Here is a 72,089-nt window from a genome sequence, read left to right as displayed (position 1 = left end):
AACTGAAAACTGTGACAATCCAAAATATTCGAAGGTCGGAACTGAGGAGGAGGACGACGACACCGACAATTAAACGCTCTAAGACAAACGGTATGGACAAAGGTGATTGTGTATCAGGTGATATATGACTGCTAGATGTCATAAATTGAATTTCATGATAATTAAACTGCTTAGTGATATTAAAAACTCAATCACGTGTTCATTGTCCCTCAAACTATTGCGTTATGGGCGTGTGGTCCTTTGCCTTGTGTCGGTGGTCATTTTGGACGCCATGTTTGAGTATGTGTACCATAATACTATAAAGTATGTCTGATGTTCTTTATGTGTCCTGGTCCCCCAAAACCTCAGTATAAATACCAAAATCACCAAATTTGAGTTGATAGTTACATAGATATAGTTGAAGTGATATTACGCGCATCTAACAGTATGTGCTATGTGTATAGGTGTCTATCGCAACCGTTGTTTATTTTTGGTGTTTTCACTTCATATACACTTATATTTGTTAATGCAGCATCAACATACTAAAACAATTCGTTTTGACAACTGACAACAGAAATGATTCGATGTACGAAGTTTGGCGGCCATCTTGGAGGCCATTTTGAAAAAAACTTTCAATACGTCCGAATTCAATAAACTTTTGATGTGTTATATTGTATTTTCTACCTACCAGGAACAGTTAAAAAAATACGTTTTGAAGCAATTTTCGGGGGTACACGTGTATATTGACCTTACGACTGTGTAATTAAAGGAATAAGCATATGCTACTTTCAACTGTAACTGAAAAATACATACAAATGACATGGCTTACGAGATTAATGTAAGGCGTAGGACCTTGTTATTCATATATTATATCGTGTAGAGATTTTAAATATAATATTTAATACTGATAAAATGTTTGCTGAGAATACATGTTAACACTTGAACAAATAGTTTTGGCTCGATGTCTTGAAAACCTTTATATAGTATTTTGAAAAGCTGCCAACAATAAATTGTGATGATTTTCTGGATATGCCTCTATCTTAAAATCATTTTAAAATGTAACAATATCCATGTTTATATGAACAGTATATATGGAAAAGGTATTCGTTTTTATTTCGAATACTCTTTGGATATACAAGTCGGCACAAACCCATATTACCTATCGTACCACGAAAATGATTTACATAAAAAATAAATGCTTTTAACATTTTTTAGAAATACCTTATTGACCTACATTACCAATTAACATTAATTAATCCAATAAATTTATGATTGCATTTATTATTTAAAAATAGTATGCCATAGATTAAACGGTATATCTTTTAATTCCAGAGGAAAACCAGAAACCCTTTAAAAGTATGCATTTGTAAATAGTTTGATACTATTTGCATTTGCAATATACTTACATACAATTAAAGAAGATGAGGTTGGTCCTTTGTTTAAATATGTACTGACGTCTCATACAAGGACATTACTAATAATAACACGTAATATAAGTAGTGTTAATCACACAAGTATTTTTTTTAATCATCATTATCGGTTTATTTTAAGAAATGCATTTATTATGTACATGTTACTTTTCTTATGTGCAACATTTAATTTTACATTATATACATACTTGTATTCGAATTTCATTTGATGTGTATGTAAACTATATTGTTTTTCAATTCTTGGAATATAAAACAACTAGAAATAAGCTAGTATTGTCAAAAAGAAGTTATACTTTAGGCGAATTTTTCTTATATGTATATAGTTATATCGTTACAGATTTTCAGCGACATTTGAAGGATCATTACAATGACACATCAAGCTTCGTTCCTCTTTCAACATTGGATACTAGTTTTGATAAGCCTATAAAGACATTTATGCAACGCCAAAACTACACCGTATCGAAATTAAGAAAAAAAGAGAACGCTTGAAAATGGAAAAAGTACTTAACTACACAGCACTTTTTTACACAGATGGTATATCAAATCTAGGTATATACTTACAAGGCGAACCAGGCACGGGAAAGTCGACGTTTGCAGCAAAGGTCGTTCAGGACTGGTGTCTGGAAAATCAACACTCCTCGATAACTCCCACTGAAAATACAGGATTTGATGACCTGTTAACAATTCAAAAATTCAAGTTCCTTTTTTCATCCCATTGAGATATTCAAGAGGTGAGAATAATGTCACACAGATGATAAAGAAACAACAATTGATACACTTTTTGACGAAGACGAACGTAGCGATGTGTACAAACTGTTTCGACAAATAATGGAGACGGAATTATGCCTTGTAGTTCGGGACGGTTTAGATGAATGGATGGCTCCGGATGGAAGTGACTTAGTTGAACCTTCCATGGTGGGATTTCCGAAAGACAAACGCACAGTACTTACAACGTCTAGGCCATGGAAACTGGCTGATGAACGTATCAAGAATTCGCAAATCGACATTCTATTAGAGATTGAGGGAATAAGCGATCCAGATACGTTTAGTAAAAATATTCTTCGGTGCATAATTGACGAGACTAATGATCTGCTAAAAGCTGTCAAAGAATTTGAGACATTCGTTAAGCATCGAAAGCTCGAATCGTTATTATCTTTACCGATGTTGCACACGCATGTCATCTGCACGTGGGTAGACAGGACGGATAAGAAAAGACATTTGGAAGAGACGTCTCTGTGTTTACTATACACAACTTTTATTGAAAGTCTTTGTAAAACGGCTAACTGCACAGACGGTTATTTCAAAGAGTCAAACCCTTCTCATGTAAAGTGTTTTTGGAACACGTGTTACATTCAGCCAAATCATGGACACATATATAAACTTGCGGAGGCAGCTTTTAAATTACTTTTTTCATATGCAATGGAAACGTCTATTGTTTTCAGTGACCAAACATTGTCAAACTTTTGTCATCGGGAAGAGTTCACAGTTTTCAAGAAGTTCGCTCTCATATCAGGAATAATAACAAGTAGGAAAAATAAAAAGTCAGTCAGGTTGCTGGAATTCGTTTATTTACAAGCATGTGCAGGATTTCCTCGCTGCGTATCATATCGCTTGTAACCTAAATATCATAAATGCCGTAAATCCGGGATACGTAAAACGCAACAAGTATTCCTATCTTGATCTTGCGCAAGTTTTCATTTTTCTGTGTGGAATGAATAGTCCGGCTGCGAATGTACTGTCAGGTTTAATGGATCAATGTGACGCTGTTTATGACCATTATGACTGTGTCCATGGTTGTGAGTTTCAACGAATCATTGAAAGAGGACTTAAGGAAGCTGCAGCTAGCAACCAGGATGGCATACAGCTACAACTTAGTCACATTTATCTTAGTGACTATAACATCTCATATTTATATAGCACCTATTCTAGAAACATTGCAAATGTTCGGATATTAACCATATCTAGTTGGCGTTTACTGGCTTTTCGGCCTTCGTTTCCAGTAAAATTCAACTTGTCGTCGTCCCGAAAACTACAATATTTGGGTCTAGAGAGCGAGGTCTTTAAGAGGACGGTTTTATTGTTGCCAGGTCCAATTAACGATAAAATAACAAAGTAATTTGATAATATTGTATATATATATATATATATATATATATATATATATATATATATATATATATATACTGCGTTCTGCTTAAAACCAGTACTTTGTGTCTGAAGGGGAGATCACAAGAACGCTACAAGTTATGTTTGATTTCCTTCTAATTTCACCTCTTGTTGCGTCCGTTGTTACTTGCCGCTTGAAGTTCGTGACCCATGTGATAAGAGTTTTAAAACAGCTGTGTTTGCTGTCTGCGTTTTACGTTACTTCACGTTTATGCTAAATGCACATATAAAAAAGAATACGTGCTGATTGCAAACTGATTGAAACGTGAATAACTGTATATACTACTGCATTGAAGCTTGAGGCAGTGTTTAAACCGAAACAATTAAACATGCAATCAAATATAAATTTACTAAATGCGACCGGATTATAATAAGTCTGGTATTACTGTAAGTTATTCTCGTGGATATATAAATAATAGTATTGAAATACACACGATATAAAACATGTGATAGCATTTCAATTGAGACATCAATTATTTATTTTTAATTTTTTTAATATATGTTTTATTAGTACAAAGTGCATATCTCTATCTTTACACTTGACTTACCCGACATTATGACAACTTTAACTAAATACCATCACTTTAACGTCCTACACGCACGTTTTTGGTGCAAGTGTACCCGCGTTTAATAATTCGTAATCATTCAATATTCATTTTTTACAGACTGTTCCAGTTTGGATAGAAAGAACTATCCAATTTTGGTAGACCTAACTAACCTGCCGTCCTCCATCCAAGAAATACAGTTGAGAAATGTTTGTTGTTCTACTACCTGGCTTCGCAATCTGTTAAGCAACATGTTATCACTCGATCATGAAGTTGTGTGTGTACTGACATTGTGCTCTGACGAAGAGAAAGCTCTTTTCTTGAGTTTCAACGTACGCATAACGACAAATGCAAATAATACACTCACCATGTCTCACATATGTGACAACAATCCAAATTTGTGGAAAGTTCTACATGGCCTGAATATCAAGCACCTCAGTTTGGGAGGATGGGATATTTGGAGGGATTTTTTAAAGTAAGTAATGAACAGCCATTGTCGCAGGCACTTTCATCGCTTGCACAGCTAGAAACGCTTATCATTAATGTGAATGCCATCATTCGTTATCTGTGGAAGGAGTTGCATTGTTTAAATATTAAGCGTGTAACTATGAGACTAAATGTAAGCTTGTGTGGTCTGGTATTAAACAATAAACTGAGGTTGCCGAATTACCTCGTATTGCCCTCACCGATGGAAATGATTTATATTGACGTGAATGTGGATCCCGATCTGTTAGCGAAAATAGAAGGACTTTATATCAAGAGTCTGAGTCTATGTGGCAGTGGTTTGCAAGTTAATCAGATAACGCCGTTGTTTACGTCAATTTCGACGCTCAACATCTTAGTATTATCAATAGAAATGACAGCCGCAATCTGTGGCTGGCAATACACGGCCTTAATATCAAGCGTCTATTTATTGAACGCATAAAATATTGTAAAGAAAGACATGAACCTTTTTGTGTACGTCGCTAAATTCGTTTGAACAGCTTGAGAAACTAAGTATTCTCGTGATAAACAGCCGTCCCGGTCTGTGGAATGCTCTCCCTGGACTGCGCATCAAAAGTATATGCCTACACTGGAAAGTGAGACGATTGGATGAGCAACACATATGTTTGATGAAACAGGCGCTGTTATCGCTAAAGCACATGACATGTCTTTATATGAAATTAGATCATGGCGGTGCATGTCCTTGGAACGTTCTCCATGGTCTGAATATCAAGAGTCTGATTCTCATTCTGGGTGACGTGGGATTCGATGATGATATTGAGTCTATGTTGACATGGACAGTAATTGGTTGTCTAATTCATTATCCTCTTTCACACGTCTATTACCGTCACTCGCAAACCTGGTATCGCTAAGTATTATAGGTGAAAGAGTAATAAAAAAATTTGGTATAGGTCTCAAGAGTCTTAGTCTTCACAGTCTGAGTATCAAGAGTCTTTGTGTCGCGGGTATTTGGATGGGTTTTAATGAAGAAGATGCCTTATTATTTTCGCAGTCATTATCATCGCTCTCAAAGCTAGAAACGCTTACGCTTTATACACAAAGATATGTAGACCTACGGTTACCTCAGTCATTGAAGTATTTGAGGTATTTGAACTTCTACTGTAATGTATTGGCTCCGGGTGAATTATACAACCTGGTGAAACAACATTCTGAATATACACTTGAGTGTAAATTAAATTTCGGTTGTTTTAGTGATGTTAATGATGATGAGTACACTTCCACAAAGAATGAGCTTAACGCAATGCAGAACTTTGAAGTAAAACATTTCGAAAACATCAACGAACTTGTGAAAATCATAACGGCGCTGCTTTCGACTGGTCTCCACGCGACATTGATGATGTTGATGGCAACATGCACGATAATGAGGCGTATAAAGCATTCATTCGATGTGTAGCTAATAAGTTAAATCGAATTTCAATGGTGATTCATATAAGCCCATCCTAAAATTGGCAATTAATGCGTGGGTCTGTAAGATAGGATTGGCACATTTAATATGAATACGTAAATTATGCATATTTGGTACTGTTGTTGATAAATAATATATAAACGGATGCATATATTTACTCGATATGATATGTAGCATTATGCAGCCGTTTATGTTATGAGCTGTATTAACTCCGTTCGTTTTCGTTTAATCGTTCAGTATTAGTAACCTACGGATATTGAGACTTATATACGAAATGTGGATGTTTTGGGGGACTGGTTTTATTATATATGCATGCCTTAATTATCAACATATAGTTTCTGGATAACATTTCCAAGAAGTGTTTTTCTTTGATTTCTGAATTGATGTTATGATAATAATGATAACTGTGATCACGTTCACGTTAAAGGGACATATTAAGGTATAATTTATTCATATATATATATATATATATATATATATATATATATATATATATATATATATATATATATATAGTTAACACAAAACACAAAATATATAACTCAAAATCCAAAAAATAAAGAACTGTTTGGCGTATTAAAAACGACATTGACATTTTTAAAACGGACCCGGTTATGAATAAAATAATTTCACATCAGAAGATAATAAAATGTAAGCGACAGCCAATTAATTTAAAACGTCTGTTAACAAAATCTTACTTTTCATCTCAAGAACCAAGAGTATCAAAATGTAATGATCCTAGATGCGCCCTTTGTGGTTATATTATTGAAGGGAATTCTTTTGATTTTAATGTCAAAGTGTTCAAAATAAAAACTAATATGTCATGCGATATACAAAATGTGATTTATGTCTTAGTATGCCATGGGTGCAAAAAATGTTGCCAGTAGTCCTGAGACCATAAAGCAGGCGATTCAAGCATCACGCCAATGTGTTCAACAGTAGTTGGAATCAAGATTTTCCATAGGTCACAGAAGCTTGACGGAGTTAAAAATATTTCTACTGACCTTTATATGTTTTTAAATTTGTAGTGAAAACAACTTAAAACGAAACCGCAAATGAATAATAAATGTGTATCATTCACTGAAACAGTATATCAGATAGATGTTTTTGCAATAAAGATTAGACACTTACAACATAAATGTAACTTTAAAAACATGAAAAAGACTTTTAATAAAAAACAGTTGTTCGATAACTAGTCCGCCCTTTCGTAGGTATGACGTTCTCTGTGTGCATTCGTCACATGTGCAGACCAGAGCGTTTATCAGTCGGTACTGCTCCGTGGGCAGAGGTGCCTTGCACAAGGGACTCACTAAGCCGCCATTAGAAGACAATGACCCAACCCAGGCCAAACAGCTGAGGGTAAACCGACTGAGAAATCCGGTTGGGCAGCTTAAAGATCTATACCCTCTACAGAAGAGTACCATGCTGGCAGCCTTCAAGTATTTGAGCTGGTCGATGAAGCAGGAAATTCCTCATACAACAAAATATATCCCCAATAATAATATAGGTAAGTTGTTCGCCTGCTCCTCCCTACATATACATCTTCAGCTGGAAGATGCTTGACTCGGCTGTCAAGAACACACGTACAAACAAAATACGCTGTTTAGCTTAAATAGCTCTTTCTATTTAATTCGAAACGATTTAAAAGATCTAACGTCAGAGTAATTAACACGTCGTGCGTATTTAAGACTGCGAGAGGGGCTTCAGCTCAATGAAAAGGGTATACAATTGTTCTCGCCTAAAGTCTGCAGTCCTCAGCGCTCTGATGGTGGTCAGCATAAAAGGACTAGATATTGAAGCAGTGGACTGTGGAAGAACGGTTAATGTCTGGCACCAGGAGAAGCTACGGACAACTTTTTTATATTTAACAATGTATTTCTGTGTACTTATGGAAAAATATGTATTGTTGTTGTTTCTTTCAATCATTTACGTTGAAATGCCTACTGCTCTTTTGCTTGTTGTTTAATATTATAATATTTGACATAAATGAAATAAATTAAGACATCATAAATAATAAAACAATATGTTGTGTTTTAATTGCTGTGTCGCCGCTGTGCCTGAGGGAAATGCCTGATATATATATATATATATTATATTTGATTTCTTAATTATTAATGATCAATGAATTGCTAATTGAATACGCATTTTTTAAATAAAACATATTTCAATAAAATAAATATCTTTTTGATAAACACATGTGTCGTAAAATGTTCAATGAAATATTCACAAGTTTGAAGTCATACCCCATAGTGATAGTAGTAGTAGTAGAAGTAGTAGTAGTAGTAGTAGTAGTAGTAGTAGTAGTAGTAGTAGTAGTAGTAGTAGTAGTAGTAGTAGTAGTAGTAGTATTGCGATTATGTTAATTTTTGTGATGATCATGACAAGTTTAATATGATGATGTTGCCGCTGTGCTTCTTATGCGTGCTATGTTGACTTTACAACAATAATAATTTACCATTTTAAAAGATGCCATCGACTGTTCCGGAAGTCTTCGTTTAAGAAGTCAACCGAATCTCAGCAGCCGAAAAAAAGAAACCTGACTAAGCTCACTTTAGAATGTAATTAAACGATTGTTAGGTGAACTATTTTATTTTTATTATTCAAGAATACAATGTAAAAAATGCAATAACATACACAAACGTTCATTTGTTGATGAAACTACAGACACTCACGATAAAATATAAACGAGTAAATGACATGGAAAGCATCTTCAACTCATATAAAAGAACACATTAAATAAATAATCCATCAGCAACGGTTATGAAAACAAGTAACAACAAGTGTTCCGCGGTCGGAAACATATGCCTCTTCAAACAGGGCTTAAACTAGTGACCCCAATTTCAATAGGGGTCATATACTGTCCAAGGCCTATGCGAATGTGAAGTATCGAGCCAATCGGTCAATTCGTTGATGAGTTATTGATCGGAAACAATTTTCACACTTATTGTGACAGTGACCTTGATCGTTGACCTAGTGACCACAATTTTGATAGGATTCATTTACTGCCCAAGGCCAATGAACATGGAAGTATCAAGCCAATCGGTCGATTCGTTTACGAGTTATTGATCAGTAACTCTTTTAACACTTATTGTGCCAGTGACCATGACCTTTGACCCAGTGACCCCAATTTTATAGGGGTCGTCTATTGTCCAAGACCAATGCACATGAGGAGCATCAAACCAATCGGTGAATCAGTTGACGAGTTATTGATGGGAAACGATTTCACACTAAGTGTGCAACAGTGACCTTGACCTTTGACCTAGTAATCCAATTTCAGTAGGAGTCATCTACTGTCTAAGGCAAATGCACATGGGCAGTATCAAGCCAATCAGTGAATCAGTTGACGAGTTATTGATCGGAAACGATTGTACTCTTAATGTGTATCAGTGACCTTGACATTTGACCTAGTGGCCCCGATTTCAATAATAGGGGTTATCTACTGTCCGAGGCTAATACACATGCAAAATATCAAGCCAATCGGGCAACTGGTAGATACGTTATTGATCGGAAACAATTTTCACACTTAGTGTAATAGTGACTTTGACATTTAACCAAGTGACTCCAATTTCAATAGGGGTAATCTACTGCCCAAGTCCAATGCACTTGTGAAGTATCAAGCCAATTAGTCAATTAGTTTACGAGTTACTGATCGGAAACAATTTTCACACTTAGTGTGAACGTGACCTTGACCTTTGACCTAATTATCCCAATTTCAAGAGGGGTCATCTAATGTCTAAAAGTAAATGCACATGTGAAGTATCAAGCGATCGGTCAATTCGTTGACGAATTATTGATCGGAAACTTTTGTCACACTATGTGTGATAGTGACCTTGACCTTTGACCTAGTGACCCATATTTCAATAGGGGCCATCTACTGTCCAAAGCCAATGCACATGTGAAGTTTCAAGCCAATCGGTCTTTTCGTTGACGAGTGTTTGATCGGAAACAAACTGGTCTACCGACATCTATCGACAAACGAACTGGTCTACCGACATCTATCGACAAACAGCCAGCAAAATAATATACCCTTTCTTCTTCGAAGAGGGGCATAATTAGGAGACTAGAGCCGATTAACTGTATTGGACATGTAGCTCATTCTCACATGCCCGTAAACAATATTTTTGAGTTGTAATGAAAAACATCTACAAAGTACTAATTTATAGATTGAGGATATTTGTTTAAATATTGAATGTTAGTATAAACATAATATTACATTAATTTTCATTGAAAATCGAAACGTTTTATATGTTAAATAAAGTTAAAATATTGAATATAACATTTATTTAAATAATGAAATACTTACTAACAACGTGCATAATATATGTATGACTGACTGTCCAAAACACACATTAGCGCAATTTCTGTCGATATGCCGTCTCATAAATCAGGTATGCAGGACATTTGCGCCTAACCGTAACTCGCAAGTGCGCCTACCCCTACTCCACTTGCTTTTTGCTCTCTCTGATTCCGCCCATTGTTTTCGAATCAGTGTGTGTGCAAACCATGAATCCATTCACCTGTTTTGATCCACCTGTGTACCAGTCGAGGTTCCTGCAGCTCTTTGGAACCCGCCTGTGTGCCTACTCCAACTCCGCCCTTATGTCTGGGAAACTCGTTTTCGCAAACCCGTATTCATTTAGGTGGGACTACCCTGCGTGATTAACTTTTGTTTCCTTCTGCTTTGAACCAGCCTGTGCGCCTAACCTGACATTTCTGGATAGAACAAGCCTGACTACAAACCCTGAATCCACCCTTCGGTAAGAAACCATAATATGTGCTAGGCTTGACTGACTCTTTTTGTCTGGAACCTGCCTGCACAAAACTTTGATTTCCTCCTCCCATCTTCTTGAATCCGACTTGTGTGACAATCATAACTCCTCCTTTTGGTTTTGAACCCGTCGATGCACCTTACCTGACCTTTCTTAGTATCTAGAACCCGCCAACTCGCTCATCCTAAGTCATCCATATAGACTGGTACCAGCCTGAGATATTCCTGACCCCTCCCTTCCGTTTGGAATAAACCTTTTCGCCTACCCTGACCTTCCCTCGTGTCTGGAACCGCGTTTTAAATGTAGCACGCGTTTTAATTTGTCCTGTATGAAAACATTGCGCGCCAACCTTGTATGGAATCAGCTGTGCGCCAACACTGACTCATTTATCCTGTCTTAGTCCCTGTCTATGTGCCAAGCATAACTTCGTCCTGTCCGGGAACCGCATGTGTGATACCTCTGACTCCCACCTCCTGCATGGTACCAGCCTTTACGCAAACTCTGCCTCCTGTCACCAATGTGGAACGAGTCTGTGCGCTAACTCTTACCAATTTGTTAAGCTGCAGTCAATTAATCACAATTTTCGTTTCAAATTTATAACAGCATCAGTTTAATGAAAGGATGTAGTTTTAAATTTTATATACAATGTATTATTGGTATTTAAGTGTGGTGCCAAATAAATGTTTGCGATATTATATACATCGGAAAACATATTTGTTACGTCGTGCTTTTATATTTAATAATTGCAGAATAATTTTATACAATGTGTAATCATACCAATTTTATATGTCCCATTGCGGGTGCAGATGCATTTATAATGCAGTAGCATGGTATATTGGAAGTTGCATTCCAGGCTCCGGGGTCAGGTTTAGTCATTGGATGACAACCAACCTTTGTAATGTTAATGACAATAACTGCATTACATAAAGCTGATGTTTTACTGAGAATCACTTCTGTTGTATAGTGCTAGTGTAAACGATTTGCTTAATACAGAGCTATTGGGATGTCATTCATGCGAGCAATTGTATAGACGGCCATTAGCACATGTGTACTTGTTTATCTCTTCGTGATATAGCGTCCGTCATTTGATAATGGTATATACTAATAATAGGTTAACTATGATTGCAGGGCTCCGCCTCTGGTTTTATACTGATAGGACTATAATGCGACTTCAATTTCTTCCTGTGGTTTTATTCTGATAGGACTATAATGCGACTTCAATTACTTCCTCTGGTTTTATTCTGATTGGACTATAATGCGACTTCAATTTACTTCATAGACTTTTGTGAGACTCTTCGTAGTCCGCCCCTTCGTAGTCTCACTCATTGTTGAGGACAATTTGTCGTTATCTATAGTGATTGTATGTCATAATTATGGCACGACAAGCGGATGCATAGACATTATCATAGCATACACTTTATAGTAGATTGTGTAATATCCTTATATATTTCAATATTTTTCCCTGTCATAATTAATGTTAAGAAAATCTATTTAAACGACAGTTCCCAAAACCCACAACTGTTTTGCTCAGATTATTTATCTTTTACATCGTCTACAATTAAATAGTTCATAATTTTGAATGGCAACGCTAGCTTCTATATTAACTGATAACTATCATTGATCACTGTGTAAGACTGTAGACCTTCGTTTGTCTAGAGGGTGAAGACAGGCCAGAATAGCAGTGGATGCGTATTTGAAACACTCAATGTGTTCTCGTGCCTGCCAACGAATGCATAACAGTGGACACTCCTTGTAGCCTGCATGCAGAGAATTCGTCATCTGGACGGTACAGATTCGACCGACATAGGTGTGGTGTTGAAAGATTATGGACCATGTGACATCGACAGTGCAATCTAGTGGTCACATGATTGATCCAGAAAATTGAGATGTTAACGATGGATATATTTGCGGATTGAAATGTGTTTTAGCCTTTGTATTAAAATAAAGTAACACTTGGCAAGCTCAGGCGAATACGGAAGTGAGGGAGCAGACCAACATCTTATATAGTTAAAAAAGTGTAGAAAACGCGCCTTGTGCGAAAATGCATTATTCACACATCCGATATCGGAAAAACATGTAGCGGGTCTTTCTTGTTAATGTTTCATGACTGTTCGAAGCACTTGAGACTCGTTAAACTTTGTATTTACTGATTTGCCTGTAGATTCACCAACCTGAATGGCAGAACTCTGATTATGAAGACTATTGCAAAAATAGTCGAACGTACATTTCGTTATGTGAATATATAGAACATAATTGAATAAAAGTGTATTGAAACGTTATGCCATGAATTCAACAACTCTTAATGTATGTAGCAAACAATTATGAAATGTTGAACGACATAACCACATCTAAGCTGGACAGATTTTAGTGGAAGTGGTAATTGAAATGAAAAACTTAAATATATTGCCCGGTTTCTGTTAAACCTTTAAACTTTTCTGTTAATTTTTTCGGCGTAGCTGTTTAACGTCACTTTTGACCTTAAGTGACCTTTGTGATTGTCCAATAAAATTCAAATAAAATTTCCCGCGGCTAGACACGAATGAATACACTTCATTTTTTCCATTGGCTAATTTGAGCATACCACCAGAACATAGGAAACATGACCGCGTCTTTGTAACACTGTTTTACTGCGTGTTCAGCATGAAACAATTTTATCCTTAATGAAAAGGCTTGATAGATAGAACAGTTTTACACTCAACTCTTGACATCAATACAGTTTGTGCGTGCACCTTTTATTTTCAGAGGGTTGCCAGTGCCAGAGCGTTTGTACTTAAAGGCTATGTTCTCATATTTAGTAATTACTTCCATATTCCTGTTTGTGTACTAGTATATTTAAGTTTATAAAAGTATCGTTTTTCCCTATCCTGATATTCGTTTTGGCCAAACCATTTTAAATTGTTTTCGAAATTGAACATTGAACATGTAAAAGTATAAAGTTTTAAACAAGCCGTCGTTCCAGCATTGGAAGCGTGGCCTCACTTTAATGATTTGCATTCCAACCCGCAAGGTATCAGGGTCAGTTCACGGCCAGTAAATTAATCGTTATATAATATAGACGCTATCGCATGAATTAGGTGAACTGGAATTTTCTTTAGACCAGAAATGTTAAATGAAGATATTCAGCGATATAATTATGGTATGTCAATTATCGATTCTAAATGTGTTTTCAACAATACCATGATAAATATTAATTTTGATTAATTTAACAAGAATTATTCCACCATATTGACTAATGTATTAAGCAAGAGCGCGAGGATTCTCGATACTGTTAATAATCGAATCAAATAGCAATGCCCGACAAGCCACTAAAAAAGGTTTGTTCGAAGAACGCGCGTATAAATATTTAAAATATGTAAAGATACTTCGCGTGTGGCCGCTTGACTCATATGTTTTAATTTCACTTCCATTCTTCTTTTGGTTTCTGTTTTGTAGCTTTAGGTTTATGACCAGCAATATGAAATAATGTAAAATAAGCCGCATAAACTCCGCGTAACATCCCGTACTGCGTGTGATGCAGCTAAGAACTGCACAGAAAAAACATTCGCTATCTTCGATCTCATTCATTGAACTCTCTACCTTCACCAACTCCAACCACAATCAACGCCGTATATCTTTTTTTAAAGAAATTTCTTGTTTAATAATATACATAAAGTATAATTTTGTTTCATACAACATTGTAAGTTCAGCATTAAGTGCGATGTCAGTTTTGACATACACTATAGGTAAAATGTCAATGCATATTTCGTTTTATTTTATGCTTCCCGGTGGATTTTATGAAATTATAAGTGATTGAGAACTGGTAAGTCGCTTTTTCTAACGGTGATAAATAACTTAACAGTTAACGCTATCATAGTGTGTGTGTTATTTGTTATTTAAAATGGGAATATTCTTTTAAATCGTTCAAACGTCTAAGTTTTCAGTTTCACAATTTGGATGTCGTTATAGAAATAAGTACAAGCTGGTTATCCCTCTTAACAACTCTTGCCGGCTGCACGTAAATGGAGTCCTAGTAAAGTCATATGTTTCGGTCGATAGAACATGCTCCTATTCGTTCTTTTTTGCCAGATACTCAGGGCATATGGCGAATTCGTATTGTGATAATGACTCACTTTTACATGTTCAGTCTGGTGTTTTAAAACTTGTAATAAATTATCACTAATTATTCACCAACCAAGTTTACCTTCGCTTGCATATTTAAGTAGTTCTGTGTATAAATATCTCTACAGTTATAACAGTGTTAACATCTTTCGTCCATCTCTATATTTTGATGTAGATATTTTCGACTTTTTTACTTGTATCGTCAGTATCTAAAAATATGGAGTTAGAGGACTAAAACAATACAAATATATTTGCCAACAATTTAACTTACGCGAATATTTGGTTCGTTTTTTTGTTGACATTACTTTTGTGATCGTCCCTAAAAATACATTTATAAACTTTTGTGTTTACAAACATTAGCATTTGCTTTTGTTGGATGTCAGTCAACTCAATGTGGTTATTTAACCTAACTTGCACTTTCCTTGGGTAAACTGGTTTTATAAAGTTTAATCGAACCCGCATCTCTTGCCAAGTACGAGCGAGTACTAGACTTTGTTCGCCTTATAAAAACTTACTGAATGCTAACCGTAACGTGGGTAAATTTCTCACGTTGTAATACTTGCCAGGTATTGCAAGATGACAGCAAATGTATAAAGTTGAAAGTTTCGTTGTTATGTTGAATTTATGATAATTAACCATGTAAACCTTATTCAGTTAATGAGTAAGTGCGTTATTTATTGTTTCATAGCCTAATATTTGCTGGAAATAATGGGTGGTAAAGTGTCAACATCACAAGTTTCGAAAGCAGCAAGGTCAGTCAAAAACGGAAAGCTTTCCTCAGAACATTCGGACAAGCTGACCAGCGCAAGACAAGGGAACGCTAGTGATAATCATTTAGAAAGAGGTATTAAATGGCGGAGTCAAATGATATGTTTATAACGAAAGTGTTCAGTGTGTTGGTAAAAATCAGCTTTGAAAGTAGAACATCTGGTAAAGCACCATGAGGCTGAGAAATTTGCCTCTGATTGTGTCTTGAGTATCTTCTGTCACCACCAGTTTCAATGATTTTTTATGTTTGCCAGTTTGTAGTTCCGTGTTCCTTCCTTCCGTCACACTTTTCCTACCGTTTCCAGCGATTTTCCTCCTTCTTTATAAAGTACCGGTAAACGGTACTTTCCCAATCGAACGAAAATTCCCAAATTCCCAAAACGGTACTTTCCCAATCGAGCGAAAATTCCCAAATTCCCAATCGGCATCTGGAAAAATCCCAATCAGCGTCCGAATTTTTTCTCAAAACGATAGAAAGTTTTGTAAAAAAACCAACTTTCGCCGAGCGAACAAAGAAAATCGTATAGTTGTGTGTAACCACGCGCTCGATTAATTTCGGGTTTTATTATTCAGCGCATTCAATCAATAGAGTTGTTAGTGTTTCCGGTTCTTTTGCCAGGCAGCCAGCGTACTGTTTTACGTCGGTTTGTAACCTTATTGTAGTTTGAAATGAGTCATTATAGCAAAAATTATGCCAAAAAACCAATCGGAACCATCTATCACAGGACACATTGACAGCAATAATTATGTTGTGCAGGGAGGGATGCAAGCAACTTAGTGATGATCAAACATCAAAGATTGTTGAAATTTTCACAAAAATGAAAGAGAGAGACATTGCTTTAAAAGAGATTAAAACAACTAGTAATTGATTTGGTGTGTTCTTTATAATATTTTGTTATTTATATAAACTTTATAACTTAATGGTCATTAAGGCATGCCTGCAAATGATTATTTAAATGGGTATGTTCAATTAAGTATGAACTGTATGATGTATTCAATAAGACCCAAACTTCACGACGCGATTTTCCCAATTTCAGGATTTCACGACTCGATTTTTCCCAATTTTGAGGTTTTCACGACTCAATTTTTCCCAATCGGACCGGTACGGGTACTTTTCCCAATTGGACAAGGAAAATCGCTGCGTTTCTCATAGCATCTTCAATACTTTACCAATCGCTTTCATATTTGGCACGTAGGTACCTTGCATGGACCTCTACCTTTTGATGAGGTTTGAGGTCACTGGGGTCAAGGTCACCAAGGCTAATAATAGACTTCCTTCTGTCACACTTTTGCTACCGTTTCTCATAGCGCCTTTAATACTTTACCAATCGCTTTCATATTTGGCACGTAGGTACCTTGCATGGACCTCTACCTGTTGATGAGGTTTGAGGTCACTGTGGTCAAGGTCACCGAGGCTAATAATAGACTTCCTTCCGTCACTCTTTTGCTACCGTTTCTCATAGCACCTTTAATACTTTACCAATCGCTTTTATATTTGGCACATAGGTACCTTGCATGGACCTCTACCTTTTGATGAGGTTTGAGGTCACTGGGGTCAAGGTCACCGAGGCTAATTATAGACATCCTTCCGTCACACTTTTGCTACCGTTTCTCATAGCGCCTTCAATACTTTACCAATCGCTTTCTAGGTTGGCGCTCAGGAAAAAAAAATAGTAGCCAAATTTCAGCACTACGATAACGACCCACATTATAACCTTATATTTGCTCAATGAACGACATAATCATTATCATGAATCTATAGGTATCAACAATGACTGTATTAATGATTAAATTATCAATGAAGTCACATTTAAATAAATTATTTGTTACCTGAAATCCAATAATTTCATGTTTTTTTATATTTTTTATTTATATTTATTTTCATGCACTGGCATAAACGGTATACAATGTTAGAACTTTCAGATATGCCCCGGTCTTTGATTGCATGGGTGGGTCTTGCGTAACTCCAGGTCCTTTTCGCCACCCCCCCCCTTCTCCCAATAATTTTTGCCGTAGTCTGTTGCTTCTTGATTCTTGAAAAATACATTAACTGCAATGAATTCTTGAATTGACATATTTTTCCATAGTTGCAATATATAATTTATTCAAACGTACCGGTAAATTTGTAAGTCTTAAATACTGCATGTACTGAGCGGTTAGGTTATTTTAATTACACATCGTCTGTTTTTAAAAAGCATGCTTTGCATGCATAGAACTTGGCATTGAAGACGACAGTAATAATTTCGCGTTCTTTCTTATAACACAGATTTTACATGGCATACCAGTATTAATGCATAGTGAATAGTTATTATCACGTGGCTGTAGAAAACCGGTGTAAGTCAGTTCTACAAAAAGACATGATAAAATATACATGCACTGGATTTATTTTGTTACTGCATCAAATTATTAACGGGTTTTGTTTTTCACAACTTATTCGCCGTAAGTAATTTTGCACTGCTCACCAATTGCAATTAACTTCTCATAATTATTGATTGTTTACAGTACGGTAAATAGGTGTGATGATGATGCCCGAAACTGCCTTTAATGTACTGCTTTATTTACCGGTTTTATATCACGTATTAATGCTACAACTGTGATTCATTGTTAACAAACCTGCGATAAACGCTTACTCTGTGACTGACGTCAATCAAAAATAATAATCGCTATATAACTTCCCCTCCAAAAACATTCTTGTAACCGATTGGACGTTAAATATCACAGTTTGGCGACTGGAAAGTTACCCGAAAATTTCCTGTGATGCATCTGTCAGCATACATGACTGTGTAATGTGGCTTAAACATAGGATACGGCATCCGGTTATCTCTTATCAGTGGACTATCTATTACCACCTGGAGCTTTTATGGCGATTACATGTGGAAATTGGTACCGAGTTCTCTTTAAAAGTAGGGAATATTATATACTTATGGAGAAATATCAGGGTTTTTTGCAATGGCCATTTTCATTAACCAGGTTTTCCGAAGGAAAAAACTGGTTATTAGATTGGCGAATGCGGGCCGGCTGGCTGGCTGGCTGGCTGGCTGGCGGGCTGGCGGAACAAGCTTGTCCGGGCCATAACTATGTCGTTCATTGTCAGATTTTAAAATCATTTGGCACATTTGTTCACCATCATTGGACAGTGTGTCGCGCGAAATAATTACGTCTATATCTCCAAGGTCAAGGTCACACTTTAAGTTCAAAGGTCAAAAATGGCCATAAATGAGCTTGTCCGAGCCATAACTATGTCGTTCATTGTCAGATTTTAAAATCATTTGGCACATTTGTTCACCATCATTGGACGGTGTGTCGCGCGAAATAATTACGTCGATATCTCCAAGGTCAAGGTCACACTTTGAGTTCAAAGGTAAAAAATAGCCATAAATGAGCTTGTCTGGGCTATAACTATGTCATTCATTATGATATTTTAAAATCATTTGGCACATTTGTTCACCATCATGGGACGGTGTGTTGCACAAAAGAATCACGTCAATATCTCCAATGTCAAGGTCGCCACGACTAAAAATAGATTTATTTTAAAACAAACTTACAAAGGGTATTAATTTTGTTTGTTCATTTAAAAAGTTCAGTTTGAGTTGTCTCCCTTTATCAGATTTTTTTTCACAATGAAAACCTGGTTTTGTGACAATTTTGTCCCTTGTTCACATTTAAAACTTGAATTGCCAGCTGAAAGATTAAATCGCCTTTGGCGATTTTGGCGATCGGAAACACTAACATAGGCTTACATATTTGGCATGTCGGTACCTTGCATGGACCTCTACCTTTTGATGAGTTTTTAGGTCACTGAGGTCAAGGTCACCGAGGCTAATAATAGACTTCCTTCTTTCACACCTTTTGCTACCGTGTCTCATAGCGCCTTCAATACTTTACCAATCGCTTTCATATTTGGCACGTAGGTACCTTGCATGCACCTCTACCTTTTGATGAGGTTTAATGCACTGGGGTCAAGGTTGCCGAGGCTAATAATAGACTTCCTTCCATCACACTTTTGCTACCGTTTCTCATAGCGCCTTCAATACTTTACCAATCGCTTTCATATTTGGCACGTAGGTACCTTGCATGGACCTCTACCTGTTGATGAGGTTTGAGGTCACTGGGGTCAAGGTCACATAGGCCAGGGGTTGAAGAATTTTTCCAGAGCCACTCGCCCTGCAGGGCGAGTTGGCCAGACAATCCACTCACCCTTCACTTTAATATACTCGCCCTGCATTAAAAAAATAGATATCTATATTTATAGTTATGATCAACCAGAAACTTTTAAACCTACTTTTCATAGTGACACTAAACTGGAAACAAATTAACTACATTATCTGATGGATTATATTTGCTTTCCTTACGTTTTCTGCATCTCTTTCCTTTTCTCAATTCTTACTGCTTCTCGTTTTGACGACCTTTCTAATTATTTCTGTTCCCTGTCGCCACCACCTTGCAGATATTTTAAAATAGAACCCTTTTCCATTTTAATATTTCAGACGAACTTTTACTGAAAGACACGCTTGATTGACAAACGGTTACAATTTGGTAAATTTTGCCTAAGGCTTCTGATCACAAAATTTGGAATTATTCTGTTTATTAATAATTATTTTTTTCTGTTTATTTTTAATTAAATATAAGAAGAATTATAATTAACGGTGATGTATTATTGTTTTATTGATATTTACATTAAAATTTATGGAATGACCAATATATTTAACAGTTTTTTCACTTTTAATTGATTAGCTAAGGCACTGACAACGACGAAAAGAGCGCAGCCGATTTCGAGAATTATTTTAACTGCATAGAGTGCCCGTGACGTCATTTTTCATTGTCAAAACGAAAGTGCAGTTTCTTTGTGTACTAAACCAGGGGTCTTGCTAGTGGGCGAAGTGGGCGATTTGCTCGCCAAGGGAATATTTATGTCGCTAATTAATTTCATGAAGGCGACATAACTTCTCCACCTTTTAATTATGTGTTTGTGCCACACATTGACCATTAAAATCAATTTGATGTGGAGAATTGGACACAGGAGAATTCTCAGTCAGAAGTTGCCCCATTTACAGGTCATGCAAAGTTGAACATTCAAATGCACAGTCGGGAGCTATTAGAGTTCTTAACATTGTTCATAGGTGAAGCCTTGATTAATTGCCTTGTGCTGGCTACCAATAACTATACTTCAGCAAAGTTAAATGGCCCATTAAAACAATACAAAGGAATGATCAAATGGGAAGAGTTAACCTAGCACACTGGCAATAAATATAGGGCTCATTTATGGGTAAGATTTGGAATCTGTGCTGTAAAATGAGACTTTAAATGAATTTTTATTTTAAAAAATTGTAGCACAATATTAATTCGATTTAATCTTGATTTTCTTAAAATTTACAAGGAAGTAAGAAGATTATGAATATTACTGGTTTTGTTTAACTTGAAGTTTTATTTGATAAACCTGTACAGGAAAAAAATAATAAAAATTACCAGAATAATTAACAATCAATTACAAATAAGAAAAATGTAGGTTTCATACTATTGACATCTCTTATTATAAATGAAATGCAGTCTTTTGAATTCCATCACCCATTTCAGCCTCTATTATTGAAATAGCTTATCAGTTATCACATAAATAGCATGTTAAGTGTTAAATATATAACTTTAACGTTAAATACATCAATAACGAAAAATGAACACTTAAGTGAGTGTGTGTTTGTATTTGTAAATGTTGTCCCCCAAAGTGTGAAATAAGAGTTGTTTTTGATTAATGATAATTGGCAAATTTAATGAGGGGTATAAGACAAGTAAAGAGTTGATTGAAAGCTGAACGGAAATACTTCTCCTTTAATTTGCCGCAAAATACATGTAAAATGAAGACCTATTCCTCAACTGTACAGAAGTGACAGCTCCCGAAATTTTGAGCTAAGCTTGACCACTGGATGCAAAAGTACCATTTCTCCCCGAAAAGTTGCCACTTCTCCCTATTTTGGCCTTCGGGAGAAGTGACTTCTCCCTAAATTTTGAACCAAGCTAACCCCTGTAAATGTATTTTTTGTTTGTTCGAACAAATGTTCGCAATTTGTATCGATGTGGAAGGAGTTCAGGAACTGAATTTATATTTCTCAACTTGAAAAACAGCACTCGCCCAGTCGGTTGAGTATTTAACAAATTTTACTCGCCCGACCTTCAACTTCACTCGCATATGCGAGCGGTCAAGTGGATTCTTCAACCCCTGGAGGCTAATAATAGACTTCCTTCCGTCACTCTTTTGCTACCGTTTCTCGCCTTTAATACTTTACCAATTGCTTTCATTTTCGGCACGTAGGAACCTTGCATAGACCTCGACCTTTTGATGAGGTTTGAGGTCACTGGGATCAAGTTCAAGGTCACCAAGGCAAATAATAGATTTTTTTTGGTGGTTATTAACACATAGATTGACAAAGCGCATCATCGGGGAGCATCCATTGTTTCCAACGATACTTGTTTTATTTGTGTGCTTGCTCTTATATAATTATTCTTTGAACAAACAGTGACGTACATTATTGAAGTTTATTCAAATGCTTATTCAGATGATTAAAAGTACTTTAAAATTATCCATAATTTTGATCAATACTGAAAACTTACATATATATTGTAACTTCAATATTACCAAAAATGTCCAGGTCAAAGTCAGACACCTGCTTTATAAGTTCTGTGCTCATTTATTGCTATGTTGTGTCATCATTCGCCAATAAATGCATATAAACTATTCGGTATTAATATCTGGATACCTAATGCTTTTCTAGTGTGGCGGTGCGGTCTCGTTCGCTTACGCAAGTGAACCGGTCACGGAACAGTTACGAGTTATGTAATTTTGTGAGCACTTTTGTAATTCGGAAATATCTATCGAGTCTCATTAAAGTATGCTTATTTCCGGTCAGGATGACACCACTGACTGGTTGTATTTCGATTAACTAAAGGCATCCAGTCAGATACGCCTGAATACACTCAAAGAATTAATATATAAGTGAAAACCAAAGCAGCTTTAACGAAAATAACTAACTTTTATTCTAAGAACTAGTAAAATGAAGAACAATGACAGAAAATTAAGAACAGGTACAAGCCGAGTCTAAAGAATCTAGTAACATTAAAAATAAAAAAAAAGCAAATACCTTAATGAATGTAAATCAAGAGAAGTTCACAATCGGTCAAAAACTGATATAATTATAAGTAACTGTAAGTCTAGAAGTTGCTTCAATAATCTAGTTTAGAAAATAGGTCTAACTTAATCTGAAGAACACAATTAATTTATGGATAGTGGGAAACTTCAGAGAATCAAATGTAAAAGTAGAAGAATTTACTTAAGTTATTTAAATAAAATAGTCTTTCTAATTTAGATACCAAATGAAAATAATCTAAATAACAATAATTTGGAAAATAATGTCAAATGTCTTTATGCTGGTGTTACAATAATTTAGAGTTTAATTAATTATTTATTTATCAAATTTCCCACCTTTTACTAAAAGTGTTACCATTTCAAGAAAGCATCAAGAAGTCATTAAATCGTGTGTGTATTAGAGTTTATTTACAGGTCCTACCGGCCTCTTCACGAGGTCTTTGAGGTCCGACCTTGAAAGTCATTAAATCAGCCAGAACAGCTTATTTTATACAGCTCTGAGAGCACTTGCAGAGCAGTCTATTTTCCCTTGAAAAGTCCATTTACAGACATTTTGATTGGTTAAAAATATAATCTCTACTCATTGACAAAAAATATAATAAAAAACACTCAAATCATCAATGCTCTTTAAATTGAACATAAACAACATACTTCTAATAAAATATGCAAAGTCCACATGCATTCAACTATCAAAACACACCAATAATTAATAATCAATTTCTAATCTCTGAGGAACTCTGCAGGGAATTTTCTCAAAGAAGGCTTATCAGTTAAAGGTTCCCATTATTGATTAATTTGCAACATACTGATAACAAATGTGATAAACAATTAGTGTATATTTGCACAAGAAAATTACAACTTAGCCAAAAATGTCATTATATTAGAAAAATATGCATTTTGAAGTATTAGACCTTAAAGTGTTTTGAAAACAAGGGGTCTAACAAATTCCAAAGTTGATATAAAAATAGATTAGGGAACCTGAGTAACAAGGTTATAGAAGGGAGATAAATACTGCAAACTTATGTACAGGTTGTCTTTCTTTCAGCTATCTCTTAGTTGATAGGCTTATCATAAGTGCTGATGACTAACTGTTAATTATGAAAAACGACATCATATAATTAAAGTTACATAATAATGACATAATAAAACTAAACTTTACTTCACTAGTATAAGAACACAATCATGCACCTTTTTTCGGAGGTATAGAGTGTACATTGAATTAAAGACAGGGGTTTTCCAATTGAATATAAAGCAATGTGCAAATATTGGGCACTGTTCAGATTAAATAAAAAATATATTATCCAATGGATTATAGAATTTGAATTAAGATTGCTTGTAACATGTACACATTATTTTTTTAAAGTAAATGTATTCAGTAAATTTCTGTTAACAAAAAACCTTCATCTGCATGTATCTAAGTTGTCTGGTTTACATATTTATTTTCTCAATGCCTGTTTCATTTTCAGTGCATTTTTGAATACAGTATTTAAATAAATATTGTCTAGAAATAAAAATGAAATGAAACATGCTCAGGTAAACTTTTCAAAGCTTTCTAATATTCAAAAGATGGATAGCACATACATAGTAATCAGGATTAACCCTGTCGATCGGGGTTGTTGCCATTGGCGACACAGTCGAAAAATGGAGAGTTTTAACGCAATATTGTGGTTTACCTTCATTCCAAAAATGAGGCTGTCAAAACCCTCTCGTTACATAAACTAACTGTGTCAGAGTGTTGTTACTTGAACTTTATTATGAATCTCTCTTGTTATCCCCACGCTTTTCAAAACGCGTGGGGATATTGTGGTTATCTCCGCCGTCTGTGACTGACCGTCCGTCTGTCCTGGCCACTTTCTCCTCCTACACTTTAAGCACTAGAACCTTGAAACTTACACACATTGTAGCTATGAGCATATGTGCGACCCTGCACTATTTGGAATTTTGATCTGACCCCTGGGTCAAAAGTTATGGGGCTTGAGGTGGGGCCGGGGCAGAGATTTTCACTCATTTTTATGCCCCCGGTTTGATGCATTGGTCATAACTTGTGCAATATTGAAGATAGCAACTTGATATTTTGCATGCTTGTTTATATCATGGAGCTGCACATTTTGAGTGGTGAAAAGTCAACGTCAATGTCATCCTTCAAGGTCAAAGGTAAAAAAAAAATCCAAGGGAAGTAATAAGCTTTAAAGGGAGGTAGGTAATGAACCTTCCAAATGATATTTTTTTATTTTTTAAAATAAATCAAAGTGGCGCAGGATGGGGGATTTGTGTTTCTACACATCTCTTGTTTTATTTTATTTTACATTAGGCCACTCCAAATTGATCTGTTGGTCGTCAGATTTGCCGACCTATTTTTCAAAATGGAAAAAAAGTATTAAAAAAATTTTACCGCTCGCACTCATTTTTGTGTCCTTCTGTAACCATAGTGCATGTTGTTTTTTTTATTTGTGAGAAAAACAAAACAAAAAAATCACGATCTAGCAGAAATGATTTTGACGCTGAATACAAATGCCAAATATAGTGTTTTGTAACCTTTTTAATCGATAACTGCAGACGCTAACAAATTCGATCGAGACAAACAGAAAAAATGGCTACCTACGGGAGCAGTACATGTTTCGCTGTCGTGACCGTTTAAACAAATTGCGGTGAAAAGTTGCTGCAGCCAACCCTTAAAAATATAAACACATCACCGTTCTGTGACTTATTTGAATGTGTTTTTTTACGTTCGAACATACAACTATCAGCAGATACCGTTGAAGCATGTTCAATTTCAAACAACATTGGGAAACATGACATTACATTTTTTAATACTTTTTATTCAAAGAAGAGGGGGTATATTGTTTTTGGCCTGTCTGTCATTCAGTCATTCTGTCCCAAAACTTTAACCTTACATTGAAGTTTTGCAATAACTTTTGAAATATTGAACATAGCAACTTGATATTTGGCATGCATGTGTATCTCATGGAGCTGCACATTTTGAGTGGTGCAAGGTCAAGGTCATCCTTCAAGGTCAAAGGTCAACAACATCAAAAGCGTTGCATGAGGGGGCATTGTGTTTCTGACAAACACATCTCTTATTCTTCATTAAATGGGCATATGGACGGTATTTCCCTATATGTAGGCAAATTTTTCCTATAACAAAATTTTAAGTGAACAAAACATAAACATAAAATCATTAAATGCTGGTTCTAAAAGTTTCACAGGAACAATGTTTTATAATTTTTAAAATACATGGTTTACGGAACATGTTTAACAGCTAGGTCCGTGTTTTTCAGAAACATCAAATAAGTTCTTTGTAATGTATAAATTTATTTCAGAAAAATACAATACCGTACAAGCCATCGAAATGCCCCTTTTAAAATATGGTAGCAACAATGGATTATATGCATGGCCTTTGTCCGACTGTCTGTCATGATCATTTTGATGATTGTCTCTCTTGAAGTGCTATTGCAACATGGTATGCCTTTTCACAGCTTGCAACATGGTATACCTTTTCACAGCTTTCACTATTTAAAACTTCAAACAAATCTAAGAAGCAGTAGGTAGACATGTGTCCCTCACTTCAATGATATGGTTACATGTATATTTCATGGTCAAAGGTCATATGCAACTAACTCTTATAAATATGAGGTCGATATATATTCTTTGTATAATAATTGATTTGAATGTAAAATATAGCTGTTTAAACCTGTATCTCTTGATAATGCAATATTTTTTTATAGAAATGTGATTTTTTAGCTCATCTATTTTTTGAAAAAAAAATATGAGCTATTGTCATCACCTTGGTGTCGGCGTCGGCGTCTGCGTCGGCGTTGGCGTCCGGTTAAGTTTTGCGTTAAGGTCCACTTTTCTCAGAAAGTATCAATGCTATTGCATTCAAACTTGGTACACTTACTTACTATCATGAGGGGACTGGGCAGGCAAAGTTAGATCACTCTGGCGTGCATTTTGACAGTATTATGTGCCCTTTTTATACTTAGAAAATTGAAAATTTGGTTAAGTTTTGTGTTTAGGTCCATTTTATTCCTTAAGTATCAAAGCTGTTGCTTTCATACTTGCAACACTTACTTACTGTCATAAGGGGACTGTGCAGGCAAAGTAATGTAACTCTGACTGGCATTTTGACAGAATTATGTGCCCTTTTTATACTTATAAAATTGAAAATTTGGTTAAGTTTTGTGCTTAGGTCCACTTTATTCCTACAGTATCAAAGCTATTGCTTTCATACTTGCAACACTTATTTACTATCATAAGGGGACTGTGCAGGCAAAGTTATATAACTCTGACTGGCATTTGGACGGAATTATGGGCCCTTTATACTTAGAAAATTGAAAATTTGGTTAAGTTTTGTGTTTTGGTCCACTTTACCCCTAAAGTATCATAGATATTGCTTTCATACTTGGAACACTCGCAAACTATCATAAGGGTACAGTAAAAAGACAAGTTGCATAACTCTGGTTGTCATTTTTACGGAATTATGGCCCTTTTTTGACTTAGTAACTTTGAATATATGGTTAAATTTTGTGTTTCGATCCACTTTACTTTTAAAGTATCAAGGCTATTGCTTTCAAACTTCAAATACTTTTATGCTATCATGAGGTTACTGTACCTGGCAAGTTGAATTTTACCTTGACCCTTGAATGGCCTTGACTGTCAAGGTCAAATTATTAAATTTTGCTAAAATTGCCATAACTTCTTTAATTTTGATTAGATTTGATTGATACTGTGACAAAACTACTCTTACCTGACATACCACAATAGACTCCACCCAAACAATCCCCCGTGCCCTCCCCCCCTGAATCCCCCCCCCCGAATCCCCCCCACCCTAATTTTAATCATCTCACAAATGACCACCACACTCTCACACTATACCCCCCCCCCACCCCACCAACCAATTTTTTTTTTTTATACACTCCTCTTCACTCCACCCCTCCCTCCTTTGTGATTGAAAATGAGAGTCCCTTCACCTTTAAACAGAAAATAGATGAGCGGTCTGCACCCGCAAGGCGGTGCTCTTGTTTTATATTCTTCGCTCGCTCGAGAATTTTCCTAAAATATAATATATTTTTTTTGCTCACATCTTCAACTTTTTTTCAAAGAAATCCGTAGCAGACACATCAATTTGGAGTGACCTTAACTTCTTTTACATTAACTTCTTAATTTCTACACTGATTCACTTCCATTTGATGCTTATGACAATACGGTCAATCTCAACTTGACCAACCCTGGGGTGCCACCTGGGTCAAACATGCGGCGTGGGGATACGCATCGGCCTCTGCCGCGCCATTTCTAGTTTTTATTTGGTTCAGTACGGTAGTTTGTTAGTATTGGAATACTTGCACTAATCATTTTAATGTTAATAGTAAATTTTGGGAAAGAACATGGTAGCCAATTTTGTTGATTTTGAACTGATTTTCTCCATTGTTTTATGTCTTAAGAGAAAACAAAGTCTTTGATTTTTTTCACTTATCCCTGTTGGACTAGCAGATTTGTTTTTTTACTTGTTGTGCCCTATATTTTGGTTTTCTCCGACATTCAAACATCTGTTAATGTCAGCCCTGCATATTGTATATTCCACTGGGGTCACTGAAACAAAATTCATCAAAAGACAAATTAAGTATGTTAAAAACTATTGCAAGCACAGCATTTACCTAAGTAATAAGGCAATTATTGGTTAAAGTTACTGAGCACATTAATCAGTTTTAACAAATATGTGAGCACAATAAAATAATCATGGCCTATAATCATGGTGTTTGCATAAACCATATTGGTCATTTAAACTGATACCATAATGAGACAATTGTCATATTTTGTCTTTCCAAACAGTCCAAATAGTGTGATGTAATTTATTATTTTTGCCCTTGGAAGAAGAGCAGTACATGTATATTGTTTTGCTGGATGTTGGTCGGTCAAAGTGCTTTCCACAGGCAATTTAACAGTCCCTCGCTAGTGCGCTTGAATTTCTAAATCACATATCATTTTAATGTAAATAGTAAATTTTAGAAAGGAAATTGTAGCCAATTTTGTTTATTTTGAACTTATTTTCTTCATTGTTTTATGGCTTAAGAGAAAACAAAGTCTTTCAGCATGCAGGGCGCTTGAAATTTTCCGATAAGTGTATTTTTCTGCAACTAGCCCTTCTTAAGATCAAAGCAATATCGTGTTTGAGAATATTTTGAGAGCCAATTTACAATCCTCTGTCACTAACATGTATCTAAAGCCTGCCTAAAGGCGGAGGCTCAATGTATTGGAAAATCTATAAAATATGCTACTGAATTTAGTTTTAATGCCACATTAAAAAATTCTAGCCAAATAAACAGCGCTTTAAGGGCCTTCGTTTCAATATAAACGGCATGACAATTATGCAGACATGTAAAACTTTAAGTGGAATGTGTTGGTGTATTTATCAGGCCTTTTCCGCTCCATTTTGGGAAAACGCCACACTGGAAATTTGGGAATATCGCGTCGTGAAAACCCCCATATTGGGAAAAAAAATTATCGCAAAGCTGTCTCAATGGGGAAAAAAAATGGCATGTAAATAGTGTTTCTTATATTTCAAAGAAGCACTTAACTGGTAAATAACGACTATTTTGATAACATATTATTAAAATTTTACAAAATATTATGAACATGTGTAATAAGTGCAGTGTGTTTTATCTGATTTTGGGAAAAGGGCCTGGCCTTTTTTGAGGGGAAAAAAATCGCACGAAACGCCGGATTTTGGGGAAAATAAGGAAAGTCTTAAATAATCAATTTAACATATTTTACTGTTTTTAAAACAAATTCAAGGCAACAGATAATTTAATTATGCAATATTTTTCTATTTTCTACACTATCAAGTTAACTTATATTTAAAGGTTTAAAAAAAAAAATTGGGAAAAAAACAACCAGATTTGCATTTGGAATGAGGTCGATATTCGGACCCGTGGCATAGGGCAGAAAAGGCCTGTTTATTGTTGTTTACAATCTATAACAGCACTTCAGGAGATTTATGTGTGTTCAGTGGGAAAACCCGTTTCCCCAATAGAGGTTATTTTGTCAAATCTTTAAATTTTCACATATGATTAAATTTATTTGATAAATAATAAAAAAGGTTATTGTTTGTGTTTATGAAATTCTTGAGCACTTTTATCCTCAATATTTACTAGAATTTGCTTTTAAAAATGGAATATTTTAATGGATTATCATGTAATAAATAGGGACTGGGAAAAAGAAAGTTATAATGCAGTAATGGCTGATATGGATGTATTAAGGAATCGATGGAGTCAGGCTTATATGTAACTATGTCTGAAAGGGTTATGAATGACTGAATAGTTTGTTTTTATGCCTCCTGATCGATAGATCGGGGGTATATTGTTTTTGGCCTGTCTTTCTTTCTTTCTTTCTTTCTGTCTGTCATTGCATCATTCTGTCATTCTGTCACCAAAACTTTAACCTTACAATAAAGTTTTGCAATAACTTTTGACATATTGAACATACCAACTAGATATTTGGCATGCATGTGTATCTCATGGAGCTGCACATTTTGAGTGGTGAAAGGTTAAGGTCAAGGTCATCCTTTAAGGTCAAAAGTCAAACAAACAAAAAAGCGGCGCATTAGGGGGCATTGTGTTTCTGACAAACACATCTCTTGTTTTTCTTTAAAAGGCCTGACACACCCAAAAAAACATCAAAATTAAATATAAAAAAACATAAACATATGGAGGGGACTGGCCTTTGAAACCCACCCCTAATGGCCTGAGGAGGCGTCTGAAAAAATCCTGTTGAAAGCAGAGGTCTGTCAGTATATATATATAATTAGTTTTTCAGAAACGGAATCACCGTAGTGTTATGCGCTGAATATTTGAGAATCAATCGCCACCTTCCTGATAAAATTCTTAATGTCTTTTTAGCTCACCTGATTGCTCAGGTGAGCTTTTGTGACCGTTCTTTCTTTGTCGTCTGTCAGTCCGTCCGTACGTCCGTCCACATTTGTTCGTAAACACTCTAGAGGCCACATTTATTGTCTGATCTTTATGAAACAAGGTCAGAAGCTTTGTCCAAATGAAATCTCGGTCAAGTTCGAAACTGGGTCATGCCGGGTCAAAAACAAGATCAGTAGGTCAAAAAAAAGAAAAAACTTGTAAACACTGTAGAAGTCATATTTCATGCCCAATCTTCATGTAACTGTGTCAAAATGTTTGTCTTAATGATATGTTGGTTGAGTTCAAAAATGTTTCCGGCCTGTTGAAAAACATGGCCGCTAGGGGGCGGGGAAGTATTCCTTATATGGCTTTAGAGAAACCTTGTGAACACTCTAGAAGCCACAATTTTTGCCCAGTCATCATGAATTTTGGTCAAAATATTGGTTTCATTGACATCTCGGACGAGTTCGAAAATGGTCCAGATCTGTGAAAAAACATGGCTGCCAGGGGGACGGGGCAATTTTCCTTATATGGCTATAGTAAAACCTTGTTGACACTCTAGAGGCCACATTTATTGTCCAATCTTCATGAAATTTGGTCAGAAGATTGGTCTGTATGATATCTTGTATGAGTTCGAAAATGGTTACGTTTGCTTGAAAAACATGGCTGCCATGGGGTGGGGCATTTTTCCTTATATGGCTATAGTAAAACCTTTTGAACACTAGAGGCCACATTTATTGTCCAATCTTCATGAAATTTGGTCAGAAGATTGGTCTCAATGATATCTTGGATGAGTTACATTTGCTTGAAAAACATGGCTGCCAAGGGGTGGGGCATTTTTAGCTCACCTGTCGTGAAGTGACATGGTGAGCTTATGTGACCGTGTGATGTCCGGCGCCCGTTGTGTGTGCGTGTGTGCGTGTGTCCGTCAACAATTTGTTTGTGTAGACAGTAGAGGTCACAGTTTTCATCCAATCTTAATGAAATTTGGTCAGAATGTTTATCTTGATGAAATCTGGGTTGGAATTGTATTTGGGTCATCTGGGGTCAAAAACTAGGTCACTAGGTCAAATAATTGAAAACTCATTTACAATTAGTTTGTGTAGACAGTAGAGGTCGCAGTTTTCATCCAATCTTTATGAAATTTGGTCAGAATGTTTATCTTGATGATATCTGGCTTGGGAATGTATTTGGGTCATCTGGGGTCAAAAACTAGGTCACTAGGTAAAAAACTAGGTCAAATAATAGACAAACCTTGTGTAGACAATTGAGGTTGCAGTTTTCATCCAATCTTTATGAAATTTGGTCAGAATGTTTATCTTGATTAAATCTGGGTTGAGATAGTGTTTGGGTCATCTGAGGTCAAAAACTAGGTCACTAGGTCAAATAATAGAAAAACCCTCAACAATTTGTTTGTGTAGACAGTAGAGGTCACAGTTTTCATCCAATCTTTTTGAAATTTGGTCAGAATGTTTATCTTGATAAAATCTGGGTTGGGATTGTATTTGGGTCGTCTGGGGTCAAAAACTAGGTCACTAGGTCAAATAATAGAAAAACCGTCAACAATTTGTTTGTATAGACAATAGAGGTCGCAGTTTTCATCCAATCTTTATGAAATTTGGTCAGAATGTTTATCTTGATAAAATCTGGGTTGGGATTGTGTTTGGGTCATCCTGGGTTAAAAACTAGGTCACTAGGTCAAATAATACAAAAACCTTATGTAGACAATAGAGGTCACAGTTTTCATCCAAACTTCATGAAATTTGGTCAGAATGTTTGTCTTGATGAAATCTGGGTTGGGATTGTATTTGGGTCACCTGGGGTCAAAAACTAGGTCAATAGGTAAAATATATGAAAAACCGTGTGTAAACAATAGAGGTCGCAGTTTTCATCCAATCTTTATGAAATTTGGTCAGAATGTTTATCTTGATGAAATCGGGCTTGGGAATGTATTTGGGTCATTTTGGGTCAAAAACTAGGTCACTAGGTCAAAAACTAGGTCAAATAATAGAAAAACCTTGTGTAGACAATAGAGGTCGCAGTTTTCATCCAATCTTTATGAAATTTGGTCAGAATGTTTATCTTGATGAAATCTAGGTTGGGATTGTATTTGGGTCATCTGAGGTCAAAAACTAGGTCACTAGGTCAAAAACTAGGTCACTAGGTGAAATAATAGAAAAGGCTTGTATAGACAATAAAGGTCGCAGTTTTCATCCAATCTATATGAAATGTGGTCAGAATGTTTAACTTGATGAAATCTGGGTTGGGATTGTATTTGGGTCATCTTGGGTCAAAAACTAGGTCACTAGGTCAAATAATAGAAAAACTGTGTGTAGACAATAGAGGTCACAGTTTTCATCCAATCTTTATGAAATTTGGTCAGAATGTTTATCTTGATGAAAACTGGGTTGGGATTGTATTTGGTTAGTCAGGTGAGCAATTCAGGGCCATCATGGCCCTCTTGTTCCTTATATGGACTTATGAATCTTCATGTGACTTTGTCAGTATATTTGTTTAAATGGTATCTTGGATGTGAATGAAAATGGTTCTGGTCTGTTGAAAAACGTGGCTGCCAGGGAGTTCACTAGTCATGAAAGTTGGTAAGAACATTTTGTTCTAATGACATCTTGGGCTGCACAGAACAGGTCAGTTCCTTTGAGTCTCAGGTGAGCGACTTTGGGAATTTCAGGCCCTCTTGTTAAAATATGCAAGTTATAATTGCCGCAACAGTTTGTTGATGTTGACAACATTATGTAGTACAGTCCCTCACTCTGCTTCAGCAATGCGTTGCTAAGAACATTCATGTCTGTGACCTCGCATGTTTTACTTCCCATGTAAAACGTCAAAACATGGTCTTGAAGTCTTATCTATTTTCAGCACAAGAGAATATTCAAGGAGAAATTGGCAAGAAAGATGGCAACCTGATTGGACGAGTTCAGGATCTCAATGTGCAGTCAGAATTCTTGCATCCAAAGGTTAAAATGAAATCAATATACAAATAAATGTATGTTCTTACCAATTTTACTAATGAGGTATTTATATATGAGACAGTCTAATGATATGTAGGTGCATCATTACATTAAGACACAGGTTTTGAATAGTTTCAACATCTATACTGTCTAAGTTCCAGTAATTTATATAGACCATTGTTATATGCATCTTAAGACATCCTTTTTCCATTCATAAACATGCACTTTTTTCATCAAAATTTATTGTCAACTTAAAATGGTTTAAATGGTTAATAGAGCTGTTATTTATATTAGGTGTATAAGCATATAAGGTGCGCTTTGGTGAAGTTTAATCAGTGATTTATTGAATTCTCAGTTTCATATTAACCAATATTTAAATTTTAAGTCACATTTTCAACAAATAATGTATTCATTCATGATATCGAACACATAACGATTAATACACTTTTGTGGTTAAAATCAGCACTCATAATATATGTTCATTGATCTGAGGCAACTTGACTGATTAATCAATTAATCATCACAAAATATGTACATTTTTATTTATGAATTTTGAATGCTATCATTTTTATGCATACCTGAGCATGAAGTGCTCTCTGGTGATGTGTGGTGTGTTTCTTCAACAATTTGCTTCAAACTAGATCTCCAACTAAACTGCTTGGCATATTATCACGTAACTTCATTATGCTTGGAAGATCCTCTTCAAACCTAATTCATATTGTTCTAGTCAGCTCCTCTTAAACTGCAAGGGCCAGGAGTTAAATATTTTATATACAACATCATCCAGTGATCCTCTACAACGCTTGTTCAAATCCTGCTCCTGGGTCAAAACATGCCACACCCCAGGGTTACATGATTTATATTGACTTTAAAGTGAATAACTTTTAAAATGTTCTCTGAAACAACAAGGATGCGGGGCTTCATGTTTGGTGTGTTGCATGGCCTGGTGGTATTCTACAAAGAGTGTTAATGTCATGCCCCTGGGGTTAAAACTGGCCAAGCCAAAGGAGTCATATTATTTATGTACATCATGTAGACTTCTAAAGTAAATAACATTAAAAAATCTCTGAAACAACAAAGATCAGTCGCTTCATTTTTGATGAGTAAAATTGTTTAGTGGTCCTATTCAAAAATGCCCCTGGGGTAAAAACTGGCAAAACCCAAGTGGTCACATGATTAATGTTGACCAATATAGTAAATTACTTTTAAAATCTTCTTTTTTGAAATTTTAAGGAGTTTAGTATTTGGTTTGCTTTTTTGTGTAATGGTCCTTAACTGATCTCACCATTTCTCAGGGGTCACAAGATTTTATGTAGACTTATATAGTAAATAACTTTAAAAATGTTCTTAGAAACTGCATGGATCAAGGGTTGATTGTTTGATGTGTTCAAATGTCTACTTTACCTCCACCGAGTTTGCTTCTGGCATACCCATGAGTTGAAAAATGACCACACCCCAAGGGTCAGATGATTTATATAGACTATAGTAAATAGCTTAATAAAATCTTTATCTAGTACACCACACGTTCTAGAACTGTAGTTTGAAACAGCAGATAGACGTCCATTACAAAGATTGCTCAAATTGTGATCGTGGTATTTCATATTCACATAGAAGAGACTTCCTTGAAAAGAAAAATACAGTAAAACCGTAAATTGTCATCCCTGATTAGTCTGTGCAGACTGTGCAGGCTAATTTGAGACAACACTCTGCACACATGCATTGAACCCTGTTTTCCCAGACAGTGGCTAATTTCTACAAATGAAATAATTTCATTTCAGATAGTTTCCAAGTCAGAGAGGCCCCTACCTCAGCTGAGGACAACAGACATGGACCCAATTGAGGCCCTTGTGAACATCAAGAAGGTCCCAAGGGGCAAATTTTCCCTTCTGCAGGCCAACACTATTCTGGAGAAGCACGCCTCCAACCCTATGGAGCACACTGCAGAAAGCCTTGCCAATGAATACAACCTTGACCTCCAACAAACATTCTTCTTTTTGAGACATTACAGCAAGATGAACCTAGAGGCAGAGATGCGCGCACCTGAGAGTTCGGCCATGAAGGAGATCATAGCTAAGAGTGAGGAGAAAAAGGAGGCTTATAAAAACTTTATGCAAAATCTTTTTGTGGGGAAAAGATGACCTCTGTGATGTTTGTACAATATTAAAGGACAATAAAAACAAGATTACTTAAAAGAACTTTGTGCAAAATCTTTTGTAGGGAAAAGATTATTCCTGTAAATGCATTAGAATATAAAAATAAATTGCCAAAACATAATATTTAGTGTGTAATTAAAACTTAATTGCATTTGGCATGTTTGTATGATTTATGTAAACACTGCTACATGACTGTATTGTTTTGGCTTGGAACTCTTAGGGGTATCCATTTGGATAGGATCATCCTGCAAAAATGTTTAACTGCACGTTAAATGTGATTTATTAAAGACTTGCATGCCTTACCACTAGTGATTAATGTGTGAATACGGCTTAAACATGTCCTTATTGTTGACCTTTATGAACTCTAGACTCATGCAATAAGGTTCAACTACAGAAAAAAGTATAACAATTTAAAAGAAGCAAAATTTCAACAGATTCAATATTTTTTAATGATGTTCAGAAATAAAAGATAATAAGTAAAGCAACTATGGAATCGGTTATAATATGTGTCAGATTGTTATATTGAATGAAGTTCAATCTTACATGTATTTTAGGATTCCCTTTTTGTGTGGCCTGACCATGGTCAGGAGACATATAGGTGTTACTTTGTCGGCGGTGGCATCGGCAGCCGCGTCACATTTTTCAAAAAGGCTCATAACTTTTGTGTCACTTCAGATATTGCTTTCATATTTGGTATGCATGTGTATCTGGACAACACCTTTCCATGCGAATACAATTTTTTACCCTTGTGAAATTTACCTTGAACTTGAGGTTAGCGTACAGGTTTTGAAATCTGCGAACCCGATTCGAAAAAGGTTTATAACTTCTGTGTCTCTTCAGATATTGCTTTCATATTTGGTATGCATGTGTATCTGGACAACACCTTTCCATGTGCATACAATTTTTTACCCCTGTGACCTTGACCTTAAACTTGAGGTTAGCGTACAGGTTTTGAAATCTGCAACCGCGATTCGAAAAAGGCTCATAACTACTGTGTCCCTTCAGATATTGCTTCCATATTTGGTATGCTTGTGTATCTGGACAACACCTTTCCATGCGCATACATTTTTTTAAACATGTGACCTTGACCTTTAGGTCAGTGTTCAGGTTTTGAAATCTGCTACAGCTATTCGAAAAGGGCTCATACCTATTGTGTCCTTTCAGATATTGCTTTCATATTTGGTTTGCATGTGTATCTGGACAACACCTTTCCATGCGCATACAATTTTTAAACTGGGTCCGCGTTCAGGTTTAAAAATCTGCGAACGAGATTTTAGCTCATAACGTCTGTGTCCCTTCAGATATTGCTTTCATATTTGGTACGCATGTGTTTTTGGACAAGACCTTTCCATGGGCATAACAATTTTGACCCCTGTGACCTTGACCTTGAACTTCGGGTCTGCGTTTAGATTTTGAAATCTGCGACCGCAACCCAAAAAAGTTTCATAACTACTATGTCTTGAGCTTTACTTTAAACATTTTTAATAATAATAAACGATTTGATATTTGTGAACTTTGACAGTTATTAAGATGTTGGTGAACTAGAAACGTACTACAGCCACCACAAACCTGTGTGGATAGCAGTTTAGGATTGAAGAGAATTCACAAATTATAGCACTAAGGAGGGCATATTGTGTTTGGTCTGTTCGTGTATTTTTGTCTGTTTGCTATTAGATTTACAATATTCATACACAATTATTTTCGTCATTCATTATGCTCACCCAAAAAAAATTAGGGGGGGGAGCATATAGTCGCCGCTTCGTCTGTCAGTCCGTCCGTGTGTCCGTCCGTCCGTGCACAATTTTTGTCTGGGCTATTTCTCGGCAACTAATGACCGGCATTCAATGAAACTTTATGGGAAGCTTCACTACCAAGAGGAGATGTGCATATTATCAGCCGGTTCTGGTAATGGTCCTTGGAAATTTTCCATTACCTGAACATATAGTGCAAGTCTTGTCCGGGCTGTTTCTCAGCAACTAATGACCGGAATTCAATTAAACTTTATGGGAAGCTTCACTACCAAGATGAGATATGCATATTATCAGCAGGTTCTGGACGGATGATTTTTCACAGAGTTATGGCCCTTTGAAATTTTCCATTAACTGTACATATAGTGCAATTCTTGTCCGGGCTATTTCTCAGCAAATAATGACCGGAATTCAATGAAACTGTATGGGAAGCTTCACTACCAAGAGGAGATGTGCATATTATCAGCCGGTTCTGGTCGGATGATTTTTCACAGAGTCATGGCCCTTTGAAATTTTCCATGGTACATATAGTGCAATACTTGTCCGAGCTATTTCTCAGCAACTTATTACAGAATTCAATGAAACTTTATGGGAAGCTTCACTACCAACATGAGATGTGCATATTATCAGCCGGTTATGGTCGGATGATTTTTCACAGAGTTATGGCCCTTTGAAAATTTCCATTGTACATATAGTGCAATTCTTGTCCGAGCTATTTCTCAGCAACCTTTGACGGGAATTCAATGAAACTTTATGGGAAGCTTCACTACAAACAGGAGATGTGCATATTATAAGCCGGTTATGGTCGGATGATTTTTCACAGAGTTTTGGCACTTTTAAATTTTCTATAAACTGTTCATATAGTGCAATTCTTGTCTGGGCTATTTCTCCCCAAATACTGACTGGACTTCAATGAAGCTTTATGGGAAGCTTAACTACCTTGTGGAGATGCGCATGTTATTAGTGGGTTCTGGTTAGATGATTTATTTAGAGAGTTATGGCCCTTTGAAATTTTTAAGTTGCTAAACCATCCATCGTATTATTTTGTCCAAAGTTAGGCCCCTCAAGACGTTTCCTTTTATCTGAATATATAGTGCAATATTGTGACAAAAAAACTTTGGGGAGCAACACCCGTCTCCGACGGTTTCTTGTTAAAAAAGTTTTGTTTATCCAATATGTTACTAAATAGGACAAAAAGGGTACAAATTTGATTGTAACAACATTAAAAATTAATGTCACATCCCCGATATAATAACAAACAAGTAACACAGGTATGCTACCATCAGGCGACACACCCAACACGCGGAGTTCTAGTTGTTTTTCTTATCTGCTTGAAATTTGTCAGGTTTTTGGTTCCAATTTGTTATTTGTTCCAATAAATTATGAGTAATATAATATCTTAAAGTATTATATGCCTATGTACCATACAACCAGCTGTCAATATTTTGTACCTCATGAACGTCCAATATTCCACCGTAATGAATGCGCGTGCATCCAATATATTCAGTATTCGACGGACTCAAAATTTCTTACTCAACTCCTTGGCGTCCTTCACAAAAACACGACATGATGTTTAAAATAGACATGATGATATAAAATGATGTAAAATGTGCATTGAATGTGAAAAATGCACACAAGAAAATGTAATCAATATCTAATAAAAAGAGGATTTAATAGCATTGCATACGTTGATATATTTGTTCGTGAACACAGGCGGCATTTTAACATTTTGACTTGTCTAGAGTTAGTAAGCTGTGTATGCATATAACCGGGAACCATAGTATGTTTAGAAAGTTTATAATGCGTACCCATGGTTAGCTTTTCGGATATTGTCATGTCCATTGTTTGTTATGCTAACCATGCATGCGTCAGTCCATAAACGTTTTTTTCAAACGACATTTCTGGCATTAAGAAATTCTTCTTTGGGTCGTATTTGCCGATCGGTCTAATATTTTGAATGCAGCATCTCCTAGCAGTACACTATAACATTTATTCAAACCATGCCACACGTATGAAAACTGATACCGCCATAGAGTTTGTATTCTTAATTTGGGATTATAAACAATATAAATGTGAACATATTTTGCAAAACAAAAAAGCCGAGAGCTTATATATTTAGTCTGTAACATGAGATAGTGGTTATTTACAAAGTAAGTTTGTTATAATCATGCCTTCTGGGTAAAAAAGCAATGCATAAGGATAAACATTATTCATATCGACTTAATTGTACTTTAGAAATCTTTTGTAAAATGACAAGGCCCAGAAGTGTAAATATTGTTTGGTGAACATTGCATATTGGGTTTGTAAAAAGTTTGTTCAGTGTTTTTGACCCACTTTCAAATCGGCCCCGATAAAATGGTCTTATTTAACTTATATGTATCATGAATACTGCTGGGCCAAGTTTGAGGTTGAGCGCTCTGAAATCGGTTTAAACCCCCCAATTCTTTGCATTGGCCATTCCAAGGCGGTGACCCCAGCTTTATTCTTATATGTGTTTATGTTGTTTTGTATGGTGCTGTTTTGTACTGCTTAGGCAATTGGTCACTTGTCTTAAATAAAGGACCAACTAATTGTACATAATGAAAATGCAATACTGCTGCAACAGCCGGAGTTGTACTTCTTTATAATGAGTATTTTACCTCTGCGCTACAGTTTTCGGATGATGATTTAACGAACGAACATTAGTATGCATTGATCAAGCTTGTGGAAACTGGGTATAAGGCGCTTGCATGGATAGCTTACCTGCCTTTTTGCTCGTCTTTTTAAGATCGCTGTTATTAAAAAAATGGTCCGCGCCAAATGAATGAATTTTGATGGAGGTATTCCATTAACATTTTGTTTGTAGCCAGCCTATTTGGAGACTTACTTAGTAAGCTTGTGATAGCATTTAATCGGGTCAAGGTCAAGCTCACGGTTACTAAAATCGAAAAATTGTTTCTGCTCTTAATTAAGGAAGGAGTATTTTCACTGAAACGTTGTGTTTCAGTAGCTTCCATGCAGACAAGCATAGTATTAGTTCCATTTTGGGCAATCCTAGTAATTGTCAATCGGAAAATTTCTCAATTGTTTGAGTTTGGATGGAGTTATTGCACTAAAACCTTGTGATTAAGTAGCTTACATGCAGACCTACATTGGGACAAGTCGTGGCCACTGAAAATACGCATAGAAAAACGGGTGTCCGCTTTGTAACACGAGTTTTGGATGGAGTTTCAAAGCTCTGTGAATTTTTGTTTCGAAAAATATATTTACACTATTTTTTCTAATCTCTAAGTATGAATGTAAACTCTGTGGCGTGGTCAGTTTTCATCCCAGTGGCATGGTTTATATAAACGTTATAGTGTACTGCTAGAAGATGCTTCATTCAAAATATAAGACCGATCGGCAAATTAGACGCAAAGGAACACTCCTTTGAATTCACGTTATATTCTGCCTAAATGCACGACAATATTATCAGTCGATAGTGTTTAAATCATTGCGCAGTGAACACATTCTCGTGTCGACCTTCAGGTAGAGTTCCTGTTCTGATTTGAGAAATATCATGACCCGATAAGTTTCGAAAAGCTTGTTGACATAAATATGACAGCTTGATATGCGTATACATTTTTTTTTTTTGGGGGGGGGGGCAATAATTGTGCAAATAGCTCGTTCGTTACACAATCTACGAAAACCGATGAATGCCGAGGTGAGACGTTGTGGTCACCTATAGACGGCGTCGTGTATCGAGTAGATTTTAAGCTCGTTACCACTCTAGAGGCAACCGTTGTCATATATTCTTTGTCAGAATATGTATCCGGACACTTATTATGTCGAGTTCGAAACTGGGGCAACTTCGTCCAAATTATAGGTCACCTGGTCAAATCTTATTGTATCACTCTATATGACACATAAAATTATGAGTTTATCATGATGAAACTTGAAGACAATCGACATTGAATACAATTAATATACTTTTTTTTAAATTTCAAATAGTAATGTATATTTGTGTGATAACTGTGGTTGTATAAAGGGAAACACTGACGATTAAATATGTGAATAGACTTTGTTCATTAGTTGGTTAATTATATATTTAAATTAAATAAAAAGGTAAGCAAGTATGCTAAACTGTGTGAAAATATATATGCTCGATGAAATAGTTGTTATTACTGGCAATATCGTCTTCAAGTTTATGCATAAACGAAATGTCATAATGTATCTCTGGACCTAGTATGTTATGCTAAGAGTAGGCATCTGTTATATATCAGTAAGTATTTTATTGTATACAATACAATTTTATTTTGAACATGACTTTGTAAATTCTGAGCAGGTATCCCGCCATACACACAAGAAATCATTTTTTTACATCTTGAATTCCTCTGCTGTTCTCTTACAATGCTTATGCATGTTTTCACAACAATGGATACTGCAGGATACACGTCTATCAAATATGGTTCAAAAGATTAGATATGGTGTGAATCAATGAGAAAAGCGACGTATTAATTTAAAGAACAAACTATCGTATACTATACACATTCACACGAGTATTGTGTAAATATATCAGCATTTTAAACAACACCATCGGATCTACGATGAGTAGCATGTCTTTCCGTAGTATCGTCCCTGCATGATAATGAATACATTCGAATTTTGGAAGTGAACAAACACATAAATACGCATGTGCTAATGTCAATCTATAGTTAAATGTGTATTCTTGGACATAACAACGGAAACTTCATTTATCCCACTTTTACAGCGAATTCGGTTGATTAAAGCCCCGTTGATTAAATATCATCTATAATCAACGGCAGGAAATGACGTCAATATTTCGACGAAATGACGTCATAAATCCAGCGAAATTATCCAGTCAAACTAATTTTGTTTAAACAAAAAAGTTTACAAAATAAAAAATGGGAAACATAAAATAATAGATAAGTGTTGATTATAGATCAGGTTTATCATGCTCGGCACGAAAACGAAAAAGCACGAGCCAAGGCTCGTGCTTTTTATTTTCTGAGCCTCGCATGATAAACCTGATCTATAATCAACACTAACCTATTATTCTCTATTTAAATCGGCAATGATTTACAAAATGCTGGCTAGACTTAGCTCCCTGTAGTAATCTGTTTCATGTACAATTGTCTCGTAGTATCGGCCCTTCTGATTGGTTGCTAAGATTTGTTACTATCGCATGTGCTTGTTCTAAAAAAATCATGTTTTTCTTAAACTATTTTTACATTTTATTCAAAACTAAGCGGCATATAAAACATTTGATAAAGCTACTATTTATCCATAAACAAACTAACATAATTCAGTGTTACGTAATTAAAAATCATAGCTTCACCATGGAATGAACATGACCTACTTTCAAATGGAAACCGGAAATCATGAGAAACATTGTCGTTATTGTAATTAATAATCAGCAAATAAATTAAAACTTCTAAAAATGGAAAAACATGTACTGCCCAGCACTTCTTCAGTGGTTTTCATCAAAGGCACGATTCAATAAGGAGGGCCGATAATATGATAATAAGAGATACGTACATGCGGATTCTTATGCTATGGCCCTTAAAGAACTCCATACTTCTGGATATTCCATTTTACATTTAACGAATTTTATATATACCATTGCTTTCTTAAATATATTTTAATTTAATTAAGTTATTCAAATACCATGATAAGTTTTGATAACAGTGGAAACAAATTGACAACAAATCTTACCCAGCATTCCTAAGTGGAAGTGACCTAGTTTAAAAAGGATTTTACAAAAAGCAAATTGACACACTGCAAACAGGTGTTATTTAACGTAAGAATTGTGTTTGTTTTATCAGCGCTCTCCTATCTTTAGTCTTCTTGTGTATAATAATACAGATTTAATAAAACAAGTCACGGTTTTTAATAATTGGTGGTTGTTTGTTGGACTTAATTAATGAACATGTTTACATGCGGAATGAAACCGAAACAAACGTATATATATTTCTTTCTGCGCAGTGTGAATAGCTAAAACCTACCTACTCTTTTTTCGAGTATGACTTCATAAATATCTAAAAATCATCTGTGTAGGAAAACCATTCCACCGAGGCCCAGAGTAATACATTTTTATATTTAGCCTTATGAAATCAGACTTAATCAGGCCATTTGTGTTAATTCTACGCAGTGTGAATAGCTAAAACCTACCTACTCTCTTTTCGAGTATGACTTCATAAATATCTAAAAATCACTTGTGTAGGAAAACCATTGTACCATGATCCAGTGTGTTAATGTTTATTCTTAGCCGTATGAAAGCATACTTAATCAGACCATTCGTATTGGATTTTCATGGATGATGTAAATACAAAAGTAAACAATAATTCTTATACAATAATATTTTCGATATCAATGTGTATAGAAACCGTCAATGTGGAATATCGGCATCAAGACTTAACAGAACCTAAAATATTTCTTTTAGCGCATTTCATTTTAAGTTCAGTTTAAGATGCCGTTCAAACTACTTTCGATTTAGATGTTAATGCATATTGACTTTCGCCATACAAAATTCATTGACCCTTTGAGAAATTCCATTAATAATATACACATGTATGTTATGCAAAAGATTAGACGTTATAACGGTACACAAATTTTTTTGTTGAGTCGATGTGTTGTGATGATACGTTTGTCGCCAGTTTTGACAAGAGAAATGTTGTATGTTTTACAATATATTGAATTGTCGAAAACCAGCTCTTTTACTTTAATCTCTGAGATAATTGCATAAGTTGTAAATTATAAAGGGGATGGACAACATATACTATAAAATAAAACAGTAGAATGTATAATGGTGTTATTTTGTGTAGAATTTATTGATGGGTATAGAAAGTAAATGATCCAGCATTTACACTTAAAAGCGCCTTCACTGTACACCGGTCAGACGTGTATGAATCATTCTGCTTATGCGCTATTGGTAGTACGTATACACTAAATATATCTGTCATAAGCGCGTGAGTTATTAGTCATTGCATATCGGATACGAAACGATCTGCTCTCCAAACATTAGTCTTGCTCTTATAAAGATGTGAATGGAAAATGATGGATTACTTTCTTTAATGAAAAATATACACATTAAATGAAAGGTTTAGCTTTAATATATAAACAGTCTATAAACTTTAGCAATGTCAAGCGGTAGCCCAGATTTACATCTGATTTTCTATAAATCTTGAAAACGATACGTAGTCAAAGTTTGTAACCAAATCTATCGAACAAACCAATAAAATCATCGGAAATCATTCTTTCGGGTCAAATGGAAGGCAATTTCTCCAGCATTATTGTGTCTGTTTATAAACGTTTACAAATGTCAAATCCTCAGTAAAAAGCTACATCGAAGTTGTTTAGATCAAACTCGCGAAGGTTTGTCAGCTGCGGTCAGTGCACAAATAATTTCGCATAATTTTATTGACAAACTCCATGCAATATGATAGGTTTTTTTCAAATGAGCATGGAGTATTCACGTGTCATTTATTGTTCGCTGAAACACTCTCGTAACTTGATAAATAATAAGACAGTAGTGTTTTGGAGTTACGTACAACGAGCTGCCTGTTTAAATCAAGATCGCTTTGAACACACGTGGACATGTCATTTGTAAATAATTAAAAGGAATCATCTGGTTTTGTCCAAAAGTCATAATTGATGTCAAATAAGTACTGTATGACAGATGTAGCATTTTTTTTTAACAATTGCAAAAATTACCCTCTCGAATACGCGTAATTAAAGGGGCCTTTTCACAGATTTTGGCATGTATTGAGGTTTGTTATTAAATGCTTTATATTGATAAATGTAAACATTAAATCTATAAAACTTCGGTAAAAAAACCAAGAATGAAATTTAAAAAAGGAATAATGTAACCCTCAAAAGGGCTTGAACCACTGATTCCTCGAGTCCTGGAGTAAAAGTCTACCACTTAGACCGCATGCCCATCCGTGCTCACATAATAAAGGATGTATTTTATACTTTCGATAAGCAATCCGCGTAGTTTCACAAAATATAACGACAACAACAGAACTCTCCAAATTATTCAATCGTTTCGCGTTTGCAACGCTTTATAATTTTCAGGTTTTTAAATCGTCAAAAGATGCATATATAGGCTATTTTAGAGCATGGTAAAGGTTCAGTATTACTGTTTCCTCGCAAATATCATAACTAAAACGAAAACTTACGAATCTGAAACAACTTTTTTTGATTTTGTCAATTTACCAAAACGTGAAAAGGCCCCTTTAATCTCGATATGCGGAGACTTTTAACAAGAGTACAGGTGACTATATACAGACTGATTTGAATCAGACGCATTCCTTTTGGGAAGAGTCGTTCCAAGTTATATTGGCTTAAAAAATCAGATGGTCAATCTCCTTTTGACATCTAGCCACGAACATGTAAGAAGATCTTTAATCTTCCTGTGAAATGGTCAAAAGAAATACACAACATTCTGAAAAATAAACTTTTCAAACACAATTTGAAATATTCTTTATCCGTTGCGGAGAAGCACAATTAACTTGATAATGTTTTGAAATAGCATTTTTTTTATCTTTTATGTTTTTTTCTTTAATAAAATGTTAAATATTGCTGGTCAAATGACCCGAATTGAAGCAGCTATTTCATAGCATGTAACAATAATTATTTTTTCTTGGGCGAATAAGGTTAACCAAACTATCTGTGGTCTTATACTCAGACCCACTTGCAGCAGGTTTATATGGACATCATTAACGCGCTTACCCTTAACATATTCTGAATACGGTTCTACTCCATTCTGGAATATAATAAATTATAATTCGCTTTGTCTCGTGTGGTAAGGCACGATTAATCTCACGGCTTTTTTACTGCGTATTCCTCGACAAGCTGTAGTGTTTTCTTGACAATACAACTTCTTGTATGGGGTAAAAATATATGAAATAAATGACAAATGTAAGCTTCAGTGTTTTAAATACTGCATGGTTTTCAAGCTGCATCATATTGGACAATTACAAACTCACTGGCATGATACTTGTCAGGCTTACATAATTTACGCAAGTTCGAGTCCAAACATTTAATTTTGTTTTCCTAGAAGCTTTTATTTTATTTTGTCATAGTTTTCGTGAACATTTTATTGTGTATTTTTTATATTTATATGTTCTTAAGTTTTATATATTAGTGTTTTTCTGATGTTTCTTTTCACAATTTTCAAAAAAACTCAACACACATATGATCAATACAAATGTACGAATTCTTTTCATATATGTCTTATTTTCATAAATTACATAATATAGAATTGCGATGCATGATCACTATTGAATTCAATATAATATTAAATGGATTTTTCAATGCAAATATCGAACTCAGATGAATAACGGCAGAAATCCTCGGCTTCCCTATGCCGATATCATCATTGTCCGATTTCAATGTGTTATCGTAATACAGAAACCATGTATTTTCTCCATATCATATAAAATTAGTAGCATATTGTAATTGCATTCTGCTATAAGACAATCGGTTTATCTTTCGAAAATTAAATCATTTTTAAAATCATATGACTCGTATTTACACGATATGGGCAACAGTTCATATGAGACTATTCATTAACAAGTCCAATATTTTTTAACACTGAGTATGTTAAGTAATTTGAATATCAATAACTATGACAAAACGCGCAATAAACGCAGTTGGTGGTAACAATGAGTGGTATGTTTTATCGCGTGTACAATTTAACATTGTATTTACGCCTGACCTGACCTCGTATTTTATTTAAGATTAACATGTATGTAGAAAATAAACACAAACACAGCTATGATTTACTCCATAATTTACGTAAGATTATAGCTTTATATGTTTCATAGGTAGTGTTATTGTATATATTAACTTAATATTTAACAACTTTTTTTTGTCAAATGGGACCATGATGTCTTTAAGTCTTTGTTATTTCATGTGATTTCTATAAATAAGTATCTTCATGCACTTTCCGTTTCGTATATAAGATAAATATCAGATTTACGATGAACGAACAATGCTGTGTCATGACTGTAGTTTGTTCTATGAGCATGTAATAAACATAGAATGTTACTTTATACGTGAATGTTTTAATAAGTACAGATATTATCTGTTTTAGACTCCGAACGTTACCCCAAAATGCATATTTTTACGATTTATTACTGTGATTAATATTATATTTATTCCCAGAGATATGCAAAATTTGCTTTTCTACGGTTTAAAAAGTGTGGTATTATAAATAATATATTTAAGTGACCTTATATCAATAATTTTTATTGTTAATATTTCAGGATGGATATTAATTTAACTAATCGTGCTCGACTGAAAAGTCTCATCCGAAACGACGTTGCGGGTGTTAGAATGGAAAACAAAATAGCGGACTTAAAAGATTTGCAAAGAGACAAAAACGAAGTAATAGAAGCAATAGAATCAATGAAACAACACATTAAAGAAATTACAAGAGCACTTGAACAAATGGTCGTGTCTGCGCAAACTGTAGCAAAGATGAATTCATCATTTGATCTACATTTAGAGAACACGAGTCCAACTCAGGACATTGAAAACGATAAAGATATAATACACGAGCTTCACGAAAATGTTGAGGCAAACACATCATTTCATTCCTCCGATGAAGTGGCCGGTCGTCGTGTGGTAGATGATATTGACTATGAACAAGGAGAGTGTTCCACGAACAATTCTGATTGTCAATCGAATGACGAGACACCCGAATGTAATTCATATCCACTAGAACCAAACGATGCGAACTGCACGTACAACTTTAGAGACATCACCGACGACCTAACAAATGACGATTCTGATAGCGATACCAGTGTTCAAGACCAAAATCATAGTTCAGATATTGACAGCGTAGAAGCAGAGTGTGTAATTGCCCCTGAAAAACAAAACACCACCGTATGCAAAGTCATTAAACCTTCACAAAGCACCGATGACTGTGCACCAAATTCCAAAATTGTTGCAAGCGAATCGGACTTGTCAACGAATAAAGACAAAAGGTTTGACAGACCTTTCAACGAACTTGAAGAATACAGCGAATCCTCAAACGGCAAAAAAGGTCAGGATTGCTTAACAGATGGCGCTGTCTCCGGTAAAACTCTTTCATCAATGGTCCCAGTACACCGTTATGCATCTAAGAGACGTTCGGATAATAATATGCACACAACCAATGTACCATCTGTCCGTCGAAGTTGTGCCTTAGTACGATACGCGAGCATGATAAATCTCGTGTTTTTTAACATGTGCATTTCGTGTTATTTCAGACAACATCCTATTGGCTATTTAACGCAATTGGTAGACAGAAAGGATTTTAATAGATTCAAAGCATGCGCGTTTACGTTAACACGTGTCTATATTAGAAAATCAAGATCCGTTTCAAAAAGAAGAATCAATTTCCAGTTTAGACTTGATTTTATTTCAATGAACTGTTTGACACATTCTAGTTTTGATGCCAAAATTGAAGTTGCCGTTCAATGTCAACGACGAATTAGAATTTGTTTCATCGTTGCTGAATCAAACGTTGCGTCTATGGTTCGTGTTTTGGAAAGCTCAAAAAATAAAAGTGTATACAAAAGTATGGAATCCTCTGCTACGTATTACAGTAAAACGCGCCGCTTTGGTTATCATACAAGGTATACGGAACATGGGTTAATATGCAACGAAATGGCTATTATTCGCAGTGTAAGTCCATACCTGGAAAAGACCCCTATTGGACCGTGTTTTGGAGGAAAACACCATTCGAGTGAAGATCGTGCACATGTTATGCATTATGATGCTGCTCGCGATACAGTCGGTATGATCGAAGGTAAATCCCCATCTTCAAAAAGTGTGAACGTGTATGCTACAAAGGTCACTGCAGATACTTTGTCTTTTTCTCATCTGATCGACATATACTGGTACAAAGCATTGTCGGCAGTAGCACGAAGTGAAAGTATCTGTTCTACATATGAGGTACAAACAAATATCTTGAGCACTTCGATCATACTCGATACAACAGAACTATCCATTGACACAGATAAACGAAATGAAATGGACTTAAGAAAGAAAGAAGATTACAATGACGTAAACGAAGTTACGGGCACATGTCTGGCAAAGTTGGAAAAAACAGCAGAACTTTATAGACATTTATATTTTGAACAAGAACAACACATGATTTGCAATGGATTTGTTTATCCTATTCAAGAGATGCAAGATCTGCAATTTCGGCGAAGATCATTTTTCTGCTATAGGGGTGACGGCAATCGTGACGAGCTAGCTGAACATGGTTTCTATCATTGCCCGAACATAAATGCTAAGAGTACGAAGTGTTTCGCGTGTTTGATAATATATGATGGATGGACAACAAATTGCAACGTGTCAGAAGTACACAAGAGGTTGTCACCAACCTGCCGTCTTCACATAGAAAGAAGAGTAAGAATTGTGAATCTAAGTATTTATTTTCTCGTCATTTTCGCATGTTTTTCTTTCTCAAGTTTGAAGTTTTCAAATATTTGTAATTAAATGTTTCATATCAATTTTTGGACTAAAACATGAGTATAGAAATTGACATCCTTTTAAAGCCATTCTCAAATTGCCCAATTTTAATTTACCATTTCATGAAAACACAGACAGGCTATCAACCAGTGCACGACCCATGCAACGCAGAATATGGTATGCATGTTAAGTTATACAAATTAAATTTTGCAGCGCGATTGAATTACTATTTCTCGAATAAGTTATATATATTGGACGTATTTATTTTTATCGAAATTGTTCGTAGTCTTTACTAACAGAAGTTGCAAACGTAACATTAGGTGCGACCAACTATTCACCAAGAGCATGGGCACTGGAGAACAACTTAGCCCATTTTATAGATCTCAGAGCTGGTAGAGAACGGGGCACTGACGGTTAGATGGTTATTTTATGTTGTTATTGTGAATGATTTTGCGATACGCAAATGTATTTGTTCATTGTTAATTTCCATAGAGGTGAGATTTGCGAACGATTTTTAGTATTATTTATGGTAAAACATGTATTCCAATTATTCCTGCTAAAATTATTTGATTTTTTTTTTAAATGGAACAGAAGCTAACAATTTTGACTTATAATATTTTAAAACGAAGTTTGATTATGTATATGCTTGTCGCTAATCTCATACTTTTTTGCAGCAACACCTTCGTCTGCAATATCGCTAGCAGTTGAAAGAACACGAGGATATACCGTAGATCTACATCGGACAAGGGCCCCGCAAGCAGGTTTGGTGATACTGTCTTTTAACAATATTATTTATACCTTTTATAAAATTAATATACAATAAACGATTACTGTCTTATGATTACAGATTGATATCGGACTAGGATGATATGGGCATTAGGAAGCCGAGGCTTGCAGAGGCATTCTTGCCGATATTTATCCGATATAAAGCTGTCATCATATGACAGTTAAACTTGTTTTCTATTTAACTTAATATTTCTTAAAAACGATTGTTGTTGTTTTTTTCAAAATAATTAGTTACAAAATAAGTTAAATTAAAACGCAAATATTTAGCGATCTAAAGATCGTCTCAACATGCAAATGAGACAGTCATATGACGTCAACATGGAACTTTGTGTATTTATCATTAAACAAACGAAAACAGTTCTAGCAAAAAGTATAAATAACATTTGTTTATACATTTAATCAATTAACTAAAACTTAAGCAAGAAAGTGTTAAAGGTCGAGATAAATAGACCATGCTAGTTGTTGTCCTGTTTGGTTATTTTCTCGTCAGAACAAATATAATCATAACGCCCCTTATTCCTCAATTTTAAAAACCGATTTTTGATTGTTTTGTTTTCTTTTATTAGGAACAGGCATATAATTTCTCTATGCAAAAATTCATCATCTCAGTCTTATCTATCAGGCTATGTTTATAAATGCAGATCACGATGAACTTGACATCAGGCCGGTTGTTATAATGTGCCACGGATGTAACTCACAACCTGCAAATATTGTCCTACTCCCCTGTCGGCACCTTGTGATATGCGACCGTTGCGTTGTGGGATTCATCAGGTGCCCCGCCTGCAACACGCGAAATGTCGGCCATGTCCGCGCAGTTGTGTTCTGGTGATAAAATGGAATGAAACAGATGAATTAAAGGTGTTGAGAAGAAGAATATATACAAGTCAAGAAATGTCAAGTACCCGTGTTACATGCCTCGAACAAACATGTTAGAAATTCAATATATTGTAGATAAATTTAATGCATGGATGCACGTTAGTAAATATTATATCACAAAATATTCAGTGCGTTGATCAAACATTTTATACCTGTGTTTCATATTACAAATGTTCATGTATACTTAATATTTATTATATATGTGTGATTTTTTTAATTTGATATTTATATAAAGAATGTAAAGACGTCTTAGTTGTAGTTGTATTGCCATAATGTAGTTCCGCTTTTATATTATTTTAAGTTACTTTTATTTTTTTCATATTCCCAATCATTATGTTAATGTTACAAATAAATGTATGCAAATAAAGTGATGATGTAAATATTATACGACAACATTTCTAGTGCGTTGATCAAATGTTCATACCAGTATATTTTATTAGCAAAACTTTATGTACATTATAATATTATATGTGTGATTTTTTTTCATATTTATATATAAGATTTGCACTAGCTTAAGGTGTAGTTGTATTGCCATTTATTAACAGAATGTAGTTCCGCGGTTATATAATTTTAAGTTAATTTTATTTCTTATATCCCCAATCATTATATAAGTTTTACAGAAACGATGCCGACTTAAAAGATGTACGGACACGAAGCGTATACATAAAGGTTTTTATTTAAATCTAGGCAAACTATTAGTAACCGAACCATACGAGCAACGTTAAGTCGAGTTTGATTTCATTTTCTTCTGCAAAAGTATGAATATTTAACAATTTAGATTTATAAACATCTGGAATACAACCCTATGTATTATGACTTTTTCTTAAAATGAATTGATACGATCTAGAATTGTTTACTTTATGAGGATGGATTTTTAAATCTTGTTAACAAGAACTTCATTATAAATACACATTTTTATGTAATACATAAATGTTTTCAGATGTATAAAAATATGAAAATATTACATACAAGAATACTTATAGATGTATCACCATTTCTTTTCTGTAGGTAACTAAAATGCTCTGGTGATTTTACACAATATGGAATATAAAGTCATCGATTTCAATTAATCCCAACTACAACACATTGTTCGGATAAAATTCAAATTGTCTATGTAATAAATTTATTGTAGTATATAATGTTTTAAAATATATTTTTTAACAATTATTTGTTTAGCTACAGAATCATTTATGTTTTGCTTCTACAAATGAATTTTTAACATCGATTGTTTTTTATATACATACTAAATGCACGGCATTTGAACTGTGTAGTAAAACATTAAATCGTTTTTCCATAGCACAGGCTTTGACGACTTCATTTGCAGACTATCAAATTACAAAATATCGTTCATTATTGCATTTTTTCATTATGGAACATAACTTAACTATAATACAAATCATTTGAAATGAAAGTCTTACATGCCTTGAGCATGCATGTTAGAAGTTCAATATATTGTAGATAAGCTTAATGCATGGATGCTCATAAACTAATTATGTTAATATTATATTACACAATATCTAGTGCGTTGATCAAACTTATTATACCAGTGTATAATATAAGAAAAACTTCATGAATACTCTATATGTATTATATATGTGTGATTTTGTAATTGTATATTTATATATAAAATGTACACACGTCTTAGTTGTAGTTGTATTGCCATTTATAACCATATAGAGAATATTATGTGAGTTTTGGATAAAGATCAAGTTTATCATGCGAGGCTTAGAACCGATGTAGCGCGAGGCTTGCCGAGCGCTAACATGGTTCGTGCCGAGCATGATAAACTTGATCTTTATCCAAAACTCACATAATATTCTATTTATCCTATTATTTTGTGGTCGTTTATCGTTCAAAAACAGTAAAAATACTTTAAAATTCAAAGAAACAGCGCTGGTTTTCCAAGTTGACTCCGAAGTGTTTGTTTACTTCAACGTCATCATTTGCTATGACGTCACATTGAAACATATAGTGTTCTTAAGATAGAGGACGGAAAACCATGGTCTAAAAATAGCGATAGTATAAAGGTAAAGTTTATACGATCGTTGTTATACTATCGATTTTCATCTGGTAATAGGATAAAATGTAGTTCCGCTGTTGTATAATTTCAAGTTACTTTTATTTTTTCATATCCCAATCATTATGTTAATTTGACCAATACATAGATGCACATAAACTAATAATGTAAATATTATATGACACAATTATTAGTGCGTTTATCAAACGTATTATACCAGTTTATTTTATGCTTTCCGGTGGTTTATAGAGAAATATCAGTGAATTAAAACCGATAATTTCACTGTTTCAAACAGTGAAAATTTTCAGTCAAAATTATCGATAATTTTCACTGTTTTCTGTGAGATGACGTCATTTTTTTACGAAATAACGTCATTATCCCAGCAAAATTCTTTAGTTAAACTCTTTAACAATGTATATATACTGTGAAAAAAACATAAAATAAAAAGGAAATTTGTTGGATTCGGTGAAATATCGATTTTAATTCACTCGTTATCATAGAAAAAATATATTTTCACTCGTGGCTGCGCCACTCGTGAAAATGTTATTTTCTATGATCGCTCGTGAATAAAAATTGATAATACACCGAATCCAACAAATATCCTCTATATATTTTATTAGCAAAATTTCATGTACATTATATATGTGTGATTTTTTTATTTGATATTTATATATAAGATTTGCACTAGCGTTAGTTGTAGTTGTATTAGCATTTATAACCAGTATGTAGTTCCGCTTGTATATAATTGTAAGTTACTTTTATTTTTCATATCCCCAAACCTTATATAAGTTTTAACAAAACGATTCCGACTTAAACTATGCACGGACAAGGAAAGTATATATAACGGATTTTATTTAAATCTAGGCAAACGCACCAACGTTAAGTCTACATGTAGTTTGATTTATTGTTTTGTTGGCAAAAGTATAAATATTAAGATAAATTGAGGCGATCTGGAATTGTTTACTTCGCGAGGATGGATGCTTAAATCTTGTTAACAAGAACGTTTGTGACTGATAATCGCAAGTTCATTTCATCGTGCCTTAACAGTTGTAATTTTGTTAACATCGTGAATTTGGAACCAATTCGAAAGAAAATTAAATGTAATTGAATTAATATACTCTTGTATTCTTTTACATTTGATTAATACTGCATTGAGTTTAATGATTATTTGCACTTGTGTTTTTATTAACCCCAAGCGAACACGGTGCATCTGCAAATCGGTCAAAGCCCACAACGTTTCTAATAGACCACTTCAAGGCGATAGCCAGAGATTTAATCAGCTATAAATTTCGAAAAAAAAAAGGAAAGCTGTTTTGCTCGCTTGTTTTTCAGGACAGACATGACGAATTTTATTCAACGTTCAATGCGTATTAAAAGTATTGACAAGACCCGATACGTCAAGTTTGGTAATAATAATTGAGTAATTGTTCTAAACTACGTACTCGATACCGAGAAAACAAATAACGCAAATATTGAAACTTGTTAACAAGAAAGATGAAACTGATCTCGTCTGCATATGGGGTATTTTGGATGCAGGTCATCGGTCATTATCACTGTTGGTAAATATAGAAAAATATGTTTATTTTCAAGATAAAGGTTTATGTGACTCGATTGATATGTTCATAGTTAAAAAAAAAGAAATCACTTGACATCTAAAGTAACTTATCTACTTAACAGACTGTTTGGTTTTGAAAATAAAACGCCAAAAGCTCTTACAAGAACTAGAAAAGTAGACGCATTGTCCATCCGACAGCCTTTGTTTTGTTATGTTGCGAGATGTGTGTATTTTTCTATATTGCAAGTGGTCACTTTCCTTACAATAACGACTAAACGTACGTATATAATGGTTTGTCATTGCATGCTTTCTTTACTATTTGTCAAGTATACTTGCAGTTTTTCTGATTTCATGCATACTGTGTGCTTTATTTATGCCGACTGTGTGTTTTCATTGTCGTGTTGTTGCTAATTTACATTTATCTAAATAAAATTAACCTTGTGTAAAATAGGCTTTACAGGCGCAATGTAGAGAATCACATTTGATGTGAAGATAAACCGTTATGACGGTCTATTTTTCAACTTTCGTCATTATAAACACTCATTTTTATGTGATACATAGATGTTTTCAGATTTATAATAAAAATATGAAAATATTACCTAAAAGAATGATAAAAGATGTATCGATGTTTTTTTTCTGTAGGTAGCTAAGATGCTGTGGTGATTTTTTTTACACAATATGGTATGATAAGTCATCGTTTTCATTTAAGCTCACCAACACAAATTTGCTATGATGAAATTCAAATTGTTTATTTAATAAATTAATTGTAAAATATATAATGTTTAAAAAAATATTTTGAACAACTATGTGTTAAGCTTTAGAATCATGTATGTTTTGCTACTAGACATGCTACTACTTTTTGACATCGATTTATTTAATATATGTTAAAATATGTTTATATAGATACTTTATGCACGGTCTTAAACTGAGTTGTAAAACAGAGACGTGATAAAATCGTGTTTTCATAGGACAAGCTGTGGCGACTTTATTTGCAGACTATCAAATTACACAATATTGTCCATTATTGCATTTTTTTCATTATGAAACATAACTTAACTGCGATATTATTGATTTCAAATGCTACATGCCATGAACATATATTTAAGGAGTTCAATATATTGCAGATAAGCTTAATGCATGGCTACACATAAACTTATAATGTAATGTTATATAACACAATTTCTTGTGCGTTGATCAAACCTATTATACCAGTGTATTATATTAACAAAACTTCATAAATACCATATATGTATTATATATAAGTGATTTTGTAATTGTATATTTATATATAAAATGTACACACGTCTAAGCTGTAGTTGTATTGTCATTTATAACCATAATTAAGTTCCGCTTTTGTATTATTAAAATTTACTTTAATTTTTTCATATCCCCGATCATTATGTTTATTTTACCAATACATTGATGCACATAAATTAATGATGTAAATATAATAAAATTTCAAGTGCGTTAACCAAACATTTTACACTAGTGTATTTCATAAGCAAAATTTCATGAACATAATATACATGTGATTTTTTCAAATTGATATGAATATATTAGATTTGCACTAGCGTTAGTTTAAGTTGTATTGCCATTTACAACAGTATGTAGATCCGCTTTTATATGATTTTAAGTTACTTTTATTTGTCATATCGCTCAATAATTATATAAGTTAAACCAAAACAATGCCGACTTAAACACTGCACGGACATATGTTAAATTTGGTCAATATAGAAAAAGATTTCCTCTCACGATTAAGTTTTATTTGACTTGTATGATATTTTAAAAGTTAGGAAAAAAAATACTTGATAGCTCAAGTAACTAAACTACTTAACAAACTGTTTGGTTTTGAACAAAAACGCCAAAAGCGCTGGCAAGAACAAGAAAAGTAGACGCATTGTCCATCCGACAGCTCTTGTTTTGTTATGTTGCGAGTTGTTTATGTTGTCCTTTATTGCAATTGGTCACATTCCTTAAAAAAACGACTACACTTACTTATATAAAGGATTGCCATTGCATGCTTTCTTTACTAATTTTAAATTATACATGCTGTTTTCTGAAGTTAGTATTGATTTCTTGCAATTTGTGTGGTTATTTATGCAGATTGAGTGTCTGCATTGATGCAATGATAAGTCATCGTTTTCAATTAAACTTTTTAAATTTATTGTAAGATATAGTTTTTTAAATTTTGTTTTAAACAATGATTAGTTAAGCTATTGAATCGTTTATGTTTTGCTTCTACAAATGAATTTTTATCATCGATTGATTTGTTTGTATACATATTTAGTGCAGGTCTCAAACTGTGTTGTTAAACAGAGACTTGATAAAATCGTGTGAACAAGCTGTGACGACTTCATTTGCAGACTATCAAATTGCAACAATATTGTCCATTATTTCATTGTTTTATTATAGAACGTAACTTAGCTATGATAAAAATAATTTAAAATAAAATGTTACATGGCGACTAAAGTTATATTGTGGGGGCTGAAATTACATTAGTCTTTCATGTAAAATAGTTACATTGCTTGGGAACTCTGTGTTGTGTATGTTCGGGTTGACGTACACGCTAGTTCAGATTGACACTTAATTAAACGATGGAACAAGATATGCATGAACATTTAGCATTTAATATGTGAACAAATGATGTATGATATTTCGTTATATATTCTCAAGAAATGTTGCACTATCTAGTTTGGATCGACATGAATATTCCGAATCATGATAAATAATATATTTATAAACAGATCATGATTAAGGCTATTTTTTCACTTATCATTATTTTACATACTTCATAATACTAAAAAATGTATTTGCACTCTATGAACTGTTTTTATAAGGATTATGCATACAAATCATGTAATTCGTCCTGCTTTACTTACGTGTAACCATCTAATATGTTTTTAGTAATAAAACGTTTTCAAATAGATGTACATGATTGTTTTATTAAATAATGATTATAATATACAAGACAAGGTTAGGCGTACATGAATGTATGGAAAAAATGAGCTCACTTATAACGTGCATATTTGTTTAAAGAAGCATCAATTTTCACGACAAAACTACTTGTAGAGTGATCATTATCAAATGTTGAGTGCCGATATTTTCGGTAATTTATACAACGTTATGTGCTAAAAACAATTTCATAAATTGTTAAATTATGGAAAATATATTTGCTTTTCAAATTTATCTTGTGAAACCATATGTATTATGAAGTTTTCTTTGTTATAAATATAACATCATAATAAATTTCGTATAAATGGATTACGAGTTGCATGTAAGTGTTGATGCAAAGCATCAAAGGGCGTCGGGAATTTCAGTGTAAAAGGCACTCATTGAAGTTACATGGAACGATTTTTATGCTCCCCGAAATAAAATTTCGGCGGAGCATATAGTTGCCAGTTTGTCCTTCCTTCCTTCCTTCCTTCCTTCCTTCCTTCCTTCCTTCCTTCCTTCCTTCCTTCCTTCCTTCCTTCCTTCCTTCCTTCCTTCCTTCCTTCCTTCCTTCCTTCCTTCCTTCCTTCCTTCCTTCCTTCCTTCCTTCCTTCCTTTCTTCCTTTCTTCCTTCCTTCCTTCCTTCCTTCCTTCCTTCCTTCCTTCCTTCCTTCCTTCATTCCTTCCTTCCTTCCTTCTTTCCGTCACACTTTTGTTACCGTTTCTCATAGCGCCTTCAATACTTTACCGATCTTTTTCATATTTGGCATGTAGGTACCTTGCATGAACCTCTACCTTTTGATGAGGTTTGAGGTCACTGGGTTCAAGGTCAAGGTCACCGAGGCTAATAATAGATTTTCCGTCACGCTTTTGTTACAGTTTCTAATAGGGCCTTCACTACTTTACCGATCTCTTTCATATTTGGCATGTAGGTACCTTGCATGGACCTCTACCTATTGATGAGGTTTGAGGTCACTGGGTTCAAGGTCACCAAGGCTAATAATAGATTTTTTAGGTGGTTATTAACACATAGATTGACAAAGCGCATCATCGGAGAGCATCCATCGTTTCCAACGATACTTGTTTTTCTACTGTAAATATTAATATATTGGCCGATTATTTTAAACAAAATAGAAAAAGATACTGGTATAACCATTATCTATGATTTTGTGTTATAACCCCCAAATAACCATTATTATGGATGTTGTGTAATAACACCCAAATAACCATTATCTATGATTTTGTGTTGTAACCCCCAAATATTTCATAGTTCATTTTATTTACATTGGTTTCCTTTTTTTACTGGCATCCGTGTGCAGTTTTCATTAATGGAACAGAACTGTGTAGTTTAAAAAAAATCTGCTTCATCTTGTAAGCGTAATTTCTTATTTTTTTTCAACTTCAAGAGGAGATGATTCTGAACTTATTCTTACGTTGCTCTTTTACGATAGGGGTTGAGTAGTCATTGATATGAAAACACTGTACAAGTTTTAATGTGTAAACCACCCCCCCCCCCCCTCTCACACATATATTTCATGGGCATAACAAAAACAAAAAATGGTTACAATAAAACAGCAAATTTATTTAAACTAAAATGTCTGCAGCAAAACAAAAAGTTAACATAGAACACAAATAAAATAATTTGATTCTACTGGGGCTCGAACCTTGGGACTCTCACATGTTAAGCGAGCGTGTAACCACTACACTACGGAACCGCTTGAAAAATCAACTTCTTACTAAGATATTATTAAGCTATTAATAGTCGGTTTAAATGTAAACCCAGAAGTTTAAACGCTGGATAGTGAGCGGGGTTAAAGGTCCATACCAAAGGGTCCATACCACTGGCAACACACGGGTCAGGCCTGCGGCCTTCTATATGTGCTTCTTAAAAACACTGTAGGAGGACTTGATTGTAATGAGACTAGGGTGCTGTGATGGTGCTCCTCATTGATAAGCGGCTGCTTCCTTTATCAAGACACATTATAACAATTAATAATACGTGTCGCGCTTTGCACTCTATAGCGCCTTTATTAGTAACTAGGTGGTTGCTAGGATAGTGGAACAAAGAAGTTTTGATTTTATACAAAACCAGAAAGTTTCACCGGTTCGCGTATTTGCCCAGTCCCTGTGATCTTTTACTATTGCCCAGTCCCTGTGATCAGTTATTTATTAAAAGAATTAGCTTTGCATTATTGGCAATAAATGTTGTAGTAAATGTAATATGCACAAGCGCAGTACTTATTTACACTAATTTACACAAAAAATCACCACTATGCAAGATATTCTGTCAACAAAAATATATACATTGATCCGAAAAATAACTTCTCCTCCCATAAGCGAAAAAAAACGTATTACATACTAGTCGCCGCACTTCAGTGCGACGCCAATAATCTAACAATCAAACAAATAAGAACATCGCAATTTAAAAGACAGCGATTCTATGTTTTGTTAGGGTTCATTTCCTTGAATTGGATATTAATTTGCGAAACTCGCTATTCTGCGTTAAAACTGCATACTTTGCCAGTCAGGACCCGTCTAATTTTTTAATTCGGTTTATATTGGACGTACTTTTTTTTCTTAAGTTGGTTTTCAATAATAACTTGACAGACGAATTCATTGCGGTATATTGTTAAACGCTGTGCGAATTGTCTTCCTTAGTTGATAATTGACATGATTTTCACATGTGATGAAGCAAATTTGCAGTATAAATAAGAACACTACTTCGGACCCCCATTTTTATTGACAGGGAAACTGAACTGAACACTAGCGACTGCAGTGCGGGACTACAAAACTATTTCAAATGAATGTAAAACCCTGCTTGAGAAATGGGCCGCACCTTTCATTCTGGCGAAAAATACATAGACACATCTTTTAGAGGGGAATAGCATCCCCACGGTTACCGTGAACTATATGGAATATTGGAAAAAGTTAAAGAAATATGAATATGCGCGTATATTTAATTGTTGAATAAGTAGCTGTTAAACTGGTCAGTAAAACGTGGTCGAGTGGAAAAAAAACAACAGAAAGGTATACTGCATACGATTACGAAAAACACTATGAGGAAAAAATCACTAACACAAACTTGTTGCGGCTATTAACAGGCTTTTAAAGGAATAGCACACAATAACCAGTTAAATTGGTTTTTACTTTTTATGTATGCTGAAACTAAATAAATGTCTTATAGTATGTACAGCTTAACTTAATTGCACATAATATGACACTTGAAATCACGCCAGTTTTGTTTGTTTAAATACACCCATAAGCGTTCAAAGTAATGCAAATTTCAATCTAGTGGTAATTTCTTCAGTATTAAATGAACGAGAAACTTATCAATATCGCTAAGGATGTGAAACATGTGGAGGCCAAATATAAACTTGTGTACGATTTCATATAATTTGCAAATGCATATATAGTACGCTGATGATATGGAAACTACAATACTGATAAAATAAACTTTTATAAGTACAACGTCGAAATGAGTTGCGTAAGTTTTAAAATACTCATCACTCTCCAGTCACACACATTTCCGTAAATAAGCCATGTACAATATTTAAAAACAACAACAATTGTATTCTGTGCTTATACAAGACATAGACAGAGCTTTGTTTCTCCAACCGATACAATTAAACATATCAGTATCGGCGTATATAATTTGTATAAATATGGTACATATTAAACTCGTCGCCTCAGCATCTATCACTACAACACGGTCTACACGCATACCCACCATAAAGGCTGATCTAAAAGTTGTTATGTCTAATCATAACCATTTATTGCTGATATGCAAGATTTTCATTGGTAATGCAATATAATTGTTTTTATTTCATTCTTAATTAACTGACCACGCTTGCATTTGCCAAGAGCGTTTAGTTTTCGCAAGTCGAGTGTGCTTGTCATGTATTCCAACCTGGTGATTTTTATGCTCCCCCAAAATTTATTTTTGGGGGAGCATTATAGTCGCCGCTTCGTCCGTCCGTCCGCAGCATGGCTCCCTCCCTGAATTATGGAAAATGGCAAATATGGCCCCAGTCTAAAAAAAAAGGCTCAAGGTCAGACCCAGCCAACTACCGCCCTATCTCTCTTACCTGTATCCTGTGTAAAACCCTGGAACACATAGTCTCATCAAGCATCACTAAGCACTTCACAAAATCTAATCTGTTCTATGAACTGCAGCACGGGTTTCGAGAAAAGAGGTCATGTCAATCCCAACTCCTAATGCTCATTGATGATATTCTTCAGGCTGTAAACCTAAGAAGCCAAGTTGACCTCATACTACTTGACTTCTCTAAGGCTTTCGATATGGTCGATCACGAAAAACTACTTTATAAGCTGCACTACTACGGAATCAGAGGCCATACTCTTAAGTGGATAAAAAGTTTCCTCGACAATAGGTCACAATCTGTAGCTGTCCATGGCTACACCTCCAGTACCATCCCCGTCAGTTTCGGTGTACCCCAGGGTTCGGTCCTCGGACCTCTCTTATTCCTCATCTATATAAATGACCTTCCTGAATATGTCCGCTCCTCTAAAGTCAGACTCTTTGCTGATGATACTGCCATCTATCTCTCCCTCACCATTGCCTCTCACTCTAGCCTACTCCAACAAGACCTACAACAACTTGAACAATGGGAAACAAAGTGGGACATGCAATTTAATCCATCAAAATGTCAAGTCATCGAAATCACAAAACGCAAAACAATCATACCAACACAATATCTCTTACACAACACCATTCTAGGATCTGTCTCCTCTGCTAAATATCTCGGCGTCACTATATCTCACGACCTTTCCTTCAACACACACATCGACAACATCACACAAAAAGCAAATCAAACACTAGGCTTTCTCAGACGCAACCTCAAAGTGCATTCCACAGAACTCAAATCCACCGCATACAAGACACTGGTCAGACCCCAGCTGGAGTACAGCTCCTCTGTGTGGTCCCCGCATGCAGCAACCCGCATTGAACAGCTTGAGTCAGTTCAGCGTAGGGCTGCCCGCTGGGCCAAACATGATTTCAGTAGGCTGTCCAGTGTCACAGACATGCTAATTTCATTAAACTGGCGACGCCTTGACCTCCGCCGTATTGACCAGCGCCTGGTTATGTTTCACACCATCCTGCATAACCAGGTAGCCATTCCTATACCTGACTACCTCAAACCAATCACTAGACCATCAAGAACCTCCCATACAAAAGCATTCCAGAACATCCAAACCACAACTGATTACCATTAGTTTTCATTATATCCCAGAACAATCATCCACTGGAATGCTCTACCTCCTGACATTGTAAACCTCCCTGGACCTGAGTTCAGCCTGGCTGTGAGCCGGGTGGAACATACCTCCCCATAGAATACCTGATCTGTTTTTTAGCCTGTTTTTAATAACTAACACACTCTTATTCTCTCTTTTATATCCTTTTATTTCAGACTTACTAACACTCTTGTCGGTCGACGCGCGACAGGTCTATGTCCTCAAAAGGGGTTCGACCTTAATGGAAGATAGATAGATAGATACCCAATGTTTTATTTATGTTTGAAATCAAAGCGCTGAAGGCACTGAAGTTGTACGCTATCGCATAATCTTAGACGCAACTCAGTTTTCAAAATTATGTTATAGCTTTTTGTATCGTAAGATTGAAATGAACACAACCCATTCAACTTTATTAAAGAGTGTGTCTTAAAGCACAGGTCGAGATGTGGGTTCACTGTTTATCCTCATATTTATGTTATAGAGAAAACTTAGACGAAATAACAACAATATGTCTCTTTTTTTCGCAATTGGTTGCTGCACTGGCAACCATCTTTAGAATTTTGGTTGCCTTGCTAAAGAATAACAAGCCTAAAATCATGTACATGTTGTGTTATGTGTATCTAATACTTTATTTATTTTCTTGAAATTATTGAGCATCAATTGCCGACATGACATAATTTTAATTCATCATGTCTTGTTGTGAGCCGGCATTGAATCATGTCATATGCCTAATTTATCCACAATCGCCAATTTTTATTCTATGTTTAATTGGATTGAGTTGTTTCAAGGTTTGAAAAAGCTAGTTGTCCTGGTTTGTAGCCCCACTCGTGGCGCTTGACATTTCAGACGACAGCAATAATTTCGCGCTGTTTCTTAAAGCACGGTTTTACATTGCATACATGTTTAGTGAATGGTTATTATCACGCGGCTGTAAAAAAGGGTGTAAATCAGTTCCATAAATATACACGATGAAATATACATGCACTGGAATTAAATTGACACCGCATCAAATTGTGAACGGGTATTGTTTTTTACAACTTTCTCGCAGTGCTTTCCACAGAATTTTTTAGACGCCCCCGGGGCCGTCATCAGTGGAGGGGGGTGGGTAGGGAGATGAGCCCCCTCCGTACGTTATTTATGACGTTATTTGGATCCGTTATGACTCTTTAAGAAAAATGCTATAAAGTCATGGATAACGACATTTATTTTATTGCTGAACACTTTTCCTCTCACATAGATACGCATAATCCCAACTCGATCGATTCCCCAATGCATCCGTATCAGCCCAACTCGTATCAATTACATACTTACTTCTTTTCCCGTCGCTTTTCATTGCCACTTATCCCGTATATTCCATTTTTATTAGTAAACTCAAAAATATCTGAAACATAAACATTCGCCTTTTTTCTTAAGGTTCATGTAGAGGCTTCATTTTGAAAAATGTGGGACCCCTAGCATTGGACTCAAATTTGACTAAAGGAAGAGTGCCACATTGATAATGTATACATATATGCTTTAATGGATGTTTTTCCTTCAAACTGCTACCAATTTTGTACATCAACGTATCATAACATCCACAAAATCAATCAAAATACAAAGAGATTTTAACACTAAAATATACATTGTTTTCAAAAATCTGAATCATGTTTATTCCACGTATTTCGGCGGAAAATTATATAACTAGTGAATGATATCGACATTGACGAGGGCAAGTTACGCTTAAATAGTAAAAAAAGTTTGCATATCTAGAAATATCAAAACTCGAACACATGTCATTTCATCACCATGGGGGCAGCCATTTTTAAATTAATAAAATAGAAAGAAACATGCTAAAAACTCACTCATCGCCTAATTGACATTCCATACGGTTGACGATGACAAATGCATTGGATTGTAATCTTTCCGTTGATGTTTGCAAACTGCACGATCAGACCTCATAAACACGCAAAAGAATAACTATGTAAGAAGCATTTCACCAATGTTTACAATCGTTGTCGAATCACATATACTTTATTATTGCGCATAAAATAGTACGCTTACAGACTGACAGAAAGATCTAGATTACTCCGTTCAATTCATCACGGTATACTATTCTATTGATAATATATAATAATACATCGCTTTAACAATCTAAAAGTAGTAATAATTCTTTTAAACGGAGTTTTTAATAACGAAAGTGAAAACAACGGAAGTTGGTTGGATATTCTGTGAGATGCACTTCGGCTCCAGAAAAACAATACAAATTAACTAAAAAGACGTGTGGGGGACAATTTTCAGCTGGAAACTATTTCAAATAGGGTAAGTGATGATATCTCTACGCGGTCATTTCTGTTATTTAGTGCGATCTCTTGCTGATTAATGTTAATAGTTGTTTTACAAATTGCCACCAAACTGTCAAAATAAGCATGTGTTATCTCAGGTATGTGTATACACATACCCGGTTTTCTCACCACTGCACGTGGTTTCGACCGATTTGTTTTGCACGTTTTTCTACGGATCACAGCGATGGCCACGCTTTCAAATGGGTAGAAGGAATCGAAATATAAAATCAATCGTTTTGCCAATTTCTTTATATTCCTTTACAATTTTATATGTCGTCTGCAATCTATTTCAATTTGAGATGGTTTAAAATTTGCAATTTGGTTGAGAGGTAAATAACAAAATTGTTAAGCCTTTGAAATAGAATTGTGACTCTTATTATCCACCATACCTGGAATGTTAAAAAGTAGTTACGTTTTAGTTATTTTTAGAACTATGTTTAGGATATTTATCCAAAAAAGGCAGTTGAATAAAAACTCATTTGTTGTTTTATGACAATAATTTTCTGTGAAATGTTGCTAACTTGACCTTGTATATGTATATAGCTTTGTATTTATTCAACTTAAGGTAGTGCATATCATTCCTAACTTTAGATTGAGATTTTGTAAATTAGTGTAAAAAAGTATTGGTTTTAAACCAAAATACGAATAAAGCACACAAATATTGAATGTCAAAAATGTGTTAATGTTATTCTATCCGTCTTTAGCTTTAAAATGATATATAGTTTGACCATATTGTACCACATTCAATGAAGAAAAACCAAAGCGAAGTTTTAATGAATTTTATCCCCCCATGAACCTTAAGTAGCAAATGAATTTTGGCATTATGACTATTTAACGATGTAATGAAATAATGTCCAATCGGGACGAGGTTTCCAACTAAACACACGTATGTCGCCTGACTTGCTCTTCAATAAATACAACCACACTTTTCACGTGACGTTGTCCATGTTTGCATAGTTTTCGCGCGCATTTTACTGAGACAAAGAAACAGCAGAAATACACGAAGCGCTGTTTATTTGAAGCTAGAATTCGTTTATGTTGCATTAACATTAAAATTTAGAAACGTGTTTCGGATTACAAATGTATGTATGCCAATTTGAGAATGCGACAAAACAGTTAGTGATATGTAATGAATTCAACTTTAATTTGTTAAAATTCTTTACGAGTCGAATAAATGATATAACTGTATTGTGCATGAAATGCACAATTTCTACGTGAATTATACCCGGTTGCCTTCACTAATCTAGGGACCAATTGTGGTAGGTGACAACGACAACAAACTGTCACAAAACCACAAACTTATGGCATGTACGTCAATTTTTACCACATTTACATAGCGCCCTTTTCATACAGTATGTGCGTTCACAAGCGCTTCACATTTCCCCCCGATCACTGGGTCATAAGTCGTTCGTTAACATATTGGCGCATTATGCAGCCACGGCGCATAGGCTCATTTTCCTCACAGGTACTCATTTATACACCTGGGTGGAGAGGAGTATATGTAGGATAAATTTCTTGCTTAGGAAAATGTAAGTGGTCAGGGTGGATTCGAACCAGTGACCTCGCGATCTCTAAGCCAGCGTCCTACCATTAGACCACTGTTCCCACTCATTCGTCGTCTTCAGGTAGTACACGTCTACGAGTGCTGTCGCTCATGCAAAGCGTGCGCTCGCATTGGCCAATATCAATTGTCCAATACAATGACGCTCCGCCTAGCGTAGTTAACTGCAGACTGACTTGCAAAACTCGCTCTTAACATTAGTTGTAGGCTAGCGCGTACAACTAAAAACGGTTATCGTAATAGCTTTTACAGATGTGTTTTTTCTATAAATAACATTCGTTTATAGAGTTTAGTGTATAACATTGAAACACCATCCAACACATACAATCAAATAAAATCGTCGCCAAAACGGAATTCGCTGTATTATAATTAAACTGCGTCACTAAATAAACATGATCCGTTGAGACTTAAAGTAAACAAACGACATATCCACAACACCACCGCGACTGTTTTAACTCTATGAAATGTATATTTAACATGGTATTCAACTCAAAATGACCCGAAAACAGGGTGCATCGCATTGAACAGCCATTACTTCATCAATACATAGTTTTCATGTGACGTCACACATCCGGGTACTTTTTACACCGAAGCCATTTTGTTTGGCAAACTCCCCCTTATGCTTGACCTACTTCAGTTGACAAATTCATCTATTTTTAGTAAAATATAGGTGTGTCGTGTTGGGTTAAAGGTTGCTGCAATCGAGCAGATAAATCAGTACGACGAGGTTTCTACTCAATTCCTTCTGTCAGAGAAAATGAAGGCGATTTCACGAAAACTTTGAGCAAAGATCGGCGCCGACTGTGGCTGGCAAATATCAACCGGAAAGATGCGCCGACAACTTCTCGAAGATCTGGCAGGTGATTTAGTTTTAGCAGTTCGTGGATTTGATATTGCAGACAGTGTAGTTGTTCATCGTGCGGAAATAAATATACCAGTTTTTACTCGTGGTAAGGCCCAGATGTCAGCCATAGATGTCGAAACAACTCGGAAAATTGCGCATGTAAGCTTTGGCATTTAACGACTTATGATCCCTGGGGAATGACCAGTGTTGTTATAAGGAGGATTAACGCATACTTTACTTTACAAGTAATATCAACAACATAAACTATTCAAGATGTATTTAATTAGATTACATTTCAAACTGGCGACCAATTAGTCTATTAAACATCGATTACAAAATTGCAACCAAATCTATAGCTAACCGGTTGAAAAAAGTATTAAACAAAATAATTAGTTATGACCAAACAGGTTTGATGAAAGACAGATATATAGGTGAAAATGTTAGATTAATATTCGATGTAATTGAATATCTTGAAAGTCACAATAAGCCTGGACTGTTATTCTTTGCAGACTTTGAAAAAGCATTCGACAGCTTGAACCACTCTTTTATCTTACATTGTCTTGATCATCTCAATTTCGGACCACAGCTAATTTAAAGTATTTTACAATAATATAAATAGCATCATTATAAACAATGGTAATCTTTCTAGAAGCTTTAAAATAGAAAAAGGAGTTCGGCAAGGTTGTCCACTATCGTCGTCCTTATTTATTTAATGTTTGGAAATTCTATCGAATTATATAAATACTAATGCAAGGATTAAAGGAATAAAAATCAATGACCAAGAAATTAAGCAAACCTTTTTTGCGGACGATGCAACTTTTGTCAATGATGGATCAGCAACGTCCTTTGAAACACTAGTGGAAACCCTCCATAAATTTAGAAAAATATCAGGACTAAACCTAAACTCAACAAAATCCACTGTAATGAGAAATGGATCTCTAAAAAACTCAAACTTTGAATATTGTACCGAAAAAAAGTTTACTTGGACATCTGATGGGGCAAAAACTCTAGGAATGAATTTTTATAATCAGCATAAACTTAATATAGAAAAAAACTTAATGCCAAAAATTAAAGACTTTGAAGCCTGCTTAAAACAGTGGCAACATAGAAAACTTACCTTAATGGGAAAAATTACTGTTATAAAAACGTTTGCATTACCAAAGTTAATTTATCCATTTTCGGTTCTTCCAAATCCACCAAAGCAAGTTTTAGATGGATTAATAACAACTATGTTTAAATTTATTTGGGATGATAAACCAGACAAAATCAAAAGAAAACGATTACATCAACCTTATGAAAATGGAGGCTTAAAACTTACAGACATTAATTTCTTTTTGAACGCGATTAAAGCGGGCTGGGTTAAACGATTCCTAGATGAAAACAATCATGGCAAATGGAAACTCTTACTACACGTAAAACTCAAACATTTTGGTACCAGTCTAATATTTGAAAGTAACTTAGATGAAGCTATAATTCATGACATTAGTAAAGGAAATATATTTTTGAAAGATATACTTACCGCATGGCAAAACATCAAGAACGAATATAACTGTTCAAAAGGGGGCATTCCTTTATGTAAACATGTCATATGGAATAACAAAAATATAAAAATAAATAACAAATCCATATTTCTGGTAAACTGGTTTAACAATGGGATAAAAACAATTGGACACTTATATAATTATCAAAAAAATACATATTAAACGTTTAATGATATACAACGCTTATATAATATAAATCCACTTGAATTTTTAAATTATTATTGACTATTATCTGCGATTCCCAAAGATTATAAAACATTATTGCAAACACAAGGGATTAACACTTTAACAATGTCGGAAGAAACTTTTGGTAATTTGATAGATAATACCCAACAAATAAATAAAACACTTTATAACATACAACAAAAACACAAAATACAATTGATAACCGTACTGAAATGAAATGGGACAAACAATTGAATCTTAAAGAAAATACAGACTGGAAAAAAATATATACGATTCCATTTAAGTCAACGATTGATACATATCTACGCAATTTTCAATACAAGTTTTTATCTAGAATAGTACCAACAAACAGATTCTTAACCAAATGTGGACTGAAAGCATGTAGCTTGTGTGATTTTTGCCAATAAAATATTGAAACAATTGACCATTTATTTTGGAAATGCACCTACATTCAGGAAACATGGACACAACTGCAACACTTTCTGAAAGATGTGAACATTGACATACAATTAAGCAAAGAAATAGCCTTCCTTGGTTATATGGACAAAAAAGTATACAATCATGTTCTAAATTTTATACTAATTTTAATGAAAACGTTTATATTTAATATGAAAATAAAAAAATGCATCCCAAATTTCAATATTTTTCTAAATTATCTCAAGATAAAAATACAGACAGAAGCAGAAATTGCCCTCATTAAAAACAAATATGAAACACATAATCAAAAATGGATCCACCTCATACAATATTTTTCAACCGACAGAATTTCTCTTTAGTACATATTATTTTTTGCCCATTCTCTCAACCATTTGAACCTATGTTTATGTTTAAAATGTCAACCGCAAAGTACTAACAATACCATAATCAAGAAATATTGTACTATGTTTTGTAAATGCTATTAAATTACTTGATAATTTTTCTTGGACCATTTAAACAAAAATATGTATTGTTTGTATGTATGTAAGTGCGAACGTGCATGCGTGTACGTGCGCGCAGGTGTGTGTGCGTGTGTATGTAACAGCGAGTGTGAATTCGCCTGAGTGCATGCCTTTTACTGCCTCTCATGAAATGATTAATACTGACAATGAATGTTGTATGTGTGTGAACTATATGAATGAATGCACTGTTTATTGTTTTACTCTTTTGAAAATCTAAAAAAAATATGAACGAGTGATCAATATATGTTATATTATATTACCAATGTGTTATGTATGAACATGTAAATGCTGTACATGTATATGTCAAACATGGTAAAATAAATGAAAAAAAAACATCAAACATGCAAACCATAAGCTGATAGCACAAAGGCAAACAGTATCACATGCTATATTAAAAGAAATAATCTATTAGACGACGGCCACATCAAATTGATAACTAGTTACTCGCTCTAATTTATTCGGAAAAGGAAAAATAATGTTCTTAAACATTTATAGTATTTGTTTACTTGCTTTATATATGTTAATTTATTTTTGATAGAATTTCTGGCATCTGTAGCTGAGGATAAATATTGTTGATAGTTAGCATAAATATAAAAATATTAAAATTAAATTTCTTTTTTTTCGATTGCTTCGATAAAGATACCATTTTTGTTTAAAAAAAAACAACAAGTAACCAATTTGACGTAGCCTTAGCTTTGAAAGTAAAGCACATTTTAGTAGTGAAGAGACAGACATGCATGTACATAGTGAAACATATATGACCCGTGTCACGGGAAAAGATACCTTAGGGCAAATGTCTTATCAGGATCAAAACTGTTCGCTTAAAATCTTTATTTTACTGACTGAATATCGCACAGTTTGGATCCTAATCAGACTGCGCTTTCAAGATCTCGATCTAAACTGGATCGCAATCGCCTTAAGGTCCGTTTTCCAGTGACGCGGCTCATATCATAATTACATCCATAAATACACATACCAAATGTTTGTTATATCACAGTTACCATGAAAGGGGAAACAACTAAAACTGATTAAATCTTATGCTGTTAATAAGTATAAAGTCCCTTGCATATAAATAAAGGTAAAACTATGTAGTGTTTTGTTAATTTTTCTAATAATGTACAGTCTTTTTTTGCTTAAAAATGTTGAGAAGTAAAAGAAGAAATTTAATATGTTAATTAGAAATAGAAATTCTTAAATTTAACACAAGATTTAACAACTACCTGAAACACAGTCATTTTTAAAATTTACATTCTTTCA

At 34.7% G+C, this 72,089-nt stretch overlaps 2 protein-coding genes and 2 long non-coding RNA genes across 8 annotated transcripts in view; 3 read left to right on the top strand and 1 right to left on the bottom strand.

The window, feature by feature from the left end:
- The window catches only part of LOC127854225 (uncharacterized), a 12,956-nt gene extending 8,563 nt beyond the window's left edge, over positions 1-4,393 (bottom strand). The window contains exons 1-2 of the long non-coding RNA XR_008036975.1: positions 4,294-4,393; positions 1,971-2,060 (exon numbers count right to left, since the gene is read on the bottom strand). This is a non-coding gene — a long non-coding RNA (uncharacterized LOC127854225). The remainder of the gene's footprint in view (positions 1-1,970; positions 2,061-4,293) is intronic.
- LOC127854224 (uncharacterized) lies at positions 3,817-7,871 on the top strand. The gene is made up of 3 exons (XR_008036973.1): positions 3,817-3,962; positions 4,241-4,595; positions 7,241-7,871. It is a non-coding gene; the product is annotated as an uncharacterized LOC127854224 (long non-coding RNA).
- A 6,014-nt stretch (positions 7,872-13,885) lies between these two features.
- On the top strand, positions 13,886-36,130 carry LOC127853608 (uncharacterized). Of its 2 annotated transcripts, none has more exons than XM_052388276.1 (3): positions 13,886-13,934; positions 33,584-33,681; positions 35,454-36,130. In XM_052388276.1, exons 1-3 carry the CDS (start codon positions 13,901-13,903, stop codon positions 35,811-35,813), a joined length of 492 nt encoding a protein of 163 aa, XP_052244236.1. In that variant the 5' UTR covers positions 13,886-13,900; the 3' UTR covers positions 35,814-36,130. The 2 variants fall into 2 exon arrangements, with proteins under 2 accessions (XP_052244236.1, XP_052244233.1); XM_052388273.1 differs by lacking the exon at positions 13,886-13,934 and adding an exon at positions 15,430-15,740.
- Positions 36,131-43,214: 7,084 nt separating this feature from the next.
- On the top strand, positions 43,215-58,518 carry LOC127853564 (uncharacterized). Of its 4 annotated transcripts, none has more exons than XM_052388161.1 (6): positions 43,215-43,355; positions 47,827-49,960; positions 50,158-50,200; positions 50,344-50,436; positions 50,698-50,784; positions 51,451-58,518. In XM_052388161.1, exons 2-6 carry the CDS (start codon positions 47,828-47,830, stop codon positions 51,636-51,638), a joined length of 2,544 nt encoding a protein of 847 aa, XP_052244121.1. In that variant the 5' UTR covers positions 43,215-43,355; position 47,827; the 3' UTR covers positions 51,639-58,518. The 4 variants fall into 4 exon arrangements, with proteins under 4 accessions (XP_052244121.1, XP_052244118.1, XP_052244119.1 ...); XM_052388158.1 differs by having other exon boundaries at positions 50,323-50,436; XM_052388159.1 differs by lacking the exon at positions 43,215-43,355 and adding an exon at positions 43,726-43,888 and having other exon boundaries at positions 50,323-50,436.
- The last annotated feature ends 13,571 nt before the right edge of the window (positions 58,519-72,089 follow it).

The sequence above is a fragment of the Dreissena polymorpha genome, chromosome 12, assembly GCF_020536995.1.
Source record: "Dreissena polymorpha isolate Duluth1 chromosome 12, UMN_Dpol_1.0, whole genome shotgun sequence".
Taxonomy (NCBI): domain Eukaryota; kingdom Metazoa; phylum Mollusca; class Bivalvia; order Myida; family Dreissenidae; genus Dreissena; species Dreissena polymorpha.
This window is presented reverse-complemented; position numbering and strand designations above follow the sequence as displayed.

Excerpts from the sequence above, each read along its gene's own strand:
- LOC127853564 (XM_052388158.1), top strand. The coding sequence starts at position 47,828 with ATGGATATTAATTTAACTAATCGTGCTCGACTGAAAAGTCTCATCCGA. Across the intron at positions 50,201-50,322 it reads CCCATGCAACGCAGAATATG|AAGTTGCAAACGTAACATTA; the intron begins GTATGCATGTTA and ends CTTTACTAACAG. Across the intron at positions 50,785-51,450 it reads GACAAGGGCCCCGCAAGCAG|ATCACGATGAACTTGACATC; the intron begins GTTTGGTGATAC and ends TTATAAATGCAG.
- LOC127853608 (XM_052388273.1), top strand. The coding sequence starts at position 15,605 with ATGGGTGGTAAAGTGTCAACATCACAAGTTTCGAAAGCAGCAAGGTCA. Across the intron at positions 15,741-33,583 it reads TGATAATCATTTAGAAAGAG|CACAAGAGAATATTCAAGGA; the intron begins GTATTAAATGGC and ends ATCTATTTTCAG. Across the intron at positions 33,682-35,453 it reads CAGAATTCTTGCATCCAAAG|ATAGTTTCCAAGTCAGAGAG; the intron begins GTTAAAATGAAA and ends ATTTCATTTCAG.